At 35.9% G+C, this 72,089-nt stretch overlaps 1 protein-coding gene across 3 annotated transcripts; it reads left to right on the top strand.

The window, feature by feature from the left end:
* Positions 1-20,169: 20,169 nt before the first annotated feature.
* On the top strand, positions 20,170-68,919 carry LOC140151223 (kinesin-like protein KIF19). Of its 3 annotated transcripts, none has more exons than XM_072173487.1 (22): positions 20,170-20,412; positions 24,933-25,325; positions 26,223-26,303; positions 34,863-34,973; positions 43,213-43,300; positions 44,048-44,184; positions 49,613-49,738; positions 53,108-53,308; positions 55,757-55,891; positions 56,362-56,484; positions 57,447-57,585; positions 58,365-58,539; positions 60,005-60,087; positions 60,709-60,899; positions 61,740-61,821; positions 62,873-63,004; positions 63,289-63,410; positions 64,111-64,253; positions 64,699-65,338; positions 66,293-66,434; positions 67,528-67,638; positions 68,310-68,919. In XM_072173487.1, exons 2-22 carry the CDS (start codon positions 25,266-25,268, stop codon positions 68,477-68,479), a joined length of 3,192 nt encoding a protein of 1,063 aa, XP_072029588.1. In that variant the 5' UTR covers positions 20,170-20,412; positions 24,933-25,265; the 3' UTR covers positions 68,480-68,919. The 3 variants fall into 3 exon arrangements, with proteins under 3 accessions (XP_072029588.1, XP_072029589.1, XP_072029590.1); XM_072173488.1 differs by having other exon boundaries at positions 20,170-20,416; positions 24,937-25,325; XM_072173489.1 differs by lacking the exon at positions 20,170-20,412 and adding an exon at positions 20,556-20,602.
* The last annotated feature ends 3,170 nt before the right edge of the window (positions 68,920-72,089 follow it).

Below are 72,089 nucleotides of genomic sequence, written 5' to 3'. Positions count from 1 at the left end.
AACCGGTTGTTGTGACCTTAGTTGATGAAGCGCACTTTTAACGTTCATTTAGACTGGATTTTATAAACATTTGCAACAGATTTCTGCATTTTCAGATGCAGAGAAGTCAAAACAATACAAATATTGGGAAATTTAATCAAAATACGTTGTATTTTCGACTAAAGACACTTTTAAAAAAGTTTTACATTTTGTAAGGATAATCTGACCCCAAATTTAATTAAAATGTAAAGGTATAAAACAAGTTGTTCCGATTGTTTCCGAAAAATGGGAACAGATTCTATCATAAGACAAACGGAAAATCAATTCTATCAAATTGCCTTCACATGTGCCCCAGACCGCCCACATAGGTAAATTTGCCCCTAAATGTTTCAAATATATGACTTTCTACTTCCGATTTTGGTAATACATCCTTCCCACAAGGCATTATTTTTGGCTATGTTATCCCATCTGTCCCATAATGCATTCATATTTCCCGCCCTTTCCTGCTCACAAGGCCGCATTTAGTCCATAAGCATTGGTCGCTTGACTGCAGCTTTAGAATTGAAAATGTCATGTCATAGAAATGTTACGTCACCGATGACCATCGTGTTGGGATGATATAATCCCGAGGATTCTGATATAACTATAATAGTGGTTGACGTGTATAGAAACGTCAATGTACATGTCGGCAATGTGTTTGGAACTTTGATGATGGATAGTTGTGATTCCTTCTCATCTACTATTTCCATGATAAAACACAATACACCCCCAATGACTGCCCTGCCCAGAGAAAAAAATTCTCATGGATAGCTAGCTGAGCTGTTGGATCAGAACAGGATTAGTGGATTTTCCATGGTCAGAGGGATTAAAGGGATGATAAATTTAAATGGTCTACTACAGTAGACTAGGTTTAGAGTAAATCGGTTCAAGTTATTACCACTGTTTGTGTTATGAGTCATGTTGAACCATGGAGGTATATTGAACTGTTAATAGTATCAGATTGTAAGATTTATAGTGAATAAAAAATCCTTTAAAAAAGGAATGGGGCGCCCAATGTGAGCTTGGACGTGATATGATGAATTCCATGGTGTGTAGATTTGGTATTATAATGATTTTTCTAGGGAAGAGTAGAAGATGATCAAATGCAAGAGAAATGTGTTTGATTGGGGAAGGTGTTCTGACAATCCAAATATATACTTAGTCCACCTCAGATGACCTGTAACAATTTTGGCGCAGAATTGTGATCGACATTACTTAATTCACCTTGGATGACTTTGATCTGACATTCAACATTTTCGCGCTTACACCAATCATATCCATAACAATTTAACTCTTACAACTTCCTGTCAACTCTCTAATTTAAAACTCTAAATTTCTGTCTGTTTGCCTTTTCTGTCTTGTACCATTTAGTACAGTACAGTTTTTTTTACAATTATTAAGATAAGTAAACATTGCTGGGTAGATAAAAGGATTTAGTTATTTACTTAATCCAATCATGGAGGTAGTAGCTAGTACTACCTCCATGATCCAATCTTGCATTTTCTGAAATAATGTCGTAAAAACTTTATTTGTGAACGGATTTTCATCGTTGAGAAAACAAAATCTATGTTTAATATATCAATTATTTCAATGAGAGCAGTTCCATTAACTTTCTTCCATAAATAATCACAGAGTATTATCTGTTTACAAAATAAGCGGGTTTTTTAATTAGCGTGCAATTATCATTATCAGTACTACTCAAAAACATGGCCTTGCTCATGTTTACATTGTATAGTCACTGCCTCGTTTGATCTCTTAGCCAATAAAAAAAATTGTTTGCTTTGATCCAAATGAATTTTCAAAAATTGGGTCGGTCGGCCGCGGGATTTCTTTTTTTTTCCTTTTTTTTTTTTTATTACTAGCAAACTCTACTGTTTGTATTAATTAAGGTTCAAAATATGAAAAATCAGACAATTTTGGTGTCAAAATGAATCAACTAACATTACAAAACAACTAAAATATTGAACACAAGTTCTAAAATACATTTTTTTTTACATCCTCAGAATGCAACAATTTGAAAAGAAAAAAAAACTTTGTAGGAATTTCCAAAAATAGGGTCGGTATTCTTTTGTACAGTAAATAGGAAAAAAAACCACCTTTTTTCTGATTTCCAAAATTTATAGGGCCGGTCGGTTGAGGGCAAGCAAACATCTTCTATTTTTTTTTGTCCTTATTGTCAACTTGCACTAGGATCCACAACATGCGCATCTATCAGCACACGGTTCTTTAACCCCAATACAGTTGTACATTCATTGAATGACTTTGAAACTTTGGGTACAAAAACTCATACTCTGCAAATTTTGCAGTATGATTGTTTATTTGAGGTTATTGGACTATGCCATTGAGATTAGGCTATTGTAGTCCATAGTGTTGGTCACCGTCTATCGGGTTCTAAGAGGCGGTAAACTGGTTTAAGCCATACAAAGGTCAAATGTCTCGGTTTGTTTGGTGTTTTTATAAGTCCATTAATTTTGTATTTTAAACAAAGAATAAACGCACAAGATTTTATCCCGTGCATATCAGAAAACAATAATAAAATCAAATCCAAGCAAATTGTGGTTTTATTTTTAAGCTGGGCATACTTTTAGCAAAACAATTGCGAAGTAAATCTAGCAAGAGTGAAATTAGAAATTTTTCACAAAGTCATGCCAATAAGGTGCCCCCGCCGTTGCGGGCGCCCTAAAAAGTGATGTTCGCGCAGGGGTGGTGGCCGCATTGCATTCTCTAAATTCAGTAAATTTTCATCGTCAACCGTGTAATTGAATGGGATTATTTTGAAATTTTAAGACGCTTAAAATATCACAAACAAATAGGCCTATGTTGATAAATAATATAAATACAAGCTAAAACCGTTGGGGTTCGATAAAACTAACCGACTATATTGGAAAATGCCATACGGCCGGGCGGTTTCACAAGTTGCCGGCGAGATCATGTCATCCGCCGCCTGTGCGCGCACAGTTTGTAAGATAAAGATGATGATTTTGCAATGTATTCAGCATCGAAGTGGTTACGTAATTCTCTTGGTTACCGGATCACGCTACTTTGGTATGCCTTCGAGTGCCATATACTTTATGTGGTGATCATTTCGATCGTGGTTCATTACTCTAGCGCGTGATCCCGTTGACATAGTAACATTACGTAACTTCGATACTGAATTAGCATTAAAAAAAGAAAAAAAGAAAAAAAGGAAAAGAAAGAGACCCTAGAGAGCCCATAAAAAGCAAACAATACCGTATCTTATTGGAGCCGTAAAAAGCAAAAAAACAACAACAAAAAAACAACCTTAGTTGGCTCGTATAATAAAGCAAAGAAAATATGTTTTCCTTGTAATTAAAATGACAAGGTATCTTTGTTTGACTTTTTACGGGCCCCTAGGACTCCGGGCCCGGAAGTAGGCCTAACGCACCACCATAGGGCCTGCACTTTGGCTCGACATTTGAAAGGGGCGTGAATTCATTTTTGGATACGCCCCTATTATAATTAGGTAATACTCGACTCACACACATTCCCTATATTAATATGTATATATACATGTACCACATGTAGTCAATCTGTCTGCTTTATCTGTATTGTGCCCCTTCTTAAGCAAATACGGTAGATAAACACGATTTCATCAAACATTATAACAATATAGCTCTTTTACAGTGTGCAATCATCCCGGGCAATAATTGGGCAATAATAGAGGATGTGCGTGAAATTATTGATTGGCTCCATACAAAGGAATTGAACCGGTGTCCTTCACCGTAATCATGGCACAATGCAGTGCATTCAATCAAACGTTGTCGTCAACCTATTTGATCGTATTTGTGCATTTGTTATGTGTGTGAGACGAGATGTCGCGGTAGATTGCAATAGCTTGTAATCATGCTTTTGTTGAATGAATTTGAGTACTCCGCCATATTTACGGTATGATACGTCATAATCTAGGTGATTATTTGCATTGGATATCTTGAATACGCTGGTGAGGTTGTGTACTAATCGGATTAATGCTATAACAGTAGGTGAATACAAGTTTTGAATATATCGCGTTGCAAAGCCCCATTCAGTGATACCAGCGAAAGTGAACACAAAAATCAAATTGTTACTTTTATAAAAAATTTTAATGAAAAAAATTGGCACAAAACCCAAGAAAACGGCAGTATTGACGAAGTTGAAGCCCCATTCAAATACATGTAGCTAATTTATATATACTGTCAGTATATAAATTACAGATTCACGTAAATGCATTATTTTTGTCTTAAATAGGCCTACACGGCGTAGGGCTGAACCACTAGCAGAAGACACCAAGTTGATGTTTTATGACCTTTGACATTCTTTTGTGGCGAGTGACATGGTCAGTTCAATTCACGCCGAGTGTCCTTGACAGGTTTAACTCTGCTTCGGTGGTCATGAAAGAATTCAAAAGATAACCTCTGCCCCAACAATCCCAAGCAATTGTCTGAAACTGCTCTTCGGATGATGTATCATAAGAACTCAGTCGTCAAATGATGATAGTCATATAATGACCAAAAGATTATTACTGACTATATCATTGAAGACTGAGTTCCGCAGTCTTGTACAAAATCTGAATTTTGATGATTTTTACGATCGTCCGGATGAAAAAAAAAATCACTGAATGGGCCGTTAGTTCCTCCTCTCCTTACACTGGCAATATGGATCAAAGAAAAAAAAAAACAATAAAAGAAAAACAAATATGAAAAGTTCGAACAATATTTGGTTTATAAAATTAATGTGACCGTGATGAGGCTCGAACTCACCACCTTCCGATTTAAAGTTCGAAGCGCTAGTGTACCAAATTCTGATGCCTTACCAAGTGAGCTGTGCTCCTGAGATACGAAATAAAAATAAAATAATACACTGTATACCTGCTTGTGTCGGTAATTGATTTGCTCAAATTTCATAATGGTTCAGTGCAACAGAGCAAAAATGCCCAAAATTTAAAAGCTATATAATTTATGACCACTATACACTACACATAAAAATACTAATACAAGGGAATTTCAACGTAAGAATCCAAACAATTAAGTACCAACATGCACAGCTTTGTCCTTATATCACATTTGGGTTTTTAACAAAATGTTATCAAACCTCTACTGTGATTGGCAGCTGCACAAGGCATCTCTTTGATAGCTGATCATGGCCATCCATTCAGCAAGTGGCTACTAACTGACCTTGACAGGCTTGAATGAGCACTGTCATCTGCTACAAAACCATCACACTCTAGGACATGGTCACTCCATAATGCTACAGCTACAGGGAGCACAGTACTTTGACAATGGAGTGAAAGACTATTATTATTGATTAGGCGCGGATTTTAAAAGTACAGCTCCTATGCGTGTAAAAAAAAAAATTGGAATAGAATGTTTGGAATCATGTAACTAAAGTACTAAATGCATTCTGCAAAATGCGCTCTGACCAATTTATAAAGCATTTCATTAGCTTTAATTTGACATATTGTTTGACATATTTGGAATTATGGTAAATCATTAAATAAAATATTTATTAATTACTCAATTATGTCAATTAATTAAAAATTTAATGCAAATATGCATATTTTCTCTGACAGAATTGTAGGATTTGACAAGAGCCATCTTTCTTGTAAGTTTGATTCTTATAACATACCGGTATCGTATTGCGTCCCGTTATAGTTGCAGAAAAAAATACGCGTGCAGGACACACATACGCACACACCCCCACACACCCCACACCCAGAGGATCGTACCGTTTTACAATCTTATAACATTCATTGGCGCTAGTAGTAGGCCTAGTACATTTCAATTTTCTTTGCTTTACCTCACTTGTTCTGCTCAAAATTAAAAGGGGACATATCTAGCTGACAGTAAAAGCTTACATTTTATGGAAATTATGTTTAACTATTTGCTTAAACAGCACAAAACAGATAAAGCAGACAAATTTACTATACATAGGCCTATACATGTATGGTATCATGCCAGGGACTGTTTAAGAATATAACATTAGATTTATGATATTTACTTCGAGGACTGTTATTTATCAAAATGTGAAAAATATCAAATTTTAATAATTTGTCATAAAATTTGTATTATATCGTGAATTTCAAACAATGAAATTTATGTGATATCAGAAAGACATTCTTCGTATTCAGAATGCAATTCGATATGTCTGATGTGCTCTCATGTCCCACAAAAAATACTATCGAAACGCTCAAAAGGCTCATTCCAGATCCCTTAATTTGGTTAATTTTCTTTTCTTGTTTTCTTTCTTTATTTTTTTATTATTTATATTGCCAGGGTAAGGAGAGGGAACTAAAGGCCCATTCAGTGATTTTTTGATTTTTTTTCATCCCGACGATCGTAAAAATCATCAAAATTCAGATTTTGGATACTAGACTGCGGAACTCAGTCTTCTATGATAGTCAGTAAGTTTTATATTTTGGACATTATTATGACTATCATTTGAGGACTGAGTTCTTATGATCCGAGGAGCAGTTTCAGACAATTGCTTGGGATTATTGGGGCAGAGGTTATCTTTTGAATTTTTTCATGACCACTGAAGCATAGTCAAACCTGTCAAGGACACTCGGCGTGAATTGAAGGACCATGTCACTCGCCACAAAAGAATGTCAAAGGTCATAAAACACCACTTTTGTGTCTTCTGCTATCTAAAGGCCTATGACTGATTTTGTACCTTTCGTCATTGTCATAGATGTGCTAACATAGCTTGCTAGTGCAGTGGTTCAGCCGAAAACCGTGTGTCTAAGACAAAAAATAATGCATTTACGTGAGTCTGTAATTTATATACCGGTACTGACAGTATATAAATTAGCTACATGTATTTGAATGGGGCTTCAACTTCGTCAATACTGTCGTTTTCCTGTTTCGTTTTTTTAGTCTAGCCGTTAGTCTAGCCGAGCGGCGGCTAGACTCCTGTTTCTGGGCGATTTCTTTCTTCTTCTTCTTAGTCTAGCCGAGCGGCGGCTAGACTCCTGTTTCTGGGCGATTTCTTTCTTCTTCTTACCTAGCCGGGACACCGGCTAGGTCCTGTGATGCTATCGGATCTTTCTTTCTTCTTCTGGCAACACGTGCGTGACTTGCCACGTTTCGCCCTAGCTATGTTATGCTTTGACCGATTTTGACCATACTTAGTCACAAACACCACTGACCATGTCCCCACATATGACATGACATTGAACTCCATTTGACCTTTGACCTGCTCACAATGGCAAAATGTGATTTTACTCTAAAATGCTTCTTCTTCCACAAATAACATGTGATGGTGACATGCTTAGGTCATGTGACTTGACTTTGGTCTGTGTCTATAGGGTGTTCACAGATAAGGGGTCAAAGGTCATTAAGGGGTCATTTCCGGTCTGAAAGCTAAAAATATTCAAAAAATCACTGTTTTTACAAATTACATAGCAGAGTGCTGTCATTAGCACACATGCCTTGCTACTAACCAGGGTCTTTGTGGTGTCTACTGTTTTGGGGTCAAAGGTCATAAGGGGTCGCTTCCGGTCAAAAACCAAAAATCATCAAATATGTTCATTTTTTTTTTATCTCAAAACGTAACCAGACCAGAGTGACATAAACTTCATATATGCATTAGTATTACCCGATGTATGCATGGTATTTGTATTATTTTGGTCAAAGGTCATTTAGACGTCATTTCCGGTTTTAAGCTAAGTAACTTCAAGAATTTTTATCTCCATAACTAAGCATAACAGATTTTTTTAATTTAAACTGTAACAATGCATTTTCTCGGTGTATATGAGGGTTTTTTTATATTGGGGTCAAAGGTCATTAAGGAGGTCAAAACGTCAAACTTGCCAAAAAATGTTTAAAAATACGGAAATGTAGCTGTATCTCAGCCTATGGAAGACGGATAAAGCCCCTACATGCTACAGTGATGCACCATTAATGGTGTAGCCAGTCAAAGGTCAAACTTTAAGTTAAGACTGGCATTTCCGGCCCCGGCTAGGTCCAGATCTGTAACCAGATCTAGTTCTTCTTCTTCTTCTTCTTCTTCTTCTGTCAACATTTAACATAATTTGCTCTAGCTCCTTTATTATTTGACCGATTATGACCAAACTTGGGCACAAGCTCCACTACCCCAGCCTTTACATTTGACATGGCCCATTTGGGGTCAAACGTCATGCATGAGTAATTTTGGGTAAAAATGTGATTTTTACCAAAAATGCTTCTTCTCCTACAGATTACATGGTACAGTAATGAGATTTATACATTGACCTTGGCTATAGCCGGGGCCTATGGGGTCCTCACAGATTTGGGGTCAAAGGTCATTAAGGGGGTATTTCCGGCACATAACCAAATACCTTCAAAATGCTTCTTTTCCTACAGATTCTATGGTACAGAGATGCGACTGACACATATGCATTGACATTAGTTGGTGTCTATGGGGTCCTCACAGATTTTGAGTTCAAGGTCAAACAGGGACAAAAATGGTTGATTACTGAAAATCACTTTAAAATTCAATATTTTCTGCATATTACGTGCTGTGATCATCAGAATAATGCCAAAAGGGCTCTAGCATTATGTTCATGTACGATTGTAATCAGATTTGGCTTAAACATGGAGGAGGGGTCTGTTTTGGGGTCAAAAGGGGTAAAATTCTAAAGTTTGTCCAATTTAAATGAAAATTAGTATATGTGATCTTGATATGATTCAAAATATATTGAAGGTCATTTCAAGGTCACCAGAGGTCAACGAAAGGTCAAAAGGGGTCAAATTCTAATATTTGTCCAATTTAGATGAAAATTAGTATATGTGATCTTGATATGATTCAAAATATATTGGAGGTCATTTCAAGGTCACCAGAGGTCAACTAAAGGTCAAAAGGGGTCAAATTACAAAGTTTATTCAATTTGAATGAAAATTAGTATATGTTATGTGGATATGATGCAAAATGTGGTGAAGGTCATTTCAAGGTCATCAGATGTCATTTCAAGGTCACGGCTAGACTTCGCAGCCTTACTAAGGATGCAATATATCTAGTTCTTCTTTACACAGCCGTGACGTTAGTCACGGCTGTCACGGCTGTGTCTTTTTTCTTACAGGTTCTTTCTTCTTTCTTTCTTCTTCTTCTGCCGACCACTACATTTGCTCTAGCACTTACATGCTTACACCGATTTTGACCTAACTTGGTCACAACTATCATTGACCATGCCCCTACATGTCATATGAAACTCGTGGGGTCAAAGGTCACGCAGGGGTCATAGGGGTCAAAAACGTGATTTCAACTCAAAATGCTTCTTCTCTCACAGATTACGTAGGACAGTGACACCACTTGCACACATGCATTGTTATTATCTAGTGTCTATGGGGTCCTCACAGATTTGGGGTCAAAGGTCATTAAGGGGTCACTTCCGGTATAAAACGAAAAACCGTCAAAAATTTTTATTTGCTAAGAAAAACATATGACAGTAACGGTATGTTCACACATAAATTGTAGTTACCCTGTGTATGTGGTATTTTTTTATTTAGGGTCAAATGTCATTAAGGGGTCACTTCCGGTATAAAACGAAATACTTTTAAAATGCTTCTTCTCCCACAAATTACGTAGGACAGTGACACCACTTGCACATATGCATTGTTATTACCCAGTGTCTATGGGGTCCTCACATATTTGGGGTCAAAGGTCATTAAGGGGTCACTTCCGGTATAAAACGAAAAACCTTTAAAAATTTTATTTGCTAAGAAAAACATAGGACAGTAACGGTATGTTCACACATGAATTGTGGTTACCCAATTCATATGTGGTATTTTTCTATTTCGGGTCAAAGGTCATTAAGGGTCACTTCCGGCCTGAAACGAAAAACCTTCAAAATGCCCCTTCTGCCACAAATAACATAGTAAAGTGATGCCACGTGCACCCATGCATTGACATTAGCCAATGTCTATGGGGTTTTCATATATTTTGGGGTCAAAGGTCATTGGGGGTTACAACACGGCTGTGTTCGTGGTCTTAGACCACAGCTAAGTCTAGTTCTTCTTTCTGCCGACCACTTCATTTGCTCTAGCACTTACATGCTTACACCGATTTTGACCTTACTTGGTCACAACCATCATTGACCATGCCCCTACATGTCATATGAAACTCGTGGGGTCAAAGGTCACGCAGAGGTCATAGGGGTCAAAAACGTGATTTCAACTAAAAATGCTTCTTCTCTCACAGATTACGTAGGACAATGACACCACTTGCACACATGCATTGTTATTATCCAGTGTCTATAGGGTCCTCACAGATTTTGGGTCAAAGGTCATTAAGGGGTCACTTCCGGTATAAAACGAAAACTTTCAAATTTTTTTTATTTGCTAAGACAAACATAGGACAGTAACGGTATGTTCACACATAAATTGTAGTTATCCTGCGTATATGTGGTATTTTTATATTTAGGGTCAAAGGTCATTAAGGGGCCACTTCCGGTATAATACGAAATACGTTTAAAATGCTTCTTCTCCCACAAATTACGTAGGACAGTGACACCACTTGCACACATGCATTGTTATTACCCAGTGTCTATGGGGTCCTCACAGATTTGGGATCAAAGGTCATTAAGGGGTCACTTCCGGTATAAAACGAAAAACCTTCAAATTTTTTTATTTGCTAAGAAAAACATAGGACAGTAACGGTATGTTCACACATGAATTGTGGGTACCCAATTCATATGTGGTATTTTTTATTTGGGGTCAAATGTCATTAAGGGGTCACTTCCGGTATAAAACGAAAAACCGTCAAATTTTTTATTTGCTAAGAAAAACATTGGACAGTAACGAGTATGTTCACACATGAATTGTGGGTACCCAATTCATATGTGGTATTTTTTTATTTAGGGTCAAATGTCATTAAGGGGTCACTTCCGGTCTGAGACGAAAAACCTTCAAAATGCCCCTTCTGCCACAAGTAACATAGCAAAGTGGTGCCACATGCACCCATGCATTGACATTAGCCAATGTCTATGGCCGTTTTCATATATTTTGGGGTCAAAGGTCATTAGGGGTAACAACACGGCTGTGTTCGTGGGTTAGACCACAGCTTAGTCTAGTCTTCTTTCTGTCAACATCAAAATCAGCCATCGTAGCCACATGCTTTCAGGCATGATGACCATACTTGGTCAGTAGAACCATTTGGTGGTGCCACAGATGTCACATGATCAACTTCCGGTCAAATGTCATCCACTTCCGGTTAATGGCCAAAACTTGGATTTTCACTAAAAATGCTACTCCTCCCACATATTACATAGCATCGTGACGTCACTTACACACATGCATCACCTATAGCCAGTGTCTAAAAGTCCTTCACAGAATTGGGATTAAAGGTCATTAAGGGGTCACTTCCGGTCAAAAACCTAAATAACTTCAAGAATTTTTATCTCAACAACTAAACATAGTAAATTTTTTTAATTAAAATGGGAACAATGCATTTTGTCGGTGTATATAAGGTTTTTTTTTCATTGAGGTCAAAAGTCATTAAGGGGGTCAAAAGGTCAATCATAAATTTCAAAAAATCAAAATCCATGTATAAGTTCCGATTAAGCTGAAATTCACCAGACATATTCCTTATGACATCCTAAGCACTATGTAATATTTTTGCGGGGTCAAAGGTAATTAAGGGATCACTTCCGGTTCTCACAGATTCGGGGTCATAACTCATTTGTCACTGCTGGCTGTGCATGCTCGCGGTCGCAGGCGAACGCAATCAGATCTCAGTTACACAGCCGTGACGTTAGAAACAGAAGTGTCTTTTTTCTTACAGGTTCTTTCTTCTTTCTTTACACAGCCGTGACGTTAGTCACGGCTGTGTCTTTTTTCTTACAGGTTCTTTCTTCTTCTTCTTACACAGCCGTGACGTTAGTCACGGCTGTGTCTTTTTTCTTTTTCTTTCTTCTTTCTTTCTTTCTTCTTTCTTCTTCTGCCGACCACTACATTTGCTCTAGCACTAACATGCTTACACCGATTTTGACCTAACTTGGTCACAACCATCATTGACCATGCCCCTACATGTCATATGAAACTCGTGGGGTCAAAGGTCACGCAGGGGTCATAGGGGTCAAAAACGCGATTTCAACTCAAAATGCTTCTTCTCTCACAGATTACGTAGGACAGTGACACCACTTGCACACAGGCATTGTGATTATCCAGTGTATATAGGGTCCTCACAGATTTGGGGTCAAAGGTCATTAAGGGGTCACTTCTGGTATAAAACGAAAAAACTTCAAATTTTTTTATTTGCTAAGAAAAACATAGGACAGTAAAGGTATGTTCACACATAAATTGTAGTTACCCTGAGTATATGTGGTATTTTTTTATTTAGTGTCAAAGGTCATTAAGGGGCCACTTCCGGTATAAAACGAAATACCTTTAAAATGCTTCTTCTCCCACAAATTACGTAGGACAGTGACACCACTTGCACAAATGAATTGTTATTACCCAGTGTCTATGGGGTCCTCACAGATTTGGGGTCAAAGGTCATTAAGGGGTCACTTCCGGTATAAAACGAAAAACCTTCAAAATTTTTTATTTGCTAAGAAAAAACATAGGACAGTAACGGTATGTTCACACACGAATTGTGGTTACCCAATTCATACGTGGTATTGGTTTTTATTTGGGGTCAAAGGTCATTAAGGGGTCACTTCCGGTCTGAGACGAAAAACCTTCAAAATGCCCCTTCTGCCACAAATAACATAGCAAAGTTGTGCCACGTGCACCCATGCATTGACATTAGCCAATGTCTATAGGCGTTTTCATATAGTTTGGGGTTAAAGGTCATTATGGGTCACAACACGGCTGTGTTCGTGGTCTTAGACCACAGCTAAGTCTAGTTCTTCTTCTTTCTTCTGCCGACCACTACATTTGCTCTAGCACTTACATGCTTGTACCGATTTTGACCTAACTTGGTCACAACCATCATTGACCATGCCCCTACATGTCATATGAAATTCGTGGGGTCAAAGGTCAAGCAGGGGTCATAGGGGTCAAAAACGTGATTTCAACTCAAAATGCTTCTTCTCTCACAGATTACGTAGGAGAGTGACATCACTTGCACACATGCATTGTTATTATCCAGTGTCTATGGGGTCCTCACAGATTTGGGGTCAAAGGTCATTAAGGGGTCACTTCCGGTATAAAACGAAAAACCTTCAAAAATTTTTATTTCCTAAGAAAAACATAGGACAGTAACGGTATGTTCACACATAAATTGTAGTTACCCTGTGTATATGTGGTATTTTTTATTAAGGGTCAAAGGTCATTAAGGGGCCACTTCCGGTACAAAACGAAATACCTTTTAAATGCTTCTTCTCCCACAAATTACGTAGGACAGTAACACCACTTGCATACATGCATTGTTATTACCCAGTGTCTATGGGGTCCTCACAGATTTGGGGTCAAAGGTCATTAAGGGGTCACTTCCGGTATAAAACGAAAAACCTTCAATGTTTTTTATTTGCTAAGAAAATCATAGGAAAGTAACGGTATGTTCACACATGAATTGTGGGTACCCAATTCATATGTGGTATTTTTTATTTGGGGTCAAATGTCATTAAGGGGTCACTTCCGGTATAAAACGAAAAACCGTCAAAATTTTATATTTGCTAAGAAAAACATAGGACAGTAACAGAATGTTCACACATGAATTGTGGGTACCCAATTCATATGTGGTATTTTTTTATTTGGGGTCAAATGTCATTAAGGGGTCACTTCCGGTCTGAGACGAAAAACCTTCAAAATGCCCCTTCTGCCACAAGTAACATAGCAAAGTGGCGCCACATGCACCCATGCATTGACATTAGCCAATGTCTATGGCCGTTTTCATATATTTTGGGGTCAAAGGTCATTAGGGGTAACAACACGGCTGTGTTCGTGGGTTAGACCACAGCTTAGTCTAGTTCTTCTTTCTTTCTTCTTTCTTTCTTCTTTCTGCCGACCACTACATTTGCTCTAGCACTCACATGCTTACACCGATTTGGACCTAACTTGGTCACAATCATCATTGACCATGCCCCTACATGTCACATGAAATTCGTGGGGTCAAAGGTCACGCTGGGGTCATAGGGGTCAAAAACGTGATTTCAACTAAAATGCTTCTTCTCCTACAGATTACGTATGACGGTGAACCCACTTGCACACATGCATTACTATTACCCAGTGTCTATGGGGTCCTCACAGATTTGGGGTCAAAGGTCATTAAGGGTCACTTCCGGTATAAAACGAAAAACCTTCAAAAATTTTATTTGCTAAGAAAAACATAGGACAGTAACGGTATGTTCACACATAAATTGTAATTACCCTGTGTATATGTGGTATTTTTTATTTAGGGTCAAAGGTCATTAAGGGCCACTTCCGGTACAAAACGAAATACCTTTAAATGCTTCTTCTCCCACAAATTACGTCGGACAGTAACACCACTTGCATACATGCATTGTTATTATCCAGTGTCTATGGGGTCCTCACAGATTTGGGGTCAAAGGTCATTAAGGGGTCACTTCCGGTATAAAACGAAAACCGTCAAAATTTGTATTTGCTAAGAAAAACATAGGACAGTAACGGTATGTTCACACATGAATTGTGGGTACCCAATTCATATGTGGTATTTTTTTTATTTGGGGTCAAATGTCATTAAGGGGTCACTTCCGGTCTGAGACGAAAAACCTTCAAAATGCCCCTTCTGTCACAAGTAACATAGCAAAGTGGTGCCACATGCACCCATGCATTGACATTAGCCAATGTCTATGGCCGTTTTCATATATTTTGGGGTCAAAGGTCATTAGGGGTAACAACACGGCTGTGTTCGTGGGTTAGACCACAGCTTAGTCTAGTTACACAGCCGTGACGTTAGTCACGGCTGTGTCTTTTTTCTTACAGGTTCTTTCTTCTTCTTCTGCCGACCACTACATTTGCTCTAGCACTTACATACTTACACCGATTTTGACGTAACTTAGTCACAACCATCATTGACCATGCCCTACATGTCACATGAAACTCGTGGGGTCAAAGGTCACGCAGGGGTCATAGGGTCAAAAACGTGATTTCAACTCAAAATGCTTCTTCTCTCACAGATTACGTAGGACAGTGACACCACTTGCACACATGCATTGCCATTATCCAGTGTCTATGGGGTCCTCACAGATTTGGGGTCAAAGGTCATTAAGGGGTCACTTCCGGTATAAAACGAAAAACCTTCAAATTTTTTTATTTGCTAAGAAACACATAGGACAGTAACGGAATGTTCACACATAAATTGTAGTTACCCTATGTATATGTGGTATTTTTTTATTTAGGGTCAAAGGTCATTAAGGGGCCACTTCCGGTACAAAACGAAATACCTTTAAAATGCTTCTTCTCCCAGAAATTACGTAGGACAGTAACGCCACTTGCATAAATGCATTGTTATTACGCAGTGTCTATGGGGTCCTGACAGATTTGGGGTCAAAGGTCATTAAGGGGTCACTTCCGGTATAAAACGAAAAACCTTCAATTTTTTTATTTGCTAAGAAAAACATAGGACAGTAACGGTATGTTCACAAATGAATTGTGGGTACCCAATTCATATGTGGTATTTTTTTATTTGGGGTCAAATGTCATTAAGGGGTCACTTCCGGTGTAAAACGAAAAACCGTCAACATTTTTTATTTGCTAAGAAAAACATAGGACAGTAACGAGTATGTTCACACATGAATTGTGGGTACCCAATTCATATGTGGTATTTTTTATTTGGGGCCAAATGTCATTAAGGGGTCACTTCCGGTTTGAGACGAAAAACCTTCAAAATGCCCCTTCTGCCACCAGTAACATAGCAAAGTGGTGCCACATGCACCCATGCATTGACATTAGCCACTGTCTATGGCCGTTGTCATATTATTTTGGGGTCAAAGGTCATTAGGGGTAACAACACGGCTGTGTTCGTGGGTTAGACCACAGCTTAGTCTAGTTCTTCTTCTTTCTGTCAACATTTAACATAATTTGCTCTAGCTCCTTTATTATTTGACCGATTATGACCAAACTTGGGCACAAGCTCCACTACCCCAGCCTTTACATTTGACATGACCCATTTGGGGTCAAGCGTCACGCATGAGTAATTTTGGCTAAAAATGTGATTTTTACCAAAAATGCTTCTTCTCCTACAGATTACATGGTACAGTATTGAGATTTGCACATTGACCTTGGCTATAGCCGGTGCCTATGGGGTCCTCACAGATTTGGGGTCAAAGGTCATTAAGGGGGTATTTCCGGTACATAACCAAATACCTTCAAAATGCTTCTTTTGCTACAGATTATATGGTACGGAGATGGGACTGATACCTATTCATTGACTTAAGCTGGTGTCTATGGGGTCCTCACAGATTTTGAGTTCAAGGTCATACAGGGGCAAAATGGTTGATTACTGAAAATCACTTTAAAATTCAATATTTTCTGCATATTAAGTGCTGTGATCATCAGAATAATGCCAAAAGGGCTTTAGCAGTATGTGCATATAGGATTGTAATCGGGCTTGGCTTAAACATGGAGAAGGGGTCTGTTTGGGGGTCAAAAGGGGTAAAATTCTAAAGTTTGTCCAATTTAAATGAAAATTAGTATATGTGATCTTGATATGATTCAAAATATTGTGGAGGTCATTTCAAGGTCACCAGAGGTCAACCAAAGGTCAAAAGGGGTCAAATTGCAAAGTTTGTTCAATTTGAATGAAAATTAGTATATGCTATGTGGATATGATGCAAAACGTGGTGAAGGTCATTTCAAGGTCATCAGAGGTCATTTCAAGGTCACGGCTAGACTTCGCAGCCTTACAGGGATGCAATATATCTAGTTCTTCTTCTTCTTCTTCTTCTGTCAACATTTAACATAATTTGCTCTAGCTCCTTTATTATTTGACCGATTATGACCAAACTTGGGCACAAGCTCCACTACCCCAGCCTTTACATTTGACATGACCCATTTGGGGTCAAACGTCATGCATGAGTAATTTTGGGTAAAATGTGATTTTTACCAAAAATGCTTCTTCTCCTACAGATTACATGGTACAGTAATGAGATTTATACATTGACCTTGGCTATAGCCGGGGCCTATGGGGTCCTCACAGATTTGGGGTCAAAGGTCATTAAGGGGGTATTTCCGGCACATAACCAAATACCTTCAAAATGCTTCTTTTCCTACAGATTCTATGGTACAGAGATGCGACTGACACATATGCATTGACATTAGTTGGTGTCTATGGGGTCCTCACAGATTTTGAGTTCAAGGTCAAACAGGGGACAAAAATGGTTGATTACTGAAAATCACTTTAAAATTCAATATTTTCTGCATATTACGTGCTGTGATCATCAGAATAATGCCAAAAGGGCTCTAGCATTATGTTCATATACGATTGTAATCAGATTTGGCTTAAACATGGAGGAGGGTCTGTTTTGGGGTCAAAAGGGTAAAATTCTAAAGTTTGTCCAATTTAAATGAAAATTAGTATATGTGATCTTGATATGATTCAAAATATATTGGAGGTCATTTCAAGGTCACCAAAGGTCAACGAAAGGTCAAAAGGGGTCAAATTCTAATATTTGTCCAATTTAGATGAAAATTAGTATATGTGATCTTGATATGATTCAAAATATATTGGAGGTCATTTCAAGGTCACCAGAGGTCAACTAAAGGTCAAAAGGGGTCAAATTACAAAGTTTATTCAATTTGAATGAAAATTAGTATATGTTATGTGGATATGATGCAAAATGTGGTGAAGGTCATTTCAAGGTCATCAGATGTCATTTCAAGGTCACGGCTAGACTTCGCAGCCTTACTAAGGATGCAATATATCTAGTTGCCATTTGTTTTTCATCAAAAAAATTTATAAACGTAACAATTTGATTTTTTTTTTCATTTTCGCTGGGATCACTGAATGGGACTTTATAGCGCGGATTATTCAAAACTTGTTTTTACCTACTGCTATATAGTATTAATCCGATTATTACATAACTTTGCCAGCGTATTCAAGACATAGGTTATGTAGGGATAAACTGTACATGGGTATAGAAGCCCTGCATGCTTTTATCGATTGGCTCCAAACAAAGGATTTGAACCGGTGTCCTTCACCGTAATCACGGCGCAGTAGCCTACAGTCCATTCAATCAAATGTTGTCAGTGTGCGAGACGAACGATGTATAAATCTGGAGGTCACATCATCACTTATCATGCTTATTGTAAAAAGTTTGTCCAATGCATATACTGTGTGTATTGTTCCCGGGTATTGTCAATACAGTCAAGCAAACAGGTATTATATTTTGAAAAGGCCGCTATAGTATATTCACAGGGGTGTCTTGAATGGCCAATCATATGGGACATAATCAAATTGCAGTGACTGCTTCCTTTGTTACCACATGTCAGTCATATTGTGATTATTGGACCATGTAAACAAACAAAAAACGAGCCAAAGTGCAGGCCCTATGCTTACCCCTCCCCCCGGTCAGCGGCACTGCAGATAGTACAACTGGTCAGTTAGTCTGCACTTCCACATAAAATTTTTTTTCAAGTGATGACTAAGATTTTTAGGCCTTTTTTTTGTAATACTTATAACCTATTTTTGACAATTTTCGTCAAAGTTTTCGCCCTTGAAATTGCCTTCCCTTGAAATTTGCCTTCCCCATGGCTTAAAAGTCCTGGTTATGTCACTAATTTCCTTCTCCCCGGCCCACCTCTCCAGTGGCGGCACCAAGAATTTTTTTCTTGGGGCATGGGGAGGGGGGCATAGTGAATTTTTTTTTTGGGGGGGGGGGGAATCAACAAATGTTGGGCAAAATTGCCGCAAAAAGTGGAAGCAAAAAGTAAAATCTCAGTGGAATAAAAAAAAAAAAAAAGAAGGTGTCGTCTTCTCATCCACACTTTGGAAATACCTAACCAAAACTTCCTGGCTGCACCCCTGATCAAATTGGTAGGGTATTCTAAAAGATAGCTCACATTTCTTTTTGAGTTGAATTGTTGAAATATTAGGTGGGGGCCGCGGCATAGCCAGCGGGAAGGGGCAGCAGGGGGAAGAGTGCCCCCCCCCCGACAACTTAAAGGCTTAATGTACGATTTCCTTCAAATTTTAAATTTATCATTATATACTCAAAATGCTGAAATAATACTAGTAATAATGATCGGGAATGGTTTCTGTCCATTTTGAGCTGAAATAACGAGGTAACGTGAAAGAAACACTTGTTATTTTGGCCGTTTAACACGCAGTTCTATGGGCGGACATAAAGTCATAATTTCTTGAATTATGACTTTATGTCGAACTTTGCTCTGTTTACCTACAAACACAACAAATTTGGCTGATTCCATTTAGGTGCAAGTTGTGACATGTGTAAACATTACAAATATGCCAAAAAATCAGGTTTGAAAAAAATTAACCAAATTCATATTATAAGATCGTACATTATGACTTTAAAGGAGGATTTCGTGATCCTGGCATCCTCTTTTTTATGGCATTTTTCAATAGATATCCACGAAAAAAGCTTATTCCCAAAATTCCAGTTGATTTCGATTTTGCGTTTTCGAGTTTATATGCATGATCATGATGATTATGTGTACACTGCTCCAAAGGCCACTGTTGTAATTTCGTTCTGGTACATGTATACCAGAACGAAATTCAAATTTGACGATTTTGTTAAACGAATTAAGTAAGAAATTTTTGGTACATACCGGTAACCATTATGTAGCCAGAGGTTTCCAGTGAAAAATCTCTAAAAGTAAGTAGGCCTAGGGGATAAGGCTGTGTATCACGAAATGCCCTTTTAAATGAAAGAAAAAAGTGCCCGGCCCGGCCTCTGACAAAAAATGAAAAAGTCCCAATTTTTCAAAATCAGCACCCCCCCAAAAAAATCCTGCGTAGGGGACCTACGGGCCTGCTAAGAGCCTACTCAGGATCGAGTCAGGGTCTATGGCGCAACATACACAGTCAAACCTGTCAGTGCATGCAGAGCGACAGGTTGTTTACACCTGTTGCTAGGACTTCGGTAATAGGTATGTCAACACCGTTTTCGCCTAAAGTGGCACATTTATTTCGCTAGTAAATGCTAGATAGAAACAATACACTTCCAAGATAACGATAGTAGCATTAGTAAATAAACACAACCAATATTATTTATTGGTTTATTTTTTGTATAGGCCTCAAATATGAATTATTATTTTAGTGTAGGGAAATTTTAGCATGAGAAAGTTATTGATCACGCTAATTGATGGGTGTATCGATTACCATAATTGGCTGCGCTGGCATCTTGTGGATGACTTGCATGCAAAGCACGAAGCATCAGCAGGCAGCAGCAGTGAGCAGCTCAATAAATTCGCAATAGTTGTTGATCGCAGCACTTGTTGATTCATTGAATAGATGGCATTGATCGTCGTCTAGTGTATGGCTGATTGCAACATGTAACAGGTATGTTTTGAAACATAGTACTTTACAATTGTACAGAATAAACAGGACAACTTATTATGTACGGGGTGTACTGTATACATATTTTGTATAGGACTGGTATTGCGATAAAGCGAGTCCAGGACAACTTGATGTTTGAAATACTTGTTTAGTTTTATTCGGAAAGGCCGTTGAACTGTCATGTCTTGATACGGTGTGTAGCAGTAATCTGTAATATTTACGTTGTATTATATCACTCATACATATAAATTCTAGACAGTTCATTGGTTGATTACCATTTATCATTTTTACTATCACCCTCTCCGTGTGATAGTCTTTACCATCATGATCATGTGCTCTGCCGTAGTGCGCCAAGCCGTGCGCTGACTCTTGGACTCGCCGATTTAGTTATGGGGTGGACCCCAAAATGTGAAGTATATCACGGCAAAACATGGTGTTATGTTGATGAAAAATGTATTTCCTACCTTAAATAGTATTTTAGTAATAGAATTTATGCATGAGTGATATAAAACAAATATTAACTGTCTTAAATTGCATGTAATGAATGAATGGATTGTTCCATTCCACTCGCCGTTCCGGCTCGTGGAATGGAACAATCCATCTTTCACCTCGTGACTATATTTCGACCATCACACTCATTAGTCAGTTAATAATAATATTTATATACTAGCGAATGTGAATGTCAGAACGAATGTCTTTATAATATGGCTTCGAATATCAATCCCAGAACAATCACTAATGATGCCTTCCCGGTGGGTTCAGTTTGTATTTAAAGGTAGGACGTATGACCGTTCCAGGATTTGAAAATGACCCCCTATTTCGCGGGGAATCGAGGACATTTGCACAATTTTACCCCCTATTTTGCATGAAATCAAGGAAAATTTTCCCCAAGTACACCCCTATTTTTATCATTTTGAGGACGATTTTCATTTCACCCCTATCACAGGGAATCGAGGACATTTTTTCCTAAAAAAAGACCCCTATTTTTACCATTTCAAGGACGCTTTTGAATTTGCCCCCTATTTCACGGGGAAATGAGGACAATTTTTTTTCGGAAAAAATACCCTATCAATTTTTGTGTGGAACTACTAAAACACGGACAGAAAAAATACAAAAACGAAAACTGTAGCGGTAAAACACGGACGAAAGTCTTAAAAATACACCCTATTTTTCATTTCAAGGACAATTTTGCTCCAAAACACCCCTAATTTGGACAATCGCGAACAATTTTGTCCTCGAAAATTCCGCGGATATTTCTTGAAAAGTACCCCTAATTGGAACCATCATGCGTACCCATTATCAGTGAAGACTGAACCCACCGGGGATGCCTTATGGACCATGTTTATTTAAAACTGTTAAGGTGGTACTACACCTGATAAATTTTACATTTTTCTCAAAAAATAACTACACACTGGTAACAAAAAGTTATGCATATTATAATAGGGGCAAGGAATAAAAGGCCTACTTGACAAGTGGTTCATTGTATAAATAAGAAATGAGGTACTTAATTCTAGCGGTACATGCATGTGTACACCTCTTTTCTTAAATCAAAATCATAAATAACGTACCGCTCACTACCGCTTGTCTTGGGGCATTTCGTGATCCATAGCCTCATCCCCCCACTTTTCTCAAAAAAAAGAGATTGAGATTTTTATACCACTGGAAACCTCTGGCTACATAATGTTTATGTACCAAATATTTCTTGCAGATTAATTATAGTTTAGCAAAAATATCGCCAAAATTGAATTTCGTTCTGGTACACCAGAACAAAATTACAACAGTGGCCCAGTGTAATACACTAATCATGCATATAAACTCCCAAACGCAAAATCGGAATCAACTGAAATTTTCGGAATAAGCATTTTTCGTGGATATCTACTGAAAAATGTCTTAAAAAGAGGATGCTAGGATCATGAAATCCTCGTTGAGTCACAAAAATCCCTGTGAAGTAACTGGATTCCTTGCCCCTATAATATACATAATTTTCAATACTAGTGACAGTGTGTCATTATTTTTTGAGAAAAATGCAAAATGGTCACAAATTTATTAAGGGGTGTAGTACCACCTTTAAACTACGTACAGCACCACAGTCCGCGGTACTCAATAATTCAATAAGTGTAGTATGTTGTTTTGCTTTTGATCAGAAACGAGTATGACATGAATTATAAACAAGTACCGGTATTAATTTTTGGTCAACATTTCATAATAATTTTTCAAATTTAAATTTGGAAATTTTGACGGATGAGGTGTTTTAAATGGTGTTTTAAACAACATTATTTGCAAAGATGCCATAAAACATTTAAATGTCAGGTTCTACAGGCCCATACTGCTCACAAAAAGAATCCCAAAATACTTTTAAAAAAAGCAATATCTCAAAGACAAACCTATTTTAAACCAAATAAGTACCGGTATCATAGTCAATAGCATGGAGAATTTTGTTCTTTGTATTTTGATACCTCCCACTGCACGGGGATGCAACTTTATTTTCCCAAGTTTTACTAATTTGAATAAAAAAGAGAGCATTTCAAAAGTGACAAAATGTATAGACTTTTCTCTCGAAACACGCTAATTATGAGCATGGCGAGTGATTGTTGATCTGGTGTCACGCTATGAGCACATATATATACGTATACATGAATAAGCTGGTAGAAATCACCTTGAAGGAGGAAATATTAAATTTGACCCAATTTTTCACTTTTGAAATGCTACATTTTTCCATTTCAATTTCAATTCAGTATTAAACTAAGTCGCATTGTGTCAATTTAGGTATACGCAGAACAAAATTATCCATAAAAAACAAGTTCTTTATGGTAAGGTTGAGTGTAGAAGATCTTGCATTTGTTTTAAAGGTATTTGGAATTTTTGATGCTTTTTGTGCGCAGTACGTATATATTATAAAGGGTATATAAATGGTAAAATGTTTTCATATTAAATATTCAAAAACATTTTTTGAAAACTTACTGCAAAATATTCCAACATCTCAAAGACTGTACATGACTAGTCCCTTGAAAACAAACTGGTATATATCCCACTGATAATACTGCCAGGTCAAAATGATGCAGCTGGGATATTTTTTGTCTTAATATGTATTTTTATTGTACGCAAAATGGCATGATATATTTACATAATTTGGATACAAATCTGTATGTGGCTATAATGGAGATAAAGTTTGAGCAAAGCCGATAGTGCATGTTTATTTATCTAGATATCTAACGCCCCTCAATACTAAATGAAATGAACTGTTATTAAACTAATTCATACATAAGATCTCCAGATTTTTAAAATGTTGGTGGAGCATTCCCCAACATTTAGGCATGGATCGTGCAGGACCATTTACCCTTAGACCACTTCCAGTCACCATGTGGTTGAAAAAGTATTAGACCCGTAATATTATTATTAAAACAAAGAAAACCCTGTTCTGCGGGCCTTACCGACCCAGATTTTGAACTGGGAAAAAAAATTCCCGGACAAATGAATGCCGACCCAAATTTCAGACATTTCAGGAACAAAATTTTGTGTGTGTGTATTTTCTCAAATTGCAAATTATTTACAGATTTTGGTGATTTTTTGGGTCATTTCCAAAAACAAAAAAAAGACCGACCGACCGACTGACCCTTACTTGAAAGGTCCGTCCGCCCGTATAGGGTTTCTTTTTTCGTCGCCTAACAGAAATTTTTCAATGCACCTGTAAAATTAAAATTACCATTTAGGCGAGTGAAAGTCGATTCCGAGTTTATCGTCCCCCGCCCGCGTCACTTTTTGGTAACCAAAAACACCACGTCAAATTTTCAAAAATAATTCATTATTTTCAAAGTATCAGTGTTTCACCAGTTTTAGCAATTGGAAACATATATTTTTGTTTGTAAAACATATAAATTCATAACTTGAAAGCAAAACGAGGCCCTTTTCTAACTTTTCTAGTCCCTTTTTATACCCATATAAAAACATGTTTATAAACAACATGTATGAGTGTGGCTTTAAATCAACACGCATTTTAGGTCAATAATGAAATCTGATGAAATAATGAAAAATGAAAATGAAAAAGTCACCTCACCAACCGGGAAAAAAAGGGACGATAAACTCGAATTAACTTTCATTGGCCTTATCTTTAGGATTTGATTTCAGATTCACTCTGTATTAATTACTTTTTTTGTTGTAAATTCTAAATTTTGACTAAAATGTATTTTACCATCAAATATATACATGTAAGTACCCCAAGTGACCGACTTAATGTGTGGACACTTATATGGTCAAATGTGGTACATAAAAATAATATTCAACATTGTGCATTGTGGCAAGATCAAACTATTTAGCAAAAAAATATTTTAAACATGTATACTACTTCCATGCCATCATATTCAAATAAAATAATTTATCGCAATTTGTTTGTTCAGATTTTAAGAAGATTTTAATGGTTAGAAAAATATGTTATCCAACTGAATTGTTCAAAACCATTAATTGATATCATATAATCTTGTTTTATGAACATTTTTCTCACCTTTTTATTTTACCTATAAATACAGGAAGATGTAACTCACACAGAACAGAAGTAGATTCACCAACAAGTACAAAATAAATTGCTTTTCCTCAAGCTGGAGTTGGTCACAATGGATTACGGCTAAAGCACATAACTGCGTAGCATCTCCGGCCCTAGCTACCACAGGCCAGTACAGTCATGGCTATCAGCAAGGTTGTAGAATGCCTGTGCAGTGGCAGGGGCGGTGGTGTTATCACTGTTCTTTTTACCACAAATTGTTTCACTGAGACTTAAAAGTTAACTTACAACAATATACAGAAAAGGGAAAGAGTTAGTAGGCCCGGGGCTTGATAGCCCTGAGGTTGAGAAAGGAGAAATTATGGAAATGGCAGCTAGCAGGATGGGGAGAAATCAGGACTGGAAGGACAGTCAACTAACGGTGAGTATTGGTTGTCAATTGATACACATATTTTATGTTACATGTCATATCAAAAAGTACATGGGTTCTTTTGAAAGTATTGAGACATTAGCAATAAGACCAAGCTTTAAAGGAGTATTTTGTGATCCAAGCATCCTCCTTTTGTGACATTATTAGTAGATATCCAAGAAAAAGCTATATTCCCAAAATTTCACTTGATAGCCAGAGATTTCCAGTGTTATAAGAATCTCAATTTTTTTTGTTGAGAAAAGTGGGGGATGAGGTTGTGGATCACAAAATGCTCCTTTAAAATGATATCTTGGTGTGATACCTTTGAAAATATGAAGAAAAATGTACCATTTGATCTTATTATTTTCTTGAATTATATTTTGCAAGTTTATTTTACATCTGTATCTTAATACAGGCTTTTCCCTGCACTTTTGTTACCTTTTGATGAGACATCATACATACACATTATACAATAAAAATAGCTAGAACATTTTGAATAGTTACTATTCACTGTTCAGTGCATATTAAAGTTGTTGTTAGACTAAAAAATAACAAATAACATGCTTGTTGCCGGTAAAGTGTATACCATAAGCTGGTGTGTGTATGTGTGTGTCAAAATCTCAGTGTGGCAAAATGTAAGTTTCAAATCAGTAAAATGGTCAATTTAAAACTCAAATCAGTAACAAATTCTATGAAAAAATATACTTGCAAGATATTTCATAGACATTTTATGCATAAAGTGTAATATTGTCTGGATTTCTCAGCAAAAAATATGTACATGAAATATGTACAGTAAAGTTGAAAAATACCTGAAATGCTAGCACCCTACAAAAACAAATGAGATGCATCAACTCATGGAATTGGACAAGGAATAATTTCTAATATGAATGCATTTTTCTCATCTGTCAGGTGGTCCTACGAGTACGTCCACTTGCACATTCTGAAGTGGAGTGTGGGAATACACATATAGCACATACATTGGAAGATAATGTAAGTATATCTCTAGGCAAAAATGATAAGAATCAAGTATATAAGGCTTTCAAGATATAATCAAGACAAATGTTCAAACCAAATAAGTAAAGAAATACAATTTTAAGGGCTGGGGTAAGAATGTTTGGGCAGTATTTTTTGTGGGACATGAGAGCACATCAGAGATATCGAATTTCATTCTGAATAATCCTTCTAATATCGACTAATTTTGAATTTTTTGAAATTTACGATATAGTACACATTTGATGGCAAATGATTAAAAATTGATATTTTTGATATTTAACAGTCCTCGAAGTATGGATTTTTTCCTCAAAACACCAAAAACATTAGGTCTTTTGGGGGGAAAAATGAATATCTTCAATATGAAAGGTCAAAATTTTCAATTGATCGTCGCCTTTTCATCCCAGCTACTATATTAGACTTATAAAGGACTTACTTTGAGGACTGTTAAATATCAAAATTTTTTTAAATATCAAATTTTGTCATAAAATTTGTATTATATAGCGATCTATTTCAAAAAATCAAAATTATTTGATATCAGAAGGACATTCCTCGTATTCAGAATGCAATTTGATATGTCTGGTGTACTCTCAGTTCCCACAAAAAATATGTTAAAACATCGCCAAACGTTAATATCAGATCCCTTAAATGTAATACAATTTTAAATGTAATATTTGCAATGTGACAAATCATGAGTCAGTATACAAATTTTGATCATTTAAAGGAAGGAAGGTTTTTATTTCAAACTCTAATCGTGACCCGCAGGTCAAATTGCTAGAATTGTACATTAAACACACCTAAACAGACACAATGCAATTTGCAGGCAGCAGCTTAATCAGCGCCAATATTGCAACATTGAAACAAACAACTATACAAACATCCAATCCAACCCAACCACATCCCCCAAGTAGGCAATGAGGATAAAGTGCCTTGCCCAAGGACACAACACGCTGGCACGAGCGGGGAGCTCGAACTTACAACCTATGTATTATGAGTTGGCGCCTTATCCACTCGGCCACACGTGCTCCCGTCATGTCATATGAGACTTCCACTTGGAGTACAATCTTGTTTCTTTACCATTATGGGTATCAACTCAAATAGCTTTAAAATGATAATTTAATCACATAATTATTTGACCTCAATTTGAAAATTTAATCAACGTAAAGTGGTATGAGTATCGTCAGTGGCGTCTCCTTGCCAACTTAGCTCAGACACTTGTAGTACAAGTTGTATAGTATATAACTGCTAAAACAAAACAACTCTCAAAGTCCTTAGTTATGCAAGGTAAACAGTCAATCAAACATCAAAGCTCCTTGCATAATAGATATTTAGATTACAGGTACTTTTGTTTGCTGCTGATAGGTTTCATCCAAACAGCTGCAGATTTATCTTAAAAACAAACCTGTTATTCTTGTGTTTTAATTCCAAATGATATGTTGGCCAGGATGTTGGTGAAAGTTGATTGTTCAAAATCAGAGAAAATCAAAAGGAAGAAAAGAGCGAGTCAGAAGTTCGCCTAACCTTTGTTGATGAATCTGATGATAAACTGATTGCAATGAGACAGCCATGAAAGCATTGTCACCTGGTATTATTTCCTGTTGGTCGAGACAGGTGTATTCAACAATGAAGATGTCAATGTGAAGTCCATTTGATATGTCATCAGTTGTAGTGGTCATAGAATAATTCTGGTTGTTTTGTGTATTAAAATCATGATGGAGCCATGAGCTAGCTGGAAGGCATCGTGGCTGGGGGATAAGGGAATGTGTGGCAGCTTTTGGATTGATTTTCAGGATTTTGGTACAGTTAGGGCACATTATTTCATTAGGTTTAGGACCCATCAGTGTATTTTATGTACCTAATTATAATGCCCAACGTTTCTGTAAAAATTTTTAACAAATCAGCTCATTGCCAGATTTTTAGAAATGTTTGGCAAATTTTGGCTGCAATGAGGCAAATTTGGGCTATTTTAATATCTGAAAATATTTGAAAAATGTCCCATCCATATACCAAAATATACCCTGAAAGTGAAAGAGGGATCATTGATATACCAAATGGTCAAAATGCATATCTCCGTACACAGTTGTTTGAGGAAAGCAATAATTGCAGTGACTACATGTACTCCAGATTCCAGAAAATATGTCACTAATTCTTTCTTTTTAAAAGATGCTAATTAATATGGAGGTTGCCTAGATCATTATTCAACCACATTTTAAAGCATTCAGCTGTCACAGAAATGGGTCATCCAATGTATAAAACTGTCAATTCAGTCTGTTGCTGATATTTCAAATGCTTATTTCTTTGGAACACAATCCATTTGAAAATGTCGCAGTGTTTGACCTTGAGTAAAGAGTGGCGGCAAAAACATTCTGTGGTAAAATGTTGTTACTTTGTCTGACCATTTTGTACAGGAGATTAAATAAGATGTTTTTCAAGTTACATGTAGAGGACTCAGAGAATAAGGAATACAGGTTTGGTGCATGTTATGTGTATTTTTGCTTCTGAAAAATGAGGCTTTATACTGTACTGTGACTACAGTAAATGTAATCAATGCTTAAACTATGTGACATATAAAAGTAAGTTTTTAACAAACTCAATATATGAAGAAAATTTATCTGAATACCAGCAAAAAGTTTGTTTTTCAACACACTTTTAAAAATTAATCTTTGCAGCATGCAGCAATACACACAATTTATTGAAGTATGTATTCAAATGGCATGTTGATGCTAAAGGTACTCAAACTAGAGGGTCTATGCTTAAACCATTGATATTCATGTGTGTTGCCATGACTATTTTGCAAACATTTCCTGGGAAAGAATGTTATTGTTGAAAGCCTTTCACAGCAGGTGTGTAGGAACATGAGTTGGTGTTATTAGAATGTTCTTGGCTTGTAGAATTGGCAAATAAATCGATGCTTTCTGCTTTTGTCACTATTGGTTTCCCTAAAAGGTAGTTTATAATGTGGGCAATTGTTAAAAAAAGAAAAGTGGTGCTTTTAGATGGGAAAAAACAGGAGGAAGACAAAGGAGGCAGCTGGAGAGAGGAGGCAATTTGTCTTCAGTTTCGTGCAAGCTTGGAAGAGGCAGTCCCTTACTTCCATGATGTAAACCACAAAGATATTGTCATGAAAAACTATGATAGCTAAATGTGACACTGACATGATGACACTGACATGATGCAATCTGGTGACATTTTCAAGTTTCCATTTTTCCCATTATTACACATATTTGAAGCAAAGGTGTAATAAATTCATTTGAATTTTTTGTGTTTTTGCTATCTAATACTATAGCTATATGCAGGTATTTTGCCACCATGGAATGACTAGACTGGTCATATATATACAGAATAAAGGATGAGCAAACAAACAAACAAACAATTGTTTTCCACCTGTTTCAAATTTGACTCTGTGTTTATTAGAAATGTGGAGGATTATAATATTACAATACAGTGGAAAAAAATAATATGAACCTGACATATTCCTTAAATTATTTATTAACACCCCAACCCTGAACACATTGTACTTTATATTACAAGCCTTTTATCTTTCATACTGCAAGCTTCACAGTCCATTTGATGAGGACAATTGGCCATTTAATGACGCATATTGGATTGAGCGAGATATCCAAGGCAACAGGTTGAATCACTGATGTTCCTAAGAGGAAAGGATATTGAAAACATAATGAGAAATTGTGTGTGAATGCGACTTGCAGGGCTTTTGCACAAGTTCAGGCTTTTTTGTAGTCCAGATTTACACAATTTCTTTTATTTTCAGCCCCCTTTTGGGCCATTCTGGTCATTTTCAGGCTTCTGTTTTTCAGGCTTATTCAGGCTTTTTGTAAAAAGTGGACTTTTGTTTTAAATATAAGAAGACCTCAACATAAAAAAGTTATATCTTGTCTGAAAAAGGCCTGTAGATGGTTAATAAACCTAGTTTTGAAATATATAGTTAAAAATTTTCCAAAATAAATCCAAAAATTTATTTTACATACTGAACCTCAATCAAAAGACAGTTTTGAAATATTTTGTGTTTTTTATTTATTTATTATTAATTTTAATATTTTGCTTTTCTATTTTCTGGTTATGATTGATCAAATATGCCTTAAATCACCAAAACATTCAGTATCCAATTAATAACTCAATTGCGATATGTGTATTGTTGTTTTTTGTGTTTTTTTCTTTCAACTTTTGTTCTGTAAAACATAGTGACAAAACATTCAATTTAACAATATTGTCATTTTGTAAAATTGTGAGGGTCGCAAAAAACGATTTGCCAGATGAACCAAAGCCCCAAACTTCAGCATACTGTTGCTTAACAATAACATTAACAATCTTGAATAGTGAAAATGTATCAATCAACCATAAACCTAGACTCAGACATCCATAAGAAACACAATAGAGTTTCATATCCTCACATCACAGTTAATAATTGATGACTCTGTCGTATCTTGCCCATTAGTAGTCATAGTATTATTGCTGTTGTTTCATATTGTTCCTTTAGGCCAATTACAATTGATTCTTAGTTTCCTGTTTCCCGCCCGCGTCCAAAGTAGAGAATTGCAAAATATTTAATTATTTTATTTATATTTTGGATTTTCTCTTTAAAAATAATTTTTAATGACTACCATTTGCTACTTTCTGACTTTGATCATATCATCTATAATGATGAATAAACATAGAACCTAATTGTACCATTACTTATGTATAAAATCAAACATAGTAGTAAAATAATTAAATGCATGCTCCTTGTCAAAATGGCTTGATGTAGGTTGCTACCAATTATTTTAAAATAAAGAAAATAAAAGATAATTAATAATTAATAATTAAAAGTCGCCTCATCCCTGGTTTTCAACCATGAAACAGGAAACTAAGAATTAATTGTGAAGGGCCTTAAGGAAGATAAAGTATTGCAAGGCATTGGCATGGTAACCTGTGTGTTGTTGTTGAGAACTACAAGCATCATTGATTTATAAGAGTTTAGGAGCAAAAAAAATGGTATTTTCCATTATTTTGGCCCATGATTGAGGTGATTTTTGGGCTCCTTTTTTCCCTTTTCTTTTCCTTTGCCTTCTTGATTTTCTCTTTCATGATTCGTCAAGGGACACTTTTCTCTTTCATTTTTGGTCCTGTGGTTGGGAATCCTTCAGTTCAGTTCAGTTACATCACAGAATTTAATTGTAGAAAGTCTTCTCACCCCCATACACTGCTTAGCACGTGCAGATATAGGTAGTGTATGTGCCATGTCCATGATTAGGAAGTCACGTAAAGCCGTTGGTCCTGTGTACAGGAAGAATCAAACCCGGGAGTCAAACCCTGTGCAAGTTAAGTGTCAGAGCTATTCGAAAAAAGAAGGGGGACCATCCCCGGTTCTGATATCTGCAATCAATCCTAGGTTTCAGGATTGTGCATAGGAGATAAAGCAGATCCATTTTTAACTAAAACAAAAGTGAACAAAAAAGCAAAACAAAGAAAAGCATAGCATTTAGCATTTTGGGCATAAGTTGGTGACTCAAACCTTGTTTTTCCTAAGTTGTTTGTAATCTTATACATGTAAAAGGGGAAAATGGCATAGAATTCTAATAATTTCCTATAATTATTGTATTATTGTTTATCAACTACATGCACCTCTCAAAGTTGAATTGGTGTGTGATCTTTTGGATTTTGTTTCTATCATGCTGCTTAGAACATTAAATTTTATCATTTTTATAAAAGTTTTAAAAAAAATTAGGATTGATTTAATACTCATCATTGATTTTGATTCATAACATATTGAGTATAAATTATACTGATAAAACAAATATAGGTCATAAGAATATATTACTATCATTGTATGAAAGTAAGAAGAAACTGCAAAAGCAACCAGTAATTAATTTAGACCCTATTTAGGAAAAAGTTGACATTTTGATTTTGACCTTGAATTCAATCGTGACAGAAGATTATCATAAATTAATTAGAGTCGAGATTCAAAATTATGGGTCTTTTTGTCGACTTGTCTGATAAAAGAATAAAGGGTGTATTTGATGAGAACCCTATAAGAAAAGAGGGGTCATTCATTGACATTGGGAAATTTTGTGGGTCTTAAGTACAGAAATACTAACTTTGGCATTGTTTTTTCTTTTTTTTACTTTTTTTCTTTTTTACTTTGGCATTGTTACTAAACATCAAGATTCCTATAAATTGTCTAAAACTTTGAAGAAATTTAACAAAATTCTTTCAGAGATAGAGGGTCTTGTGCTGAGAGATGATCTAAGCTTTGATCAAAGTTATCTTTAAAAAAGGGGTCATTAGGTGACCGCAAAAAAGTGGACTCAATGAGAGGGAGTTGAAAAAATGGACCTGTCCAGTTGAAATCCATGTAACCAGGCCCGTACGCAGGATTTGTTTTGGGGGTGCTGATTTAGAATAGGTGGATTTTTTTCCAAAGGGGGGAGCGATTTTGTAAAAAGTGGACTTTCTTCCCAAAATTTGGACCTTTTTAGATCAAAAAAGCGTAAAAAAACCTGATTTTTTTTGTGGGACTTTTGTATACTTTTGCCAATTTGGGGCGCACCCCCTGCGTCTGAACCTGCATGTAACACCCTCTATGAAGACATGACCATAATCTTCCATACAGTAGTTGTAGATTTCAAGTGAAGTGATATTCACACTCCCTGTATGGGATGTTTGTTTGTTTTATTTCTTCTTTAACCTGGGACACTCAATCAGTTGATAACACAATTAATCATCTGTTCTTCCTTGAGGCCCAGGGAAAGAAGGGAGGCCCAGGGATATTAAGGTCATGATAGGGATGTATGGATTTCAACTGGAATAGCCCATTGTGGCACAGGGGCCCATGGACAAGGAGCAGTAGGGGCCCGGGGGGGCCACTCAAATATAATGATGTAAGCATGCGTGACCAAAAAAAAACGCGTGAAAAGGGGTGTTTTTTTCGGTTGGGCACGTTACGAGCGTGACGCGTTAAGGGGGTCAAAAAACGGTGATTTTCATGAAAAGGGGTTGTTTTAAAAGCGTTTGTAACGCATTTAGGGTCCCATTTTAATCTGCTTTTCAAATCTGCTGAAACTCCGATTCCGAAAAAAGTTTATTCCAGTGTCGTAAAAAGCACTATGTTATGCAAATATATTTCATGACGTGTTACATGTGATTTAACCATGGCCTCGTACTTCTATGTAAAATACCGTTTAGATTAAAAAATGTGCATATTAATTAATGACGCCATGATTATGATGATGGGTATATAGTTCAGTGGACAAAACGGGAGACGAAAATCCGAATGAAAATATCATGTATTTCAAAAAGATTTTAGGACCTTTATAGATTCCTCACATTATTTACTACTCCTGCTGGTAGATTTGCGAGTTTCCCTTCTCTGGATTACTTTAGCAAATTATATATGCAGTAGAAAGCATGAAAAGGGCCGCTGATATCAGGACACGATAATCAACTTTAGGTGCCGAATTCGGAACCAAATACGATGTGAATACTGCTTTAACGTTGCATCTGGATAAACTATGATGATAAATTACGCTGAATATTGGTATATTCTCACAAAACTACTTTACGAGAATCCAATCAGATTCATGTAACAAGCTACTTAATCTGAATTATTTATATTTTAAAGTGGTACGGTATGGTATACCGGCGCGGAGGGGGGTAGGCCTATATCCGGGAGGTGGACTCAGTTTTAGTGTTCAATGACAAGTTCGGCCCTACTAACTTAGTAGGCCTACAAATTTGTTCAATTTGTCAAAATCCATCAAAACTTGTAACGTGGGTCAAATTTAGACAAAAACTTGTTTAGGGGGTCAAAATTAGACAAAACCTTGTTTAGGGGGTCAAAATTAGACAAAAACCTGTTTAGGGGGTCAAATTTTTTGGGAAAGCGCGCTAAAAACTTGTTTAGGGGGTCATTTTGCTCACAGAGGAAAACTTGTTTAGGGGGTGTTCGAAAAAAATTTGGTCACGCATGCGTACACTCTCATATTTGAGTGGCCCCCCCGGGAGTAGGGGGCCATTTTAACATCTCCTTTAACCCTAACAGGACCAAGTACTACAAAATACTACTTGATATATGCGTTGTTCGTGTGTGCATCCCACGTGGTGTGATGATGCAATCGCCCTAAGTGATATATAGGCACGGTTTCGCTGGCCAGCGAAGCCCAAGACCCATGGCAAGGTGTCGCCGACCCAGTGCTTGGCATGCGAGGGGTCTCGGGTTCGAATCCCACCCAGAGCAAACAACTTCTTTCTTTCTTTTCTCTCTTTATTCCTTCCTTCCTTCTTTCCCTTCCCATCGCGAAAAAGCCCTGATGGGGTTAGGGTTAAGAGCCCTTATTTAATTTTTGCTTTTGCTCGGGCCCCTGAACCCTTGGGCCCATGGACTTCATCCATGCCCTGTCCACCCGCTTGCTACGCCCCTGGTGTGGCAGCATTTACTCATTTTGAATGAGTTCAACCTACCCCATCATGGATTGGGTTAAATGTATTTATTCATCTTTTACTATGTTTTCCCCCCAGGATAGATTGTATAATTGACATTGGATGTTTTTATTTTATTTATTTCAGGTTGTGGTGCTACTGGATCCCATGGATGACCCTGATGATGTATTAAGAGCCAATAGATCAAGAGAAAAGCATTATGTCTTTGACTATGCATTTGATGATGCTGCATCACAGGTACTGTATCATAAATAATAATTATTATTATTATTTGAATTATCAAAATACAAACAATATAATACAACATACAAGCAAGTAAATGGTAATTTAGAAAAGAAAATTAGACTTATAAGTCCAACACAGAGTGCTTTCCTTTCCTGTTATATAACATAATTCATAAAAGAAAGTACCCCCCCCCACACACACAAAAACAAGACTAAAACAAAACAATCAAGTTTCTTAAGTTTAGAAATTATTTGGGGATGCAGAATTATGGGCTTTCTTGTATTTAAAGTGGACTCTAAAAGGTGGTACTACACCACTGGCAAATTTTGTGCCTATTTTTGCATTTTTCTCAAAAATTATAGCATATTGGTGACAAGTAAGATATGTATATTATAGGGGCAAGGACTACAACTACACTGGAAATATTATTTCAGCACAGACAACAGTTGTGGAGTTACAGTAAAAAAAACTTGTTGTGAAAAAATTTGGTCATGCATGAAGTACACTATCATATTAGACCTCTTCCCATATCCCTGTCCCGTCGTATTCGGTTGACATCCCTTTAATTTTGAATACTCTGAGCACTTTGGGCTTTGCCTCACTTCAACTGAATGTTATTTCAAATGTCATCATGTCTATTGTTAAGAAACACTCAAGTGTTTTCTTTCATTTTCATATCTGAAAATCAAACTGTTGATGAAGATATTATCACTTGCTATATTTGAATCGTACATTGTTCAAATATGTCCACTGGGTTTGTGAACGCAATTGTTCATACCCATAGGGTATACTGTATGTAGAAGTAACTAAAGTGCATAGTCCTGTACATTCACCAGTCACAATATTATATTTAAGGTTTTAAAAGATTTAAAGCATGCACATATAAGCATATTTGATGTTTAAATAGGTCTGTAAAAGCTCAAATAAAACAATACTGAATTTTTTAAAAAATCAATCCTGCTAAATATCTGGCTATACAGTAATATCATGCCTGTTTGCATAACTCATCTAGCTACATCTCCGCTAACATTTGGCCACAGATGATTCATTGTATGGTTTATTAATTTGACATAAAAATATTGAAGATCATTTTCCCAATTAATCTTGTGAATGCATTCAAAATAGTTACAGATAGACATTGTTGACCTTTAATCAAATAATATTTGTCAGTGTAAATAGATACTTCAAGGAAAGTACATTCACATAAAACGTACTGACGCGAGTAAAGTCCCACCCCAAATTTTCGGTTTTGGAGAGTGTCCCTGGACCTAGAGCTAAATGCTGGGATCATTCATGGTTGATTAAAAAAAATTGTAGGCTTATGTGTTTTGAATAAATTTGTACTCATGTCATACTCTATTAGTGATTTTAAAATGCATTGAATTTTTTTTTTTTAGTTCGAGTATAGTCCCACCCCCCAATTTTGACGAATGTTCACCCAAAAACAGGGTGGGACTATACTCGAGTCAGTACGGTAATAATGAAAATAATGAAATTGACATTGAAATTAGCATTCATTGGACATTGAATATCACATTACACTGTAGTTTGAATGTTGAATAGAAGATGACGTGAGTCATTGTATGGAAAGGGAGCTCTGAGAGTAACCTTCCTGCCTGAAAGTGCAATGTCGATATATATCCTTAAAAATTTACCCAAATTTGTACATTGTACGTATCCACAAAAATGTGTGTATGACATCAGTTTTGGATGTTATGTAAAAGCTTAGATGATCTTGTTGCCAATGGATGAATACAAAATAATTCATTTTGAATTTTGTTCCGTGATGTGTTAACCATCCCACAATTCTCTGTGTGGAGTACCACATCTCATGTATTTTGTAATAACTCATTTGGCAACTCTTACTGTGCAGTGCCATCTAATGTTACTTATGGTTATTATTGACTCATTTATTACACCATTTCCTTGAAGGATTTTGGAAAATACATGAAAATATAGATTATGGCATGATTGTTTCAAAAATGCTATGGGGCACTTAAGTCTTTAGTCTAAAATTATACAAGCCCTCACCAATTTTACAGGTCTGAATTTACGCATAATACAAGGTTACCGGTCCGCATTTGTGGCACTCAAAAGACATCAGAATCACAAATCAACAGGTAATGCCAAATACTATGGTAACATTAGTTTGTCTCGCCGATATTTGTAGGAAAATTTCACAAGCCCAATGATATTCAGAGACTTTTGTCTAGAAGGCCTGCCTTACACAATGTGCACATGGGATAGATATCTTGAATGCTGACTTAGTAATCTGAAGTCTTTGGTACATATATATAGAGAGACCTGCCATAGTGCCATTAGCATGGGATCATTTGCAGCTGGGGACCAGCGATGTCTTTTTTTCTCTGTCAGCCATGGCAAAATGTCCTTTAACATTTGAATTCAGATGAATTTGAGTAAAATGCACGCAATTTTACCAAATCGATAAACAGAAATAAAGAAACATGAAACTGGTATTTTATATTTCATCAATAAAATGTGTGGTTAGCATCTTGAAGGATTATTGATTTGTTACCTTGGTGCTCAAATTCATGTTGATTGGAAAATTGCTTTGCAAAATTTGAAATTCAGAAAAAAGAAAGAAAATGGATCTGTACAAGCAGTTTATGGAACAGTTAGGAGAAGTGCAGGAAGATGGCTCTGAAAGGAGGTATATTATCATGTTAAAAATGACATTTAGTTTTAGGGACTTTTGTGGTTTTTAATTTTTTTCAGGGAAAATCATTGATTGAAAAACTAAATTTGACAGATTCTTTGCAGGAGTTTTTTGGAAGAGGTTAGAACTACATGAGAAGCACAGATTCCGGGTAGTACATGTAATGGGCATCCTTTCACATTCTATCAATATTAATTATTTAGTGGGAATCCTGCTTACATGGTTTTGTATACCTATTTTAGGAAAGAAATCCATTAAATATGGTAGAGCAAGCTATTCCAGTTAAAATCCTTACACCTGCTATAGGAGATATGATCTAAATCTTCCACAAATGGGGTTACCTGAATGGGTGACTGCATTTGAATTCTACTGGATGTCAACAGCCAGAAATTACAACACATTTGACAACCGGAAAATACAACAAAGTACCCTATAATACTAATACCATATTTCGTCAAATAGTCGCCCCCCCTCAAATAAACGCCCCCACCACTTTTTTCAACCAAGATGTTTCAAAAATGCCGATATTTCCATGCTATCTTGTGTAGTAAGCTTACCAAGTTGCGCACATGGTCGATAATAGTGTCAATAATTGGCGAAAATCTGGATCAGAACCCCGAAGTGAGCCAGAAGTCAGTGTTTCTACTTCATAGTTCGTCATTTTAGCGTGTGTTTTTACTTTACCTAATGATTTTAACAGGAATTATCGTTCTAAAATTGACCTTGAATAAACGCCCCCCCCCCCTTGGGAAAATGTAACACCCCCGGGGGCGTTTATTTGACGAAATACGGTACATGCTATTTTATGTGTAATTCACATGTTACTCAACGATTCAATGTCAGAATCAATTGCAATCTATTGTACCATTCCCTGAAAAGACCCTTTTAGTGGATATCTATTGGACCATTCCCCGAAAAGAGATGCTGAAATCATTAAATTCACCTTTTAAGAATACCATTTTAAGACCTCCAGTTGCCACTTGATCGTTCTTTATGGTCACCATTTTAATATTCCATCTACATAGTGCCCAGATCATTTTCCAATTTTGAAATGTTTTACTCCAAAGATAATTAGCCTAATACACTACTTGTACATTAATATAAGTCCCAGGTCCAGAAATTTTCATTCCCAGAAAAGATATTTTATTCTGTGCAACACGTTATGCCACTTCATGTAATCAAATGAATTTTCTTTGCACAGGCTGCCTGTAAAGCACAGATCCTGGAAAAGCAGAATAGACTGGCTAAACATGAGTTGTTCATCAATAAAGTACCTTAATTTACAAGAAATGATGTATACTGTTCATTGAGGTACTTTTTGTTGCTAAAGACCCACATTGAACTGCGTCTATAGCCTACAAACACTAGAAACTACATTATCAGAAGTGTAATATAAATCTTCTCTGCTTCATTCCATCACATCACAAATTTTGTAAAATAATAAGTACTACATGTATCCTAGTGATGGGTAGGCCTACACTATAGAAAAAAATTCATTAGTCAGATTAATGATGGTAAAGCTAGTCTGGCATCATTGAGCTGCATGCATGAGCAGTGTACCATACTTCCACAGATATGATAGGACATACATTTTTAAAAAAGCAAAAGAAATGAACTGCCACAGACAAATTGGCATGTTCTAAAAATAGATTTAATTTTGTTTTAGAGATGAAATGTTGGCATTCTTGGTTTAACATTATTTCATTAACTTCTAGACAATGTGACTTATGCAATTTATTTACATAAACCTTGACTTGTGGTCATAATGTGAATCAAGAAAATTGGGTCAGTTTTAATCAAGTAGCACCGGACCAAATCAGATATAATATTTTAACCAATACTAATAAAAATAACAATCAATTATAATTATTTGATAATAATAATATTTGTTAATAATAAAATAAATTTAATAAAATTTAATAAATAAACAGAATAAAAGAAATAATACATGGAACTAATTATATACACTTGGCCATTGTGATACTCACTATGCATTGTTTAATACAAAAAACAGAAGCCACATTTCAAATGAAACGTCACATAAAAGTGTGCAAGTGGTAATGCTTTGTAAAAATACTCATTGTAAAATTGGATATATAACTCTTCTCGTAGCACCTGACATTTTCACATGCTCCTTAGCCTAATCCCCTATATACATGCACCTAACAAATGTATTTTGAACAGAACTTGAAGAGATACTTCTTAAAATTTGTTTTGAAATAGAAGAATTAATTTTTCTGCTATCTACTGAAGATAGCAGAGTAATTGTTATCAAAAGTATCAGTAAGTGGGTGAGTGTTATTAGGTTGAATTGAAAGTATTCTTTGATTTAATAAATGACAAATGTTTCATTCATTCATTCATTCATTCATTCATTCATTCATTCATTCATTCATTCATTCATTTGTTTGTTCGTTTTTATCACACTACATATACATAAGAAATATAATAGTTATAAATAATTTAAAGCCTGAAACTGTGATCCCTTGGTCAGTCATGGCTATTCCAGTGAACCCTATGGAAGACATGACCATAATCTTACACACTACACCCCTTCTATGGGTGATTAAGATCATGTTTTCCATATGGAGATGTATGGATTTCAACTGGAATACCCTGCATCAAAATATGGGGAGGTTCTTCTACCATCCCATACTACCATTTCGAAAAGCCACCTAATTTTGAAAAATATATAGGCCTAGTATCTAAAAACTACCAAACATTAGGCTAATTAAGTTAATTTCAGCAGTTTGTCTTAGTTGTAGGGGTAGAGGATGTAGTAAATAATGGAAATTTAAGGATTACCTCATCATGTTTCAAGTGATTACATAATTGCAAATCTCTTTTCATTTATAATAAAAACAAATTCAAATCTTTTCTCAATCTGTTGCAAAATGTCTATAATGATGATCTAAGCATTAATACATGTTTTGAGGTGGTCTTTCATAAACATGTAGGTAATATCCATATAAATGAAATTTTTGACAATAATGAAATTTTCCAAAATAATGAATAATGAAATCATGACCTCATATTTCACTGAAAGAAATGTGACGGGAAACTTATCGTTTCATTAGCCTTAGCATTTACCTAAAACTAAAAGCATTTGTTATTGTCTTCAATTTGTTGCAATTACCAGTTCCTCAAGGATAACACAATTACTAGTATTGATGTATTTGTTGCATTTTACTACTTAATTGATTTTATTATGGCATGTAATTGTATTAAATTTTATTTATGTGGCTCATATCATTAGTGATAGGGCACCATGAGAATGCATACAGGTGTTGGTGTACTGTATTTTAAAGGTTGGACAAAATAATGGGTTTCCTACAGGCAAGTCAGGCAACCATAATCAAGGAAAATATGGTGGGTTTTTTAATTTTTTAATGACAATTTGGCATTAACATTTCAACATGAAACAAGCACCTTTACATAAAATATAACAATATACTGAAAATTATATCATACTGTACATTGTACACATAGTTAGACTTGCAGTTCCTGCGAGTTTCATGTTGATGAAACATATACAAAACATTGAACAGTTCATTTGCCAATATCTCAAAATCAATATCAGTAACAAACAGCTCATTATCTTGATCGTGCCATGTATCAGAAATGTTAAGGTGAGGTTTAATGAAATATTTTGATAATGTTAATTAGTGGAAATGTTTTGGTAGATTAAAATTAGAGACAGTATACCTTTCTCGATTCAGTAATTTAGATATTGTTTTTATTGTATCTCTAAATGTAATGATGAGAAATAAATAAAGGTATACATACTCAGAAAGGAAATGGTGCAAGGAATCCAACTAGCAGAACAGATTCCTGCAAAAATTAAGTTTTTATTAATAAAATCTCAAAATTTGATTTTACTTTATCAACTCGAGGAAGGTATACAGAGTATGGAGTGTTATCAGCTGATTGGGGTGGCATTAGGGCTGATTGAGGGGCCACAGAGTTTGATTTGAGAACTTTCTCATTGGTCATTTGTTGCATTTGTTTGTTGTTGTTTTTTTGGGGGGGGGGGTACAAAAGTACAATGTAGCTATATACTTATATGATGATCCCTTGTGCCTCTATGACCACTGATTAGATACATCTGTAGCTACAAGCCATAGTATGTTATTGCAAGCTAATACAATGTAGTTTACATGCGCTATTTTTTTTGGAGTGGGGCTTTGGGGGAGCAAGCCCCCGGGTCGAAAATCGAAATTGGTGTATCACATAGTGGCGTAGTATAATACATCACACACAATACGTCGCTATGTGATGCAGATTTTATCAGAAGATGTACATCACATGTAGTGATATACTAGGCTATATGTCAGTAAAAAATGCACAAATTTTAAATTCACTGTGTAAAAACCGTTCCTGAGTGTTCAAGCACCCTCTTGTACTATTTGTACTTGATTTTAGCTTTTAAATGGGTAAAATATCTGCAATTTTCTCCGAAATGCACTTTACAGTTTTCCTTACGATATGTCACTGATTATGTGATGAACCCGACAATATTTGCAAGCAACTATGTTCATTTAATATAAAATTCTATAACTCTGAAGTTGGTCACTATTTTTAGTACTACCAATAAAGAAAAGGCACTTAATTGATTAGAAGCCATGTTTGCAGTGAAATGCAGAAGCGAGTATAACTGCCTGCAATTCATCGCCATGGTCCCTGCTAAGTGACAGATCTATTTGTCTATATATAAGTAATGACTTGTTGCTAATGGAAACACAAACATGGTAGTCAGGAAAATTTATATATAAGGGAAATTGAACATTAAAGGCCCATTAAGTAATCACAGTGAAAGTGAAAAAAAAATTAAAATAGTGAAGATAAAGCATTAAAATTGTCATTAGGTATTTTTGCAATGAAAAATTTGGCAAAAAAACAAGGAAAACAGCAGTATTGATGAAGTTGAAGTTCCGTTCAAATACATGAAGCTACTTTCTCTAGATATTACAATTTCATGTTATTTTGTCTTTAATATACAACTTTAAGACTTAACCACTTGCAGGCTAAGGTAGCACATCTATGCTACTAACAAAGTGGCACAAAACTTGAATTTTGATGAAATTTACAATTTTCCAAATGAGCAAATTGCTGAGTAGTCCTTTAACTAAGATTGATTTATTAATATTTAATGGAAACTGTAGCTGGTTGAGGCATAATCTAGAAAAAAATTATATCTGAATGTTTAGGTTTTATCTAATGTATACATCATATTCTTCAAACAAAATCCATGTCTTTTCAATGAAATATTCTTTTTTGAAGAAAGAAAAAAAATGTGTACCCACACCTAGCTTCATCAATGTACACCCAAAGGAGTGTGTGTTATGTTGGAATAAAACAATATATTATTATTTGATATAATACCATAGCTTTTCATAGCACATTATTTTTTCTCATGATTTATGATTTCTAACAGTCACAATTACATGAACACCTTGTCCACATTCCTTCCTCGTCATTATCAAACAAGCAAACAAAAACACTTTTCGTGATACCATTCTGTGTTCAAGATTTGATGTAATTTATTATTTTGTTTGCTTTCTTTTGTTTTTTCAGGAAGAAGTTTACAATAAATCAACCAAAAGTTTGATTCGGAGTGTGACCGAGGGCTACAATGCTACAGTGTTTGCGTATGGTGCTACAGGTAAGGTTGGCTAATTCCATAGGTTTGAGACCTAATTAGGTGCATTTGTGTGGCACTGAAGTGTTGCCTATTTTACAAATAATCCAGTCAGTATTTAATTTTTTTTAAATCTGGTAATAATATGTCATAAAATCATAATGTTTTGGGTTTTTTTTTTTTGTTGGGGGGTGGAGTGTCGCTGGACCTAGTGCTAAATGCCAGGATCACTCAAGGTTGATTTAACATGGCTGTGTACTCTAGACATTGTTTCTTTCGCAAAATTGAGCTTTTTTGAAATGTATTTACTTTGTTATGTTTTTAAAAAATACAACTACTCTATTTTATGGATTTTATTTCACTATTTCACTCGTTTCCGCAATTTAAAAGGAAAGAAAATCTTTGTTGTACCATCGGGGTACACGCGAGCAACAACGCATCGCATTTTGTAGTCGCGCAATTTGTTAAAGCACAGATACTCATATTTGGCTCATATTTGATGGACAGCTCCGGTACCATACACTATTTTCATTCCTGACTATAATCTCCACTATACTGAGAGCAGGTCTCTTATTTTATCCCTTGAGAAAGAAAAGTTTTGTCTTTTCGAAACGTCAGGTTTTTAACTTTGTTTATATGTCTTATGTTACTCCCCCATTGGATGTTGTGTCATATTTTCCCTGTTTTTAATTATAATCTTAGGATCACTTCCAATATCTTTTATATTGACTTTAATCTATTTTCAATGTTGTTTATTTTCTATTTTCTCAGGTGCTGGTAAGACCTATACTATGCTGGGTAATGATGATGAACCCGGGATCATGGCGAGAGCTCTCAACGATCTCTTCCATGAGATGGAATCTAAGGTGGAGGATTCAGTCTTTAAGGTCACCATGTCCTACTTGGAGGTCAGTTTTATAATTAAATGTAAAATTTTATGTACAATATGTGACTCAACAATAGAAAATAAGGATGGTTACATAGGCAAAATGTGAAGCACGGTCAGAATCTGACAAATGTTGTATAGTTGATCAAGGAGGAAATTAAGAGCTTTTCTACCGAGGAAAAAAGTGAGTCTTGGCTCACATGGTGACCAAAAATCGTCTTAATTATTTAAGAGCCATTACCCATCCACAAGCCACCTGCTCAGCACTGTGCAATTTATGTTACAATGATGGAAACAATATTGGCACACTTTGACTGTTTTTTGTAAATCTCTGCCCCTGTGCTCCCCCAATCAATGCTGGACAAAGTCATGTTGTGGACAGGTCATTTGAGACCCTCCATCATTGAAAGATGAAGAGTGGAGAAGGGTGAGATACTGGGGGAGTGTGTGCTTCACACATTGCATGCATGATCACATCTTGCTCAGAGATAGATGATCACATCTTGCCCACAGATGATTACATCTTGCCTGCAGATGATTACATCTTGCCCGCAGATGATTACATCTTGCCCGCAGATGATCACATCTTGCCCACAGATGATCACATCTTGCCCACAGATGATCACATCTTGCCTGCAGATTATCACAACTTGCCTGCAGATTATCACATCTTGCCTGCAGATGATCACATCTTGCCTGCAGATGATCACATCTTGCCCACAGATGATCACATCTTGCCTGCAGATGATCACATCTTGCCTGCAGATGCCTGCAGATGATCACATCTTGCCTGCAGATGATCACATCTTTCCTGCAGATGATCACATCTTGCAGATGATCACATCTTGCCCGCAGATGATCACATCTTGCCCACAGATGATCACATCTTGCCTGCAGATGATCACATCTTGCCCGCAGATGATCACATCTTGCCTGCAGATGATCACATCTTGCCTGCAGATGATCACATCTTGTCTGCAGATGATCATATCTTGCCTGCAGATGATCACATCTTGCCCACAGATGATCACATCTTCCCTGCAGATGACCACATCTTGCCCGCAGATGATCACATCTTGCCCACAGATGATCACATCTTGCCCACAGATGATCACATCTTGCTCACAGATGATCACATCTTGCCTGCAGATGATCACATCTTGCCCGCAGATGATCACATCTTGCAGATGATCACATCTTGCTCACAGATGATGACATCTTGCCTGCAGATGATCACATCTTGCCTGCAGATGATCACATCTTGCCCACAGATGATCACATCTTGCCCACGGATGATCACATCTTGCCCACAGATGATCACATCTTACCTGCAGATGATTACATTTTACCTTCAGATGATCACATCTTGCCTGCAGATGATCACATCTTGCTTGCAGATGATCACATCTTACTCACATCTTGCCCGCAGATGATCACATCTTGCTCACAGATGATCACATCTTGCCTGCAGATGATCACCTCTTACCCTGTAGCAACATAATAAGTGCCCATAGTATTATAGGCTACATCTTAGCAAGCACAACCATGGTTTGTATGCATGTTTGAACATGGATTTTACAAACCTTGCTATTCCAATATTCCCTTACCTGTTGCAACCACATAGTACTCTGTGGTTGCAACAACCTCAAAGCCATCAGTTTTGTTAACACCCTGGAGCACCAGGAAGTCTTTCCACCTTCCTTGTATTCAAGTTTTCAATAGCCTTAACATTTATTCCGTTTTATTAGAGTGATCTTCAATTAAACAAATCAATCATGTCAAAAGTGTTTTTCTATCAACACCTGTATGATATGATTGCGTGACATCTTGAACACTTTTACGCATGCACAGGCTATTTATTAATGCAAGTAATATATTCAATATCGCTAGAACCACACATTATGTATCCCCAGATTTAACTTTACTTCATCATTGATACTGGGCTTGTTGCATTTGTAAATTATTTTTGACAGTTTTTGCCATTTTTGAGCCAGTTATAAATTTGTTTTACAAAGGGTTAATTGAATATTGAAATATGCGTACAGGTGTTTTAATTTCCAGATATTTTAATTTTAATGCTGCAGGTTTCTGAATGCTTCAAGAGAATAACATCGGATGAACTTCTACATTACTTTGATTACAAATGATTTGAATGCGTAGTTTTTTTTTCATTGTCTCAAAATTTGAAGCAGGCCTAAATTGAATATAAATGACATGCATGGGCATGGCTGGTGGGCTTTCTGGTCGGTTTTAATTTGATGGCTGTCTGGCTTACTAGCTGGCTCATGGTTGACTATCTGACTTGCTGACTGACTGTCTAGCTGGCTGACTGGCTAACAGGCATGGAGTGGGCTAGCATGGCAAGCTGACTAGTTGGATATCTGGCTGACTGGTATGGCTGACTGTGTGGCTGGCTGTATGTCTGACTGGCTGTTTGGTTGTCTGGCCAGCTGACTGGTAGTATTTTAAAAACAAGTATCAAATTGAATTCAAAATGTTAATGTTGTCATCATATGTAGTGATGTATCGTAAGGAAAACTGTAAATTGCATTTAGGTGAAAATTAGGCAAAAAAAAGCCAATTTGTAATAGGGTTGCGTTATTGTGTTTTTTGCACTGATTTCAAATTCACTGTATGAAAACTGTTCCTAAGTGTTCAAAGCACATTCTTGTACTATTGGGGTAAAAAATTATTCTAAAGTTATGCATCAGTATGTGAAACTGAAAGATGCCATAAACATAGGAAAAAACTGCATCACATAGTGGTGTACTTATATTGTATCATTGTGGTCATTACACGAGGACCCAGTGTTGTATTTGGAAGAAGTAGTAGATATCAAAACTGATGGGTTCCAAATGTACCAATCATTTTGATGTAGTCTGTTTTTATTTGTGTATTATAAACTGTGTTTTTTCTTACATTAAAACATGTTCACACATGCAAAACATTAATGTGATGGTATTTAAAAAATAGGTCAACCAATAACATGTGTGGTGGTGTTATTCTTTAATATTGTCATCAGTGATGTATGTATCACATTGAGAAGAAGACAGCACTTTACGTCATTGGTTTATAGTTGTATAGGAGGCCCACCTGTTCTGAAGAGGAATCAATTGATTTAGTTTGCGGGTGTTGTTGTCAGTAGTATATCATCTTCTACGATAGCAAGTTCAATTTTAATTCATTGGTTACTGCATAGGCTTCTGGCAAGATCACACAAACATAATCATTTCAAATATTAATTACATTTATTTATACATCGGTCATAAATTTTATTTCTGATTTTTTTTAAAGTAAGCGGAAGGAATAAATATTTTGATTATTACCCATTCTTGTTGGTATTCAGTAGATAGCAAACAATCTTATATCAGCTATCTTCAGTAGATAGCAACATTAACACAATCTTGTATGAACCCTATCTTCAGTAGATAGCAACATTGACACAATCTGATATCAGCCATTTTCAGTAAATAGCAACATTAACACCATCATATATGAACTATCCTCAGTAGGTAGCAACATTAACACAGTCTGATATCAGTCATCTTCAGTAGATAGCAACATTATCACAATCTGTTATCAGTCATCTTCTGTAGATAGTAAAATTAACACATTCTGATATCAGTTATCTTCAGTAGATAGCAACATTAACACATTCTAATATCAGCTATCTTCAGTAGATAGCAAAATTAACACATTCTGATATCAGCTATCTTCAGTAGATAGCAACATTAACACATTCTGATATCAGCTATCTTCAGTAGATAGCAAAATTAACATATATTCTGATATCAGCTATCTTCAGTAGATAGCAACATTAACAACATATTGTATCAACTATCTTCAGTAGATAGCAACATTAACACACTCTAATATCAGCTATCTACAGTAGATAGCAACATTAGCACAATCTTGTATCAACTATCTTTAGTAGATAGCAACATTAACAGAATCTGATGTCAGCCATTTTGAGTAGATAGCAGCATTAACACCATCGTATATGAACTATCCTCAGTAGGTAGCAACATTAACACAGTCTGATATCAGTCATCTTCAGTAGATAGCAACATTATCACAATCTGATATCAGTCATCTTCAGTAGATAGCAACATTAACAAAATCTTGTATCAACAATCTTCAGTAGATAGCAACATTAACACATTCTAATATCAGCTATCTTCAGTACATGTAGATAGCAACATTAACACAATCTGATATCATCTATCTTCAGTAAATAGCAACATTAACACCATCGTATATGAACTATCTTCAGTAGGTAGCAACATTAACACAGTCTGATATCAGTTATCTTCAGTAGATAGCAACATTATCACAATCTGATATCAGTCATCTTCAGTAGATTAACACAATCTTGTATCATATCAACTATTTTTTTCTGAAAAATCTGGAAAAAAAAAGATTTTTAGCAAACGTATTTTATAAAAAATGTTCAGGCCCAAAAATCAGTTGATTTTATATGATTTTAGTAAAATTTTGTTTGTTTTATTCGTCGCCTTATGACAATATTGACAAAATGACAATATTTTGATAAATTGCCTCTCACATTGCATGTTAGCAATTGAGATAAAAACAAATAGTCAAGAAATGGACTGGAAATTCCTTTTGCTCTCTATATTCTTTATTAGAAAATGTAGTGGACCATATCTCAGAACAAATTTTGCTGACTTTAGGTAAACAGGACAAATATCATTATTTTATTAAATGTGTGATCAGGTTAAAGATATAACACATTTGTATCCTGTAGTTGTACCAAAAATCAAGATGCATTTTATTTTATTTTATTTTTTTATGGTAAAAGCTTGCTTTCAAGCAAGCTTAATGTTTGACATTAAAAAAATGTCAAACATTTATTGTTGAATTAGGAGGTTACCTGTGGAAAATGGATCTTTCAGAAAAACTAGTGATTTTCAATAAGTTTGATTGGTTTTGCCTTTCTTGTAAGGGAACAACCCAAAAAATGAATGACATCCTATAAATGTTAACTAGTTTTGTTTCATAGCTGACCCTCCCTGTATGTAACAAAACTAGAAATGGGTCAATATATTGTTTGTTTTCAGGTGCATTGCCACATTATGGTAGAATGTTCAATTATTTAAATAAATAAATTGCATTCTTGCATAAAAATGTTCTTACAGCTCTAATTTTGTAGTATTTTCCAATAAGATGTGGTCCCTGTATGCAAGCCGCCATGTTGATCAAATAGAAAGTTGTATTTTTGTGAATTCCAAAAGTCATATTTGCACCTTTTTTCATCAAAAATTCACTTCAAATAAACACCCTTCTTTTAGATAATGCAACACCCTGGGTCATTAAATATGGTATGCCTGACTGTTCTTTTTTCTCTCCAAAACTTACACATTGAGTCTGTTTCATTGTGGTTGTATCGTAAGTGAACCAATACTTTATGTACATTTTTAATATCATTTCAGATATACAACGAAATGATCCGCGATCTACTTAATCCGTCTTCTGGTTACCTAGACTTGAGGGAGGATGCATCAGGCAATGTACAAGTTGCTGGAATATCAGAAGTATCAACAAGGTCAACGTCAGAGGTAAAGCAATAACAATCATGCATATTATAAGAAAGCTAACATACTGGTACATACAAACATCTCAAAAAAAGTAACTTACCCCCTTAAATAATGACCATTATTCAAAAACAGGAGATTGTATTACAAATCTGTAAAATGTGGTGGAAGCAGAATATATTTCTGCGCATTTTGACACCTCATTTGTGACACTATCTGGTCCACGGGGCCAAAGGAGGCATTTCAGTTTCAAATTTGCCGCCTTTGGCTCCCATGGACCAGATTGTGTCACAATTGTCTAAATTCTTTTGATTTGTATTCAGTATAATGGAAGGAAATCTATGTAATGATATCTGAGTGTTTTTGTATTGTTGTAAATGCAACTTTCAAATCTGGACCTCACTGCATTAAATTGACTGGTGTTTTATTGTTTTCTGGGCTATCGTATCAACTGAGGTGTCAAAATGGGCAGAAATAAATTCTGCTTCCAACACATTTTACAGATTCGTAATACAATAGCCCATTTTTGAATAATGGCCATTATTTAAGGGGGCTAGTTACTTTTTTTGAGATGTTTACAATCAAGGAAAAAATGTTGGTAAACATTTTGATATAATTTTGGCTAATCTACATCAAGCTACAATTAACTAACATCATAAAAGTTATGGGCTAGGGCTATTACAGTTGAAAAACATACACCCTCTATGGAAGACATGACCTTAATCTCCCACACAGGGAGTGAATTTCAAATGGGGTTTACATTAATGGGCGACGTTCATTTGAAATCTGTACCCCTTGGTGGGAGTTTCAGGTTATGTCTTTCATGGGGGGGGGATTTCAATTGGAATAGTCCAAAGTGGCTGTGACCAACAGTGCACACATCATATATATGTGACCATCCACCACGAAGTGGTAGTAAAGTCGGCTCTAGATCATTTTCTGTTTAGTTGCAGATTTTGAAAGAATGCACTTTCAGCTTTAAAATGGCACCTCAACCAGCTTCATTGGACATCTGGAAGTGAAGTTATGGTTCATCAAAGGCCAAATTCCTAATATATTTTACATAGACATCCATATACTGTTTTTGATTGTATCTCAAAATGGAAAATGCGGACTTTACGACCAGTTTGTGGTGGATAGCCACATATATGCTGAAAAGAGTTACATGATATGCATTTTGCCTTTTTGTAAGGTTTCTAAAAAGAAAGCCCAGAATTGGAAAGTAAACAGTAAACAATCAAAGGAACAACTACCAATGTCGATAGGCCTTTTGAATAGAGAGTAATTAATTGCTATTTGAAAAGATCAAACATTTTTTCAAAAGAATTGATTACCAAAGTTATGAAATACTACTGAATGGAAGTATAAATATCACAAACTGGCTTCCACCTGTTAGCCATCTGTTGTTATCAGGTCAAATTAATTCATTTGATAAAGATTCAATTATTATAATTTCCATGCTTATCCATTTGCATACTCCAAATCATTTCAAACCAGTTGTGTTCAAATTAACCTTGAGTTCATTAACCAATGAGTATTTCACATTATTTTTTATAGAGATTAAAATATTTGTTGTATTTGTTTTAATGTTATAGTTTAAAGGGTTGTGAGCCTCATTCCCCCTCACTTTATACTATCAAAATGGAGATTTTGGCATCAGAAAAAACTCATATTTTTCTCATAATTCCAGTGAGATTTTAGATCTGTGTAGATGTCATGAATGGAGAGTGATAGCCTCATCCCCTATGGCGATAACCACTCATACTGTTGTATGTGACATTGTGAAACGTGTTTTTATTTGTTTACTAATATCAAAACCGCTTGTACAATTTAACTTAAAACTGGTAAATTTGATTATTCTGGTTCAGGCCTCAATGTGAGGTACAAACACAGTATATACAATCTAACCACCCATATTTAGTATCGGTTGTTTATTAACGCCATACTCAATTGTAAAATTCTAAGCTCACAATAGATTTGAAAATAACGGTTACTTGACAAATTTGACTAAACTGGATAGGTAAATGTGACCCTGACACCGAATATATACACCGAATATATAGCTCAACAATTAACAATCACTTCAAAGAATGTCACTCTGTACTATCTAATTGTCAGTGAAAAGAGATAATCAATAAATGCAATATTTTATTGAGCAGGTCTTCATCAATATGCACGTGTCACTGTATGGACCATAGCAATTCATTTGAAACGTGACAGGGTTAATTAACCACAGATGTTTGGTTTTTAGACAGTTTGATTTCAGATTTGTTGCTAAATTCTTCCATATTTATAATATTAAAAAAAGCTAAAATACTGCAGTCAATATATGCTTGTAATTTGTTTTAATCAGTTTCTGGATGATTTATCTACCGTAAAAACTCGGTAGTTGGCATATGTGCTTACTATCAAGCGCTTTTGAAAACATGAAATTGTACCGAAAAAGTCCGGTGCTCTACCAACTGAGCTATAAATGGAGTTGAGACACAAATTAGCAGGTTTACTTGTTCGTATATAACTATGTGTATCGGTGTTTTGCTCAAAACCCTTTACATTTTTGTGGATGGGGTACTTTATGTTCGCATTTTTTTAAAGCGCTCAATAGTAAGCACATATGCTAACTATTGAGTTTTTCCGGTATTGAAGAGTGAATGTAAGACATTTCCTCTGCCACCATGCAGGGCCAAAATAAATGCTGTCTTAGTTATATGTGATACAATCTGGTCGATGGAGGCCAAAGGTGGCAAATTTGAAATTGAGATAAAGACAAAAATATGGAGTAAAAAAATGATAAAGTACATAGGAAAATAGACATCACAAAACTTCATAGATTTAGAACCAAGTATGCTAGACCTTTGGTGTTTTCAGTTTATGATAGTCTAATTATGGTGACTTAATTGTCAAAAATGTCTTATTTGGCCCCCATGGACCTGATTGTTTGGAGTGCTTTCTAAGCAATAAGAGAAACAATGTATTGCCTTTCTTATGCTTAGTAAAAAAATTAGATTTGGATTTTTATGAAAAGTGTTGTATGATTCGGTTCATCAAAATGTGAAGCGCTTTGAGGCTGTTTACGGCATAAAGCGCTATATAAATATCTACATTTACATTTATTTATTTATCAATAGTTGCTGATCATATTTTATTTCCATTCTCTGCAGAGAAAATGCAAAATAACCACTTAATATTAAGTATTAGATCTGAATTATATGGGTGGTGGTGGTCAAAACTCATTTATCTGGCTACAATAATCTCTCTTTTAAAATTATTGTTTGTAACATTAACTATTCAGATGTGCAGAAAATATATTTTACAAAATAAAAAATTATGTTGAAAAAAAATGCATGCTGAAAACAAATAACGATTTTGTTTTTTGTTTTGCTGTATTTCTAGGTAATGAGCTTACTAATGCACGGTAACAAAGAGAGGACGCAGGAACCGACAGCAGCTAACAAAACATCTTCACGTTCACATGCAGTACTACAAGTCACAATTAAGGAGCGCAATCGGGTCAGGACTACACATCAGTCAATACGCACTGGAAAGCTGTTTATGATTGATTTGGCCGGCTCAGAAAGAGCTTCAAACACAAAGGTAAAGTGGAAATATTGAGTAAACTCTTAGACAATTAGAATTTAGTTTGGTTTTGAAAGATGTGACATCAAACTGCTGACCAACTGCCAGGCAGCCTTGATTCATGCTAATACAGATATAGGCCAATAAGGCTATTTAAGAGTGAAGTGGTCATGTTCTTTTGTACCTCAATTCATCGGCTGTATTCCATAGGTGCATATAGTGGGGTACAGCGAAGAAACAACTTTTCGAGAAAATTGGGTTTGCCAATATAAAATAGAGTTGTGTAAATCAGACATTCATTATATTTTGTAACTGATGTGCAATTTTTGTAGTAAAATAAATAGATTTTATCTTATATAACTTTCACAAGAAATAAAGACACATTATTACTGGCAAATTGAAAACAATAAGTACAAAACTATACGTCCCTATGGAAAACATGCAATACCCTAAACTAATGCTAACCTTACACCACCTTGGTCGCCGTGTAATCCCTTTGGTGTTACTTTTCGTTGCATTCATTCCGTAGTGGCGTATTGGTCCGATACGTCACTATGGAATGTAGCGAAGTGTACACCACTATATGGCATGCATTGTTTTTAATTTTTGCCAATATTTATTAGTTGGTTTGCTATTATAAAATGTGTATAAAGTGGCATATGGTCGATACACCACTATGGAAAACACAAAATTTCACTTTGTAACAATACGCCAAATATAATAAATTATTAATTAATTAGCTAATTTTGACTGCTGAGACTTAGCAAAATGAAAGAGAATGTCATTAAAAACATATAGGGGAGACCGGGGCAAGTCCGCCCTCGGGGCAAGTCCGCCCACCCCATGTTTCTGATCTCGTGACTGCTGGAAAAGTACAATGATGATGTAATAAGCTGGCACACGTCATAGCTAATTACCCAAGAAAACAAGACAGTCCGACACATCTCGCCACAGAAATTATCGTCAAAAAACGTTTTTGAGTCAAGGAAGTTAACATTTTTTAAATTAGTAATATTGTAATAATCTCAAGACCTTGCAGAGACGGTTTTCGTTCTTATATTTATTTGGAAGGTGAACGTTTTGCCCAACATATTATGCAATTAAAAGATCGACATATTGTGTTTTGTAGGCATAACACGAGGTAAAGAAAAAAAGTAGTGTTGGGGCAAGTCCGCCCTGTATGTGAAGGGGCAAGTCCGCCCTGTGTTTTCCCCATGCTGACTCCCGGGCGGATTCGCGCCATCGGCGTATTATGCAAAATATTGATAATAATACCTTTAAGAAGAGTAAAACAACATGCAAGCATGTTTTTTTTTAAAGTTAAGTGGTATCAGTATTACTCGTACCACCGTTTATGCCCTAAAACCATAAATGCCGAAGTTGTAAATAAAGGTTTTGCTCATTTTGGACCCTACATTTATTAGCTTACATTATACCCTCCAATAAATTTAGTAGACTCTTTGGAAGAGAGTGAGTGCCTAATATACCATTTACTAAACGTTTGCATTAAATTTATAGTTGTTATGCAATATTATAACCTTTTCTTTTTATCAGGGCGAACTTACCCCACCATACGGGCGGACTTGCCCCAACACGGGGCAAGTCCGCCCTGTCATCGTGATTTTTATTTTCCCTTCTCCTGCCGTTACTGAAAGCTCAATGTCTGTACAAATGTGGTAGTATTTAGCTATAGTATACAGCTTTAAAATGTACAAACTATAGCCTTCTAACATGAGAATTGTCCTCTCTAGGCGAGATTGAAGAAAATAGGGCGGACACTCCCCGGTCTCCCCTATGCCAAATTTTTTTTAATGACCAAAAATCACTGTATGCCGCTATGGAATGCAGCCAACGAATTATGTGGATAAATCAGTTCTAACATCCCATGGAAAAGAAGTACAACAATGATAAATTAAGCATATATTTGTTACACTTATTTCTCAGTAATTGATCATGATCATCAGATCTTAGAAATTTCAACCACATTGTGATTATGCATTTAATCAAATCAGAGTATTTTTGAATTAGTCGTTTCTGATTTTTGTATTTTATCAATATCATATAATACACTAAACATGTGTTCAAATACTATTATATCCAACTGCTAACGAGTTAAGACACTGCCAAGTTGGAAAACCTTCAGAACTTTCAGAATGCTTATCCTGCACGAAAACGCCTGGTGTGGCTATCTAAACATGCAGCGTTGTCATGCATGCATTGCAGCTGACTAATTAAAGTGAGCCTTCCTAGAGAGTTCTTCGAGGTCAATATTGTCAAGTTGAGATCTGAAATACTTCAGGTTTTCTGTTGTCTTCACATCAGCGGGTAAGAGGTTCCATTCGAATGGTGTATGGGTAGAGTGCATGTTTATAACAGTCTTTGTTGACATTGATTCTCTTGAGATTATTAGAAAATTATTATTGAGTGTTAGAAAACTAACACTTTGAAACCATTTTGTATTCACAGAATCGTGGTAAACGAATGATAGAAGGTGCTCATATAAACCGCTCCTTGCTGGCATTAGGAAACTGTATTAATGCACTATGTGAGGGTGGCAAATATGTTAACTACAGGGACAGTAAACTCACAAGGTTGCTAAAGGTAAGAACATTACTTACTAGTAGTGTAGCCAGCGGGTTGGGGGAGCAGGGGGGAGTGCCCCCTGACAAAAAAATGAAAGAAAAAAGTGCCCACTGACAAAAAATTAAAGAGAAAATCTGGAGGGCAAAGTAAAAGAAAAGGGACAAGGAGCCCCTTTTCCACCAAAATTCACCCGATCATGGGCCAAAATAGTGTAAAATACAAACATTTTGCACGCTACACGTGCACATCATCCCAATAAAGCCTTTTTTGGAAGTTTTAAGTTCTATTGTTTTAATGCAACTGCAATTTTTTTTTTTAATAATTTTTTTTTTCGAATGACAATATTTGTGTTATTTTTTCAGTCAGATACAATGTAAGGTTGGACTTGATTTAGTAGTGTGATCTCTACACTTCATACAAGCATTATAATGCCTTAATTTGAGTATACTTTGTAATGATATCACATGTACCTTTTTGTTACCATCTAGGATGCATTAGGCGGGAACTGCAAGACGTTGATGATTGCCAACATATCACCAGCTAGCTTTCAGTTTGAGGAGTCACGCAATACATTACTCTATGCAGACAGAGCCAAGCAAATCAAAATGAAGGTCAGTACGCTATTAAAGATATCAACTTGATATGTAATCAGTTTCTTTGCCCATTGTAGCATAAGGCCAAACAAAATATTGCTTGCTTGCCCTCTAGTGGGGTTTTTGGGGTGGATCGGTATTCGGTAGGTCAGAAAAATATATACAGTTTGTACAAAGTGACAACGCGTGCGTATACATCGTAAACAGTGCGCAGTGCTGTGTCTCTGCTGCAGGAATGCGTGCTTTCAAAGTCGTCACAATATCCGCATTCGTGTTGTTACTTTGTACTTCAGAGCAGACTGACTGTATATTTGTTTTAATGACTCGCTATAGGCCTGGAGACGAAGAACATTGGTCATGTGGAAAGATAAATAAAAACTAACAGACCTTCAATAATTATGATTATAATCATTACACACCATGGAAATGGATTCAATTAGGATGACTGAATATTTACAGGCATAATGATGCAAAGTTTATTGGAAACATGGATTTAGGAATGGGCAGTTATAAATGTTATATGAGTTTACAGTAATGATTTTAATAATAAAGGAAGATGGTGTGATTTCATCACATTCTGTTTCCACCTTGATTGAATTACCTTGGAAGCCCACACCCTACCTGTAGAGTTGCATGCATGCATTGCAATCCCTTCTCATATTGAAGCCAAAACATTAATTTGAAGGCCTGAGTGATAGAACCCTCTTTACACACCTTTTGGCTTATCAATGCATTTTCAGCTTTAATATATCACAGGATAAATGAAAAATAGGACTTTCTACAGTAAATATTTTTTCAGTTGAATACAAGAAAGTTGTAAGTGCAAAGTAATAACAAAGCATTTACATCCTTCTTACATTCAATTATTGCACTAATAACAAAATGTATTTTCTTTGCATCTCTTAAGATTGGATTACTTCTAAATACCAGTTGTGAGAACTATATTGTGTAAATTTTTTATTGTATACTCCCCACTCCAGATTAAAGCCAACAGGACAAATGTGAGCTACCATATAGCTCAATACACCAACATTATATCAGAATTGAAGCAAGAGATAGAGAGACTGAGGAAGAAGATTGGTGAACAAGATAAAGGGCCTAGAATTGCTGATGTACATTGTAAGTTATGTCATCATCAAACTGATTAGACTTAAATGAGTCCCTAGTATGATCAGCTCTTAATAGGCGGGAATTATTTGGTTTTTGTTACTGCGCGAGTCAATAAAGTTCCAACTTACGCACGCGTAAATTCACAAATGCACGCATCATTCACGCAAAGCGCAGTTCGCGTAGGTGCTGCGCCTAGCTGTGTGTACGCCATTCCGTATCAATCCACGATGTAATGAGTCCCGCCTATTAAGAGCTGAACAGAGTATAGACTCAGAATAGTGCTGTGTGTTATGCTATCGTAAATCTGCCCACAATATTGGATTGGCAAACATGGGGACCAAAATTGTTGGGGAAAGTCCAAAGGCGAATATCTTCAGTTTTCATTCAAATGATGGTAATATGAAGGAGGCCAAATAGAGTATCTCCAGATTGCCTGCAAATGGATGGAAGCTAATTTGTTTGTCAAGTCACTAAACATGCTTCCCTTTGAATATTTTAACATTTATCAACCACAAAACATATATTTTAATGTAAAATTTGTTTGATAAGAGAGGAAGGATGGACTTCTACAAACTGGAAATATTTTCAAAACTTTGGAAAAAAATTTCACAATATTTTTGCCTTTTTGTTTTTAACAGAAAATTTGATATTGAAATCAAAGGACCAGCAGAGAAAACTTTTAGTAAGGATGGCGCATACACATGTCCCTTATATATAAGAACTTTTTGTCCCACCCATCGAACCACTAAACATTTTGAAACTTTTTTTTTCATTTTGATTATAAACAGCCGAGGTGGAAAAAGCAGCAAGCGAACAGGACAGAGCTGAAATGGATAGACTTCGACACAGACTCATGCACAACTTTCAGCAGCAAATGGAGCTAAGGCAAAAGATGATGGAGGTAGAGAATCAAAAGTGGGAGATTTCAGTGGAGGCTAGCAGACACTTTTCAAATATTGCAGAGTAAGTCTAGGATTGTTTGTCAGGTTAAGGATAACAGAAGCTTAAATTAAGTTACGCTTTGAATATAGAGGTAACTCATTTTGTACTCCACCAAATCAAACTAGGTTATAACTTTTGTGCATAGTTTCCTGATAAATGGGATACGATCTGGTCCATGGGGCCAAAGGAGGCATTTTTGACAATTGAACTACTGTAATTATTATATAATACATGCAATAGGCTATCATTTACTAAAAACACCAAAGGTCTAGCATACTTGGTTCTAAAGTTATGAAGTTTTTTGATGTCTATTTTCTTATGTATTTTATTGTTTTTGTACTCCATATTTTTACCTTTATCTCAGTTTCAAATTTGCCGCCTTTGGCCCCATGGACCAGATCGGGTCAAAAAATTGAGTTAAGCTTTGAATATGGAAGTAACTTATTTTGTACTCCACCAAATTAAAGTAGATCTAAAACCTTTGTGCATGGTTTTTCATGGAAAAGTAAGCTTGAAATCTTAGATGCATTTTTGTGTCTTAATTTTGGTCTGGTAAGAAGACCACTCATTTAAGGGCTCATATTGAAATACCCTACCACGTTTTCACACAGAAAGAAGGCAGGATTCCCCTCGCTAAGCGCACGCCTCAGGAAACTCGGTCATAAAACGGATGGATTATATGCATCAGTGATACACCCTGCCCAGGATTTTAACAAAAGAAGGCTAGCACAGGAAAGCTGCAGGATGGCGCACACCTTCCTGTGTAAGGGAATTTCAATATGAGCCCTAAGCAATTTGTGTACTGGTTAGCCTAGATTGTGTAACAGCTCCATATTGATGGACTCATCATAGTTGGTGACACTATTTTCAACAACTCTTCCTATACCTTTGTACGGGAGCCAAATGTTGTTAATCGGTGATGAATGCACACTTTCCAGTCAACGTGTGACGTGAACGCAAGTGAACAGAAGCACGCATACATGTTACACGTGAGCGCGTAAAATTCGCCATGCCTGAAACTTGGTCTACATGTTGGAGAGATAGCGGCTAAACATTTTATTTCATAGTTTCATTGCTCAGTGATATCAACAGAGAAATCACTGATCTTCTTGTAGGCCTAAAGGTTTAGTGACAATGACTAACTGACATGCCTGATGAAATAGTCATGTGAAATGTTTCTCTGTTGTTCATCACTGTTTAACAACTCGCCTCCGGCGCGTCTGTGTGGTTTACTTCATTCGGGCAGCTCTGCCCTCGCGAAGTAAACCACGCAGACAGCGCGGACGCATTGACACAGACTCATGCACAACTTTAACGGCGTGGTTTACTTCACGAGGAAACCACGCAGACGGCGCAATGAGATACTTATTAGCTTTATATTTCCACAAGGTGATGTGGTCAATGGCATTCTATTGCTGCTACTGTTCTTATCCATTATACTTCCAAAGTCTTCTGACAACTATTTGTCATTTTATTTTATTTTCAGATGGGAACAAGAAAAGGCGAGACTTGCTTCCAAACAAGACAACAAGGATGAATTCTACCAGGAGATGGACAACAAATTAAAAGGTAGGGATTAAAGTATATTCATTAACAAAGATGGAATAGGGTAGTTTTTGAGAGTTGTGGTATACATTCTACATATGTGACATGATCAAGGGGAATGAGTCACATGTCGACCCTGGTCGAAAATGAGGTTTATATACATTTCTAAATAGGACGTTTAGAGCTTTCAGAAATTGAAAACCTGTGTTGATACGACTTTTCTTTGCAATCACTGAAAACAATATAAAATAAAAGAATTTTAACACTTTCTTTGCCAATATCTCGAAATCGATATTAACGACATGCGACTCATTTCCCTTGATCGTGTCACATATTGATTTATCTTAAGTGTTGTTGAAAAATATGCTTAAAACATGTTTGTGAGGGTTAAGGGTTTAGGTAAATAGTATAGGACCTAGAGTAGGGTTTGGGGCAAATGTTTAAGTAGAATTGTTTCCTCACTTGGTATTTGTGATAACACATGTGTAATGGAATGAATTTTAAACTTCTGAAAAAATTTCATTCTTTTTCAATAAATATTTGGGGTGTCTGGATGAATGCAGATATGCTGCCTAACATGGTACATTAGGGAGGAAATTTCAAAAAATATTCACATTATCAAAATTGTCATTATTTTTTTTTCAGAAAATTTGCAAGAGAAAGAGCTTGATTCCTACAGCAATATATCAGATGACTCTCCTGAGCCGGAGGACATAGCCTCAGCCAGACAGGAACTAGGACAACTCATGTCTGAACAGAGCAAACTAAGAACAAGACAATCAGAACTAGAGAGGAAACTAGAGGACATCAGGAAGGATGCTGCTACATTGGAAGAGGTGAGAATTTAGAATGGTGTCAAGAATGCAATCTTAAAGATGACATCTGATTAAGATCTGTTATAAAGAGTGATTTATATGGATAACTCTTAATACAAAATGACATGGGACTGCTGCCTCTCTATTTTACTTTCTTTGCAAAATTGTATGCTTGGATCACATGCTTGAATGTAACAGTGATCCAAGTCCATGACCTGAGATTTTGAGAAAACTAAAAAAACACCAGAGCAAGACTTATATATATATGCAAATAAAGAGTACAGAAGTGCATTAAGCATGAAACATTTTTGATAGTAGTATTTTCCCACTTTAGGTGATGAAGGAATTGATGTTCTGTGTTTTCATTTATGATGGAAACTGGGTCATTGTGTTAATGAACACTTTTCCAAATGTAGCTCATATTAAGACACAATCTGTTTGGAGTACACAACAGCATGACTCAGAATCAGTTAACTTCAGATGGCACTTTCCATTAGATGGTATCAGAGGCCTATGCTTTGAGTTTGTTTAATTTTAGGTTATGGTTAGTATTGAAATGGAAGATGAGTTTAAGGGTAGGGTGATAGGGTTATGATCTAGTACATTGTATGATGGTATGTTTTGCAGGCATTGAACAAAATTAAGTAACAGTTGTGAACAGCCACAACAAGATATTAGATATGGGGTAAGGGTTTATGATAAGGTTTGGGTTGGGTTTTATGGTATAGGGTTAAGATAAAGTGAAAAATAAAAAGATTAGGATTATGGTTATGGTGGCATATTCTCAAGTTGCTGTCAGTCTTGTCTAATCAGTTTTAAATTTGTAAAGTCACAATGTTTGAAATTGTTTTCTTCTTTCAGGTTCTGCCAAAGAAAGTAACAACAGAAGAACAAGGGGAGATTCTCAATATGCTGTGTAAAGTTCATGAACTAGAAGTTGAAAGTATCCTTTATGAAATAATAAAGTAATATAATATTACAGTAATTTTTAACAGCATCACTGAGGATTTGCAAAGTTTGATGAATGGAATATTTATGATGTGTATAGGGATGCTGGTAACTTTCCTGTTAGGCTGGTCAAATTGCAAAATACATGCCCAACTGGCTGATAGAAATTAAACTTGACCAGTAAGTCTCCAGCATGCGTTGCAGGTATGCCTTCCTGTTGGCTGGTAATGGATTTTGGTTTTCTGCCAGAGCTTATGCATGCCAAAACAAATTAAGGCACACCTGGATGTACACATGCACATATTTTTCGGTGGCTTTTGGGGCGCGAGCCCCCTGGGGTAAAAGCAGGGGGTGGCAAAAAGAAGGGATGACAAGAAGAATTATTCAAGAAAAAAGGGCGGTGCAGAATGGGAGGCAAGAAGAGTTATTAATGAAAAAAGGCGAAAAAAATTATCAAAAAAAGATTTGAAAAATTGTGAAACAAATGAAACTATAGCTCAAAATTGTGCAGTTATTGACAACTTGCATGGGCTGGTTTTGTTATATAATACTGTGAATGTAAAAATAGTTACTAAATAAAAGAAATTGTTGAGAAAAATTTTTTATCATTTTTAGATTCTTGAGCACCCTGGCTACTTTTCTGCAGCCCCCGAGTTGGAGGGGCCACGGTATGCTGATAATTTTGTCAACATACACATAATGCTTGCTCAAGTATACTTTTCAATTCAACACTTGGTTAATGTGGATATATGAAATTGATTCGAAATGGAGTAGGTGCATGTTTTACCTTACTCACCAATCCAAGATAGCCGTTGTGAGCTTTGGATTTTTCCTGTCTGTGCAGTATGTAGTTAGCGAAGGAAGTGTTAATGTGATGAAAAATATGCAATTAATCTTTATGCCAGTAATGGGTACCAATTGTTTTGTTAAATGTTGTGTTACAAAATTCGCCTTTGTCAATAGCATCAAACAAAACTACTGCTGCCTGTTTACATGAAAACTATTAAAAAACAACTGTAACCTTTCCTTAATGAACTTGCTAATAGACACTGAATTGAAGTCCAGTGCCCTGATTCACAAACATAACATACAACAGAATGAAACCATGATAACCAAATACGAGAGACATAGGCAGTTATGTGATGAAATCATACAACAACAGAGGACACTCATGAATAGTAAGTATATGTTAAACTAGTAATAATTAACTTATTATTAAAGATATGTAACCAGATCCACAGCCTCATTCCCCACTTAATCCTATCAATGGAGATTTTGCGATAAGAAGAAAACTCATATTTGAAAACACCTTTTTAAGGCCTTGAAACTCCTAGAAATTTGCACAAGGTCCTTGAAAGTCCTTGGAATTTTACTAATTTGGGGAGTGGAGAGGAGCTGTCACTTTCGTTAATATGTGGTGTATCTATTCATTACTTTTCACTATTTTCCCTTTTATTTACAGAACATGATGTGCACATATCATCTGATCTGCTATCCCTATATGAGCAATACACTGGGGCTGTATTTGAGGATATACACAAACTAAATACACAGTCACCTATACAGCACATGGAGGGTATTAAGGTTTGTATACAGTCAATGTGTATTATATGCTATTCAGCAAGGTCCTTTTGCACTCTGCCAATTTGGCACTGTAAACTCGAAAGTGGGTTTCTGGTTGGCTGATCATCACATTAGCATCTCACTTGCCGAACAAGCTGCGTAACATTACGTGACCCAGTTCTTTTATGCGATAATCAGGAAGAGTGATAGGGCAGTGCAAAAGGAACTTGCCGAATAGTATAGAATTTTGCTCTAGATATTCTCCTAGAATTTGCTTAAATTATCCGGTAGGACAAAGAGGTTTTATTTTGTTTGTTTGGTTGTTTGTTATGGAAAGGTCAATAAGTTACTTTGGTCTTGATAATACTTAAGCTGTTCAAATATGTGACCCGTTCTGACAAAACCAGGAACAAGTCGCATTTTTGACATTTCTTAATTTGATTAAAAATGTTAGCATGTAAGGATTGAATAGGGATTGTCATAGTTCCAATGTCAATTATTGATTTAATAAACCTCTTTTTAATAAGCACTTTCAAGGATTTGAAAGTCCACTTAGTCTCAAGGTCAAATATCATGAAATTAAGAATTTCAAAATTTGATTATTTTTTATGGGAATGTCATCTTTAAAGGCCTATAACTCAAAAACATGATCATCATTCCTATACTAACCATATCCATTGTTAACAATAAATTTGAAAAACATTTTTTACATGTTTTTCAGGCGACGTCAATGTTGAATCTTCGTGCACTTCAAGCTCTCCAGGAGCAGCGAGATACAGACTCACCAGAAAAGGAATCAACTCTAATAGAACCCAATAACAACAAGAAATCACCAAAGAAACACCCGCCAGAACCCATTGATACGTAAGCAAAACAATTATCACAGTTGTCACAAATTTTGTTTTGTATTAAACATGATTCTGACAATGATCAGACATTTCTTCCATCTTTATGTACTTTAAATTAAAAAACGGTATTTTGATAACAACCTTAATTTGAATAATTGACGTCTTGCATAAAGTTGATATGAAGCTTCGTAATCATAAATCAAAACCAATAACTTGAATAATAATAGTCAAAGATAGCAGTTTTCAATAAATTTTGTGATTTTAGGAAATAATTTTGTTAGTATAGGCTAAGGTACCTGATTTATAAATTGACAGTGTTTTAGGATTTTTTGATAAAATTGACTGGCTTCTCTACTTCAGAAAAAATAGTCAGTGCACCTCAGTTGCTACCGGTGTATAAAAATGGTTTACAAGGATAATGCAATAATTCACCAATATAATGTTTTGCTTTCAAATTTTAGGAAATCTGTGACAAACCAACCCAGAGTTTTCAATCCTAGTCCACGAGCTCACCAACTCCGTCAGAAAGCTGACTTTTCATTATATGGTGTACCAAAAGTCCAAGTAGACTCTCCCGCACCTTCAACAGCCAGACAGAGTACAAGCCTATTTGATTTGAGTCATGATGGTAAGATTCCTGTATCACATACAGAGGGCATCAACCAGATACACTCTATGCAGAATTTGAAACTCAACGATTCCAGTCCTGAACATGATAAAAATCGTAAAGAGATTGTACAAAACACAAAGAGCATTGCGGCCATAGCTGCACGAAAGCGAACTTCTCAGAAGCATTTTGATAGTCACCCTGCTAAGATGAACTTAAACGAGAAAACAATGATGTCATTGAGATCCGTATATGAAACGAGCGAGCCTGAGATGGATACAGAGTTTTTATCACCAAGTCGATTAGCGAGGCACAATAGAGGGCACACTATGTCCTCACCATTTGTACTTTCTAGTGATAATGATGATAACATCTCCATAACGACCATTGAGAGGAAAGTTGATACTAGAGTGCAATATAAAGGAGGAGTAAGGAGAATAGGGGATAAGCAATTACTGGAGAAGAGAAAACGTCGTACCATGTCTTATGATCAGGTAGGTTAGAATTAGAGGGAAATCCCATAAGCCTTTGAATTTGGACCCCTGATGTCATCACGTTGATGCACACATAGTTACTGCCACTTCACGACAGTGACATGAGCAGTAACTATGTTAGTGAACAAATGTGCATTTCACTTCTGTGAAGTTTGCAGGGAGCGATTGCCAAATAGGGTGCAACTCTACTAGTCTTATAACAAGACTGCCCTATCCCAACCCTAAACCCTAACCATAAACTCCTTGAACGAGGACTGGGCTCAAGTCTAGCAAGTTGCATCCTATTCGGTAATTGTACTGTTTGCAGTAACAGTGTGTGCAGTATGATGACATTGGAGTAATAACATCAGGAGTTCAAATGCAAAGGCTTATGGGATTTACCGAAAAAGTGAATTTGTAAACTATAAAAAGAAAGTACATCTTAAGATGACAGCTGAGTTGCAGTGGTCATAGTAAGGAATCCTGGCTCTTAGACAGGGCTTGTGAGTAATGCAAAATGTTTTTTGCTGTTAAGTGGAGTTCTTGTTTTTTCCAAGAGTTCAATAAGATGCAGATCTAGGGGGTTGTGGGAGGGGTGCTACCAATTTCTGGGCATTTCATTTTAGCTTCATCCTCCAGGTAATGTTAGCATAAGTTTTCTTATCATTGATCACATTACATAACATACAAGTGTGTTGTAATATCATTTATTGCTGTAATTGATGGCTAATCCAGTGAAAACAAATGGCTGCTCAGTGTTCACTATAAAGTGACAAATTCTACACCTGGTAGTAACCAAACTTTTATTGAAAATTTAAAAAGTCTAGTGGCAGAAACTACTAACTCAGTTTAGATTTACCATGAGTGTAATCAAAGTTGCAGAGCACACTGAAGCATTACCAGTGTGATGCTTGACAATGTCAATATGTTGTGTAATTCGAAGTGACCAAATAATTTTTTCATTTGTTTTTCTAGCCATCATATTTACCTAAACCAACGCAGCGAAGCAGGGTCCCAATAAGCAAGACAATCAGACGTGGCGGTGCTAGTAGAGCCAGTGTGATGACGAATGGACAACGAACTAGTAAACTTAAACAACCTATGGTGCACCATGCAGGTATGTAGAAATACAATTAATAATGTTTCAACTATACCATTTTTCACCCTGATGTGGCAGTGATGTCAGTGCGCATTTCATTAGGTGCAGCAGCGTACATACGCCCTCGCTAAAAGACGCCGCATAGGTACGTGTGCGGAACAGCTGCCTCAATATGTTGACGTCACTGCTACATCAGGGTGAAAGATATTATAATGATTGTGTGACTATTCACTGTACTATTCGGCACATTCCTTTTGCACTGCCTGACCATTCTTCCTGATTATTGCGTAGATCGTGCCTGGGGTATGCAATGCTATGCAGCTTGATTGGCAAATGAATTTGCAATGTGATTTGCAATGTGCAATTTTTCGCTTGTTCTATTAGGAAAGCCACAGCCGATGTATAGAACAGAAGTTGCTGTCATGCCCAGCAACGAATTGCTACCACCCAGCAAACACAAAATATTTTAAAAACGTTATAATCATGTTATAAAAGTGTCTTTATTTTGGTCAAAATATTTTAAGATAAACCTTTTTAAAACATTTGGTATGAAAAAAAAACGTTTTGTCAATGTTTAAATAACATTGTTAGAATGTTTTGCAGTAAGTTTAAAAAAAATGTTTTTGAATGTTATTAAAATGTTTTATACCCTTGAATCCAAGATATCAACGTTTTCTGTTTGCTGGGTAGTTGAACTCAAGGCAACTCAGTCACAGGTCACTCTGGCATTTTGGCCATGACTAAAAAAATAAACCAGTAGGATTTACACAACGGCTATCAACATTGATCACCAGAGACTTATTTTGATACAGGCATCAAAATTGGGATGTTGCACATTTTACTGCACCTTGCTTGCCCCACCCCACCCCACCCAGGTGTAATGGCAACTATTTGGGATGATCACAATGAATAAAGGTTGTTGTACTAGGTTGTTAGGTTAACATATCTTGTTAAAGCAAGGTGTCCAGGTGTCCTCAGTTGTATTTCATAATGCCACAACTATTTGGTTCAGAAAACTAAATATTTATAATTCACTTCATATTTCAAGAATATATGTATGTAAATATATTATTATTATTATTTATTTATTTATTTTTGAATTATCATTTAGGTGACCAAGATGCAATGTCTTTTAGATCAATAAGCCCTGCAATACCAGCTGTCGTCCATCAGATTGGAGTTGAAAAGGGCAAAGGTCAATCCATTCACAAAAGGTTACGAGGTAAGGATTTGTTTACTTGTTTTACATTTGTTCATTTGTTTCTTGTATACTTTTAACTCAGGCCAAAAAAATTGTTTCATTGGCGTAACATAAAAAATAAAGTTAGGATAGGCCGGTCGGCATTTTTTTTACACACACATTTTAAGCTGCATATTGTAAATTGCATATGATATAGGCCTTGGAACTTTTTTTTTTTTTTTTAAATTTTTTTTTTAATTTGATTTTTTTTTTTTGCGAAAAAAATACGAAAAAAAAGTCTAGGGTGGGGCCTATTTTTAGGGTTGGTCGGTTTACGCCAATCAAACAATATTTTTTAGGCTTCATTGCCATCAGACTCAACCAACTGTTTAGAGTGAACAAAGGTAGGTATTGTTACAGGTGAAATCGTCTCCAGTCTCCTTAAAGGCCGCTACAAATATCTGGAAAACACATTAAGTTGGGAGCTGTACAAAGTTTGGTGGTATAGAGGTGAACATTGACTTGATTATATTTTAAGCTTACTTAATTGGGTTGTCCTTGAAAGTTTGCCTGGTCAACTGGATCCCCCTTTAAGTAAAATTTGATTAAATTCTCCCAGTTTTATATTACTTTTATGTCAACATGCTATTTTTTTTTTTTTTGTCTTTAATGTTAATTAACAACTTTCATACCATTTGATTTTATAACTTCAGGTCCAGCATCAGCATATGACTCCAATCATAGCACTCCTCAGCATAAACAGCGCCCTCTATTGGGTAGACGGCAACTCTCAACCATCCCTGCTCAGACACGTCACAGTTCTCTGGCAGTATCAGGATTTACGGTACAGAAGAGAGATCGGATTACTGGGCGAAAAGTGTAATGAATATATTATGCAAATCATGGGTAAGAAAATTAGAATCATGGGTAGAGATTTAATGAATGAATGGATGAATATATTATGTAAATTATGTATGTAAAGCAATAACGTTGGTACTGGTGTAACTAAGTAGAACTTAAGGAATAAGATGAAATCAGTGAAAGTTTAATCATTGTACAATAATATTATGAATAATTTATAGCAATAATTACTTTAATTGCGTCTCAAATGAAAAAGTGTACTTACAGCCATATATGGTATATAAGCCTAATTTTTATGTGCCTTACATTCAGTGATTTAGAATGTAATTTGAATTATTAGCAGAGAATTTTCTCTTTTTGTCATTTTTTTAAATGAAAAACCAGCTGTGTGCCTTTAATGAATAAGCAATGAATCTCATTGTACAAGTGTTTATCTTTACACAGAGTGGCTGGTGCACATAAATAAAATAGGTAAAAAACATGTGCACTTGCCTGGATTTTATTTTAGTTTTAATACTGTTTGAATGCAATCCACTGTGGAATGTGGTGAATAACTATCCAATCTAAAACCTGTGTAATTTACTGCTCCAATGTTCACTCAGCAGATGCATAATCATCTTCTGCATGCCGAGCAGGCAAAAAAAACTTGGTCACTGAGAATTTGATCCCAATTAGAGGGGAAAGAACAGGCAAAAAGGTCTGATCTAACAGGAATTTTGTCGCGATTTTACCTTAAAATGTTTTTCCGAGGGGCACTGCGCCATCCTGCTCCCTCTGGCTAAACCACTGTCACCCAGTACTTGTGCCTTAGTGGACAAAACATTGATCTAGAGATTTAAAGGTCACTGGTTCGAAACCAGCACAAGTTTTGTAACATTTATGTGCGTTGGCCTCTCTGAGGAAATATACACACTTGTACATCGTAATCATCCAAAGTACTCTGTGATGAGGTATTCCAGTTGAAATCCATACACCCCTATTGAAGACATAACATTAATATTCTACACAGGGAGTGTGAATTTCAAATGGGGATACCTGAATAGGTGACTCCGTTTGAAATCTACACCCCATATGTGTGAGACTAAGGTCATGTCTTCTATAGGGGGTGTATGGATTTCAACTGGAATAGCTGGTCATGTTTTTGTAGCTTACCATCAGTGCTTTATTTTGAATGTATCAATTTCAAGTTTTACTACATACTATTACTTTTTTTCATTGTGTAATGTAGGGGATTTTTCAGACTTTTCAGGAATGTGTTTTGTACCAAATCAACAATATACCTTGACTGATTTTTATCTAAACAACATTAAATAGATAATATTTAATAAATTACTGATGTGAAATAAATTTTAAAAACTAATAATGACAAAATGAAAATTGGCTTTTCCAGTTGAAAGCCATACCCTGTAGAAGACATAACTGAATCTCAACACAGCAGGTGTAGATTTCAATGGAGTTACTCATTCAGGTAACCCTGTTTGAAATTCACACTCCCTTGTGTGGAAGATTAAAGTCAACGCTTCCATAGGGGGTGTATAAATTTCAACTGGAACAGTCTAATTTGTTTCAAAAATGATAGTTACCAATATTTTGTACACTTTTGGAATTATACACGATAATATGCAAATAGATGCACTATACTCTGATCAGCTCTTAATAGTCGGGACTCATAACATCGTGGATTAATACAGAATGGCGTACACACAGCTAGGCGCAGCACCTACGCGAACTGCACTTTGCGTTTTCCGTGAATGACACATGTTTTTGTGAATTTACGTGTGCGTAAGTTGGAACTTTATTGACTCGCACAGCAACAAAAACCAAATAATTCCCGCCTATTAAGAGCTGATCAAAGTATAAATACCCGTTTCAGGTGAGATGGTGACAATTTTTTTAATAGTTCTGAAATATTCATTTATTCACCCATTTTGTAATGAGACATAAATAAGTTTATTTTTGCATTTTTCTCTGCAGCATGTTTTAATAATGCATACATTTAAGTGTAAGTTTATGTGGAAGTTATTTATAGCAATTATTTTGTGTGAACAAACTGTGCCCTCTAAATCAAACTTGCCATGTTGAACAAAAGTATTTGATTTAGGATCCAAGACCAGAAATCAACAGCTATCCATCATACATGGAAATATTTTGTCCTCTGAATTGGTCATGATTTTGTCCTCTGAATTGGTCATGATTTTGTCCTCTGAATTGGTCATGATTTTGTCCTCTGAATTGGTCATGGACAGGAAATAAATGGGGGATATATCAAACATAGTGGGAGAATCAAATTTCATATACATTGTTTGCTAGAATCATGTAATTGAAGCTCACCCATGTAATTGATTCTCAGTCATGTTGATCCTCACCCACTCTTTGATTCACTCAAATTTGTTTATGAGCAGTGGCATAGCCAGTTGAAGGGCCGTTGGGGCCTATGTCTCCCCTCATCATGGCCGTAGGTACATCTTCAGCTGTTTGCATACGGCGGGCCTTGACTAAACAAATTTGGATCAGCAATAGATAAATGTGCAGTGAAAAAAATTTGGAAAATTTTGGATACTTGATTCTTGAAATTAAATCAGTTCCTGGGAACAATCATAATACCCATGAACATTTGTAGCTGTGTGTTATGGATTTTAACATGGATATCATACCAAAATTGAGGTCATGATTAATGGAAATAAATATATTTTGTAAAGATTTTGCTCTTAAGCTTGTTTTTGCTAATATGTGACATGATCAAGGGGAATGAGTCACTTGTCGAACCCTGGTCCAAAATGAGTTTATATATTTCTAAAGAGGATATTTAGAGCTTTCAGAAACTGGAAACCCCTTGTTTATACAACTTTTTCTTTGCAAAGTTACATCAATTTATCAGTCACTGAAAACAATATAAAACATAACAATTTTAACACTTTCTTAGTGACATCCGACTCATTTCCCTTGATCGTGTCACATATAACAATGGCTGAAATCTCTAGACCAAAGGTCAGATAGCCCAAAATTGACCCCTGAGGTTGAAAGTTTGCTCAGATGTACCCAGATGAATAGATGCAAAAGTAAATAGTAGCAAAATAGAGGCTTAGTGGACCATTCTCAAGGAAATACCTAAGTTGGCCCAAGCTAGAAATCATGGAAATGAATACGGTTGAATCCACAAGTAGTATCAAGTAGTAATTATATATAAATGATCACTGTAGTGGTACTTTCTGTTTTCATTTTAAGTCAGTATACAATAATAATTTTGTCAGAAAATGTCTATTATATGAACTTAAGGGCTCGGATAGTGATGTTTTCACATATATGTGACCATCCACCACGAAGTGGCAGTAAAGTCGGCTCTAGATCATTTTCTGTTTATTGCAGATTTTGAAAGAATTCACTTTCAGCTTTAAAATGACACCTCAACCAGCTTCATCTGACATCTGGAAGTGAGGTTATGATTCATCAAAAGTCAAATTCCTACTATTTTACATAGAAATCCATATACTGTTTTTGATTGTATCTCAAAATGGAAAATGCTGACTTTACGACCAGTTTGTGGTGGATGGGCACATATTTTTTGTGGGACCTATATGTAGTTGGGATGAAAAGCTGTCCATCATATGAAAATTTTGACCTTTTGAAGATAT

This window comes from Amphiura filiformis, chromosome 4 (assembly GCF_039555335.1).
Source record: "Amphiura filiformis chromosome 4, Afil_fr2py, whole genome shotgun sequence".
Taxonomy (NCBI): Eukaryota; Metazoa; Echinodermata; class Ophiuroidea; order Amphilepidida; family Amphiuridae; genus Amphiura; species Amphiura filiformis.
Note: the sequence above shows the minus strand (reverse complement) of the source record. Positions and strands in the feature narration are given on the sequence as shown.

Bases quoted from the DNA above. Each gene is read 5' to 3' on its own strand.
- LOC140151223 (XM_072173487.1), top strand. From the start codon at position 25,266: ATGGAAATGGCAGCTAGCAGGATGGGGAGAAATCAGGACTGGAAGGAC. The intron at 66,435-67,527 runs GTATGTAGAAAT...ATTATCATTTAG, and splicing joins ACCTATGGTGCACCATGCAG to GTGACCAAGATGCAATGTCT. The intron at 67,639-68,309 runs GTAAGGATTTGT...TTATAACTTCAG, and splicing joins CATTCACAAAAGGTTACGAG to GTCCAGCATCAGCATATGAC.